Below are 72,089 nucleotides of genomic sequence, written 5' to 3' on the forward strand. Positions count from 1 at the left end.
CACACGTAGTTGGAAGTGCTGCGGATTTTTCCTTGCAGATTTTGAAAAATCCGCAGGTAAATCCGCAGGTCAAAATACCGCTCAAAGAATTGACATGCTGCGGATTGTAACCTGCAGCAAATCCGCGCGGAAAAATCTGCAGCATGTGCACAGGGTTTTTGGTTTTACCATTGGAAACAATGGTACTGTAAACGCAGCAGAAACTGCTGCGGACCCGCAGGGCCAGAAACGCTGCGGATCCGCAGCAGAATCCGCACCGTGTGCACATAGCCTTACACTTAGGCCTTGATTCATCAAAGTTTTTATGGCGGAAAAGAGTAAAGCAAAAATGCACAGAAAAGGTTGCAACTTTTGTCATTTTAAGGCTATGTGCACACGTTGCGGAATTCCCGCTGAGATACCGCGGGAATTCCTGAATTCCATTCCGCGGGAAATATGCGAGCAAATCGCATTTTAATTTCTGCCTATTTTCTGTGGAAAAACTAGCAATTTGCAAGCGTTTTCTGAGCAATCTGTAGCATCGCTTGGAGAACTGATTGACAGGTTGGTCACACTCATCAAGCATAGTGTTTGATGAGTGTGACCAACTTTTTATTATTGAGGCCGCCTATGGAGCATCAGTAGTAAAAAGATCTAATGTTAAAAATAACAACAACAAAAAAATCGTGTCCAGCGTCCCACGCTGCGTTCCCGATAATCACGATGGCCCGGCAGGTCCCGTTCCCAGTGATGCCTTGCGAAATGACCTTTGATGACGTCGCGGTCTCCCTATACCGCTACGGTATAGCGAGACCGTGACATCATCAAAGGTCATTTTGCAAGGCATCACTGGGAATGGGACCAGTCGAAGCATCGCCGAGGCCTACTGACACTGCGAGGGACATCGGAAGATGAGAAGATCATTATTTTTCATTTTAATTCTATTTTTTACAGTCTCCGCTCCTCCGGACCGTGGGTACCATCCGCAAATGTTCTGCTTACTTTTCGCATGGTGGGCACAGCCACATGCGGAAAGTAAGCAGAACAATGCATTCCTATGGGTGCGGGATCGCCGCGATTCCGCCAAATTAATGAGCATGCTGTGTATTTTACCGCAATGTGATACTGCTGCGGAATAATCCGCAGCATTAGCACAGCATTGCGGAATCCCATAGGATTGCATGGGATGCTTTTTTTTTGCGTTTTCACGGCAAAATTGTGCGTTTAAAAATGCGGCAAAAACGCGAAAAAACGCTACGTGTGAGCGCAGCCCAGTTTCTGGCAGCTTTTGACAAATTAATCAAAAGGGATGGCGTTTCTTCTCCCAGAAAAGTTACTCCAGTTCCCGACTGAAGAAGCATTTCTGGGGAGGAGCACAGAGGCATATGCCATTGATAAGATGCGCAGAATTCTTCAAGTGGTATCCACCTCTTAAAAAATTAGGCATATCTTATTTCTGCATATCCCCCATTAAGACTGGTGCAAAAGACCAGTTTTAACGAATCGTAACTTTATTGTTTCAGGAGATCTTGCAGCAGAATGTCTGTGCCTGCCTTTAGCATCTCCTCCTTTCCCCTCCATAGAACTTTTTAAGCACCAACTGTCGTCTCAAGTCTCAGAAATGGGAAAATCTGTCTTCACTGAATATAGAATTTATAGAATGAATGATCAGTCCAGGAGGAGAAACAAGCAGATTTTCTGATAAGATATATCATAAAGTTTCTTATTTTCATTTGTACCATTGGTTTATGAAAAATAAATGAAATAACTAACTAAATAAATGACAGTTACAAGTTAAAGAGGAGCTCTCATCCCCCTGTCTGGCGCTCATGTGTACTTTTATAGCCAAATTCCAGTTTTAACCCCTTTTTGCTGTAGTTTCTTGTCTCCTTTTTGAGCACGGCATTTCATCTATATAGCATCCCATGGATAGGTGTCTGAACATTCGGGCCCCTGTCGTGCTCTGCTCGTATTCCCATTAAGGTTGGAGACATAAATTGAGGTTTTAGTACTGAGATAGGATAGGACTATCCCGGATGGGTCACCTTGTTGTGGTGGGATGGTTTTTACTCTATTTTGGTTAAATAAGTACCCCATATTATTAACTTGTACTATTACTATTTTGTTGCTGTAGGGTAGATGCTCTTTTTGTTTTTCTCTTGGGTTTTGTCTGTGAAATGACCATAGTGTTATCTTGTTGTTACACCTTGCACATATACCAACTTATGCCCCGGCTCTTTTTTTTTTTTTTTTTTTGTTTTGTTGTAGTCTCTTGTACTTTGTTCAAGCAGGAGAGTAACCCACCTTTCAGAGCTAGGCATTTCATCTATATAGCTTACCATGGACAGGCGTATGAATATTCGAGCCCCAGGCCTGCCCTGCCCTTATTCCCATTGAGGATGGTTGACGTAAGCTGAGGTTTTAATACTAGAACTAGGATAGGACCATCTCAGATGGGTCACCTTGTCGTGGTGGGATGTTTTTTTTTTTACACTTTTTTGGTTAAATAAGTAAGCTATGTTACTTACATGTACTATTACCATTTACTTATGTACTTACTCCAAGGTACATGATCATTTTGTTTTATTTTTTGGGTTTTGCCTATAACATATTATTACTTCATGCAACTGGTGCAAGTCTATGAGCGCGAGTGCTGATCCCCCATCACATGGGGCAAGTGCTGGCTGTGTTATAGAGCTGGCATCCTCCTCTAAGAGGATCAATTGGATCTGTTTAACCACTTAAATGCTGCTGTCATTTTCTTACAGAGACATTTCAGTTTGGCGTTTGCGGCGGGAATAACTGCACAGCTTTTCTCCTGCAGATTTGATACAAATTATAACTTTCTCTACTTACCAGAGTCGTCATCTTGACTTATGATTTTTTCCTGATGGCTTCTCAAAAAATCACGGACAGACAATACTTTCTATGGACAGATTGGAAAACCATCATAAATCCTTAGGATTATAAGTGACAAATGTCTACAGCCCATAATTCTCATATGAGACATTCACTGTAAATTGATGACGATTACAGTCTAAATAATCTGTCGAAGTTTCTTCAACCTCAAAAAAGATTAATTTTTTTTACAGACAGGGCAAAAAAGTGACTTATTTTTACAGACTGTCTTGGAATTTATGGACGGATGGTGACCTTGCTTAGTGGTAAGTGGGAGATGTGTGTGAAAATTATCATATAGACATATGGCAATAATGACAGTCTTTTTTTCCTCTTTTCTGCTTTTCGTTCATGATTATTACATTAAAATTGTTTTATATAGAAAATACTGACTACGTAATAAAGAGCAGCGGGAATTGATGGGAGCCGCGCATGGACTGTGTTACAGTGTATAGCAATGCTGCCATCTAGTGGTAAAGCCTCACTCAAGCTCCAGTGTTCGTGACCTGCATCATCCACATTGTGATTATCTCATTAGTTTCTTGTCTCCAGTTACAAGATAGACCTCATTATTCCAGTGCAAGTTATGTAAGGCCTCATTCTGGTCAATTTTATGGATGGAACATGTATCCATTATAGCAGTGTTCCCCAACTCCAATCCTCAAGAGCCACCAACAGGTCAAGTATTCAGGATTTCTTCAGTATTTCACAGGTGATGGAATTCCTGCCTTTGTAGGTGATGCAATTATCACCTGGGCAATATGAAAACATGACCTGTTGGTGGCTCTTGAGGACCGGAGTTAGGGAACACTGCATTATAGACTATTGTGCTGGTCACAGGCCCGTGTTCTTTGTGTGATTTGCAAAAACCAAAATAGTAGACCTGTCCGGTTTGATCGGTCCCAGAGAAAATTCGCCCATTCAAATCAATGGGGTCACGAAAAGGACTGAAGACGGACATTATCCGTGTGTCATCCGAGTGCTGTCTGTTGTTTACTGCCTAAGGCTTCATCAGACGTCCGTGTTTTCACGTATGTTTTACATTGATGATTTTCCTAATTAGAACACGTACCTAGAATCATAGAATCATAGAGTTGGAAGGGACCTCCTGGGCCATCTGGTCCAACCCCCTGCTCAAAGCAGGATTCGCTAAATCATCCCAGTCAGATGTCTGTCCAGCCTCTGTTTGAAGACTTCCATTGAAGGAGAACTCACCACTTCTCGTGGCAGCCTGTTCCACTCATTGATCACTCTAACTGTCAAAAAGTTTTTTCTAATATCTAATCTGTGTCTCCTCCCATTCAGTTTCATCCCATTGCTTCTAGTCTTTCCTTGTGCAAATGAGAATAAAGATGATCCTTCTACAATGTGACAGCCCTTTAGATATTTGTAGGCAGCTATTAAGTCTCCTCTCAGTCTTCTCTTTTGCAAACTAAACATTCCCAAATCCTGCAACCTTTCCTCATAAGACAGGGTTTGCAGACCGGTCAACATTCTGGTCGCTCTTTTCTGAACTTGCTCCAGTTTGTTGATGACTTTTTTAAAATGCGGTGCCCAAAACTGGACACAATATTCCAGATGAGGTCTGACCAAAGAGGAGTAGAGGGAAATAATGACTTCACGTGATCTAGACTGTATGCTTCTGTTAATACATCCTAGAATTGCATTTGCCTTTTTTGCTGCTGCATCACAATGTTGACTCATATTCAGTCTGTGATCTATTAGTATACCCAAGCTGTTGCTTAGCCCTATTCCTCCTATTATAACCTATGCATCTATTCACACATCAGTTTATTTTGCAGACCGTGTGTCAACCAAAAACCTCACTGAGACAAGTCCATTTTTTGATTTTCGTCATACATCAAAACTATCCATACAGGTCTGTGGGATCCGTGGATATTGCAGCACAAGGGCGACGACAGTGTACCATCCGTGTGCTGTCAAGGATTAGCATTGCAATAAATAAGTACATTTATTTTTTCATACTTGAAAATTTGATGAAACTGATGGAAAAAGTGACACTGACCAAACACTGATGAGACTCGGATGAAAAGTGATGAAACTCGGACCGTTTTGTTTGAGTAAGTGAAGAATCACTGACGACTGAATTGGGCCTTAATACGTCAGATAGACATGTTGGGTTTTTTTGGCATTCAAGAAAAACAGATGCCACGCTGATGGGGAAAATGGGTTAACATTGGATCCACTGATGAAAAACGAGTGTTTCTATGCAGCTGTTACATTTGGGCCAGGAGAGCCTCCAGGCAATCCCTGCATAGTGGCACAATCATGGTCCAATTTATACAGCCATCTGCCTGCACCCATAAATCAGTGATTGCGTCAGATATCATTCCTCTCACCTGTGATGGGTCACTCTACTTAAGGTTCAGTTACATTTAGCGATGCACCAGCGATCCTGACAACGATACGACCCGGTCAGGATCGCTGGTGCATCGCTATATGGTCGCTAGTGAGCTGCCAAACAGGCAGATCTCACCAGCGATGCAGCTGCGGTCGGCGGTCGATACTTACCTGTCACTCGCAGCTCTGATGACGTATTCCACCTGCGTCCATGAAGTCGCTCGTCGGCGCCAGTAGGAAGCCGACGACGAGAAATGGACCATCCCGTTCTCGCGCGATCAGCGATATCCAGCGGGGAGCCGGGTCGGAGGTAAGTGTCACATGTAGCGAGATCGCTACTGATATCACTGTTGCATCACAAAGTCGGTGAGGCTTTAGCGATATTGCTAGCGATCTCGCTATGTATGAAGGGGGCTTTACACTGATAGCTCCTTTTTCTCTTATTTTTTTTACAGCAAATGATCGCCACAGTGAGACAAAGAAAGAGCAAATACCCTTTCAATCTTGAGTGGACCATGGGACTGATTTGGTTTGTCTACAGGTCGTGATGACCCTAACCAATCGGTATGCCTCTTATAGACTTTGTATAATGGCTTTTTTCTTACTTGTATTTATTTTTTGTTGAAACTGAAACAGTACACTTTCCATAGCTCTGAGAAATGGCAGGGAGGTTGCCAGAAGAAGAAGAAACTATCTGGACTCCTGGAAAAATCCACATTGCATGAACCTCCTGAAAGGCAGCACTCCTCCAAGGTCTTCCCCAAAGTGACGCCAACGGAAGCAAAAACGAGACATATATAAAAATGTTACATGGTCTGATATACTGTAGAAGAAAAATTTTACCTTTTAGTTAGCAAGTGAGATATAGACATCTGAATCCAAAGTATACGTTTCTTTATTGCTTGCTAGTGACGTGCCCCAGAGGCCGTGGGATACTCGGTACCAAACCGATTAACTTCAATGGGAAATGTCACAATGGCAGTGACCTGGTCGGTGGCCTCAGGCAGTCACGTAAAAGGGGGTGAGTTAAATGAGGATAAAGTTTATGTAGTGATTCGTGACGCCACCTGTGGTTTCTGGTCAGATTGACCAGCACTGCGGTGTTGCTTCTCTGGGACAGATGTTGGGTGCAGCTGAGATGTTGAAGCTCCCACAGGTAGAGCTGTAGTCCCAGGGCAGTAGAGGTGAGTTGGTAGTGTAGTGAGGAAGATGTAGTAGTGCTGGACGAGTGATGCAGAAAGAATGCGGAGGACACAATGGCTTGCAGTTCAATGGGCTTTACTCACAGTTCTGCTGTACACACAGATGCCCGCTTCAGTGCTGTGTCCTCCTGGTGAGGGGTCCAGCCAACTCCCAGATGTGATGAAATGCACCCTTCCAGCTTTTCCTGTCAGTGTGTGCCTTTCCTGGCCATCTCCAAACAATATGCTGCTTTTCCCACCTTACTTCCACTCTAGTACTTCACAGTTATCGTTCTGGACCAGCAGCTGCGAATCCTGTTCAGACGATGACCCACCGTTTCTGTGACTCAATATAGCCACCTTTCCAGTTGGACAAACTGTGGTAGGGGCGATCGTCAGGGCTGGCGTCAGCACCCGGCGCACCCGGGCAAGTGCCGGGGCCCTCGTGAGATAGGGGGGCCCACTCACACTGTCTGGGATACGCTGGGCAGCCTGCTGACTGTGAGCGCACACAAAGCCTTCGTGACCGCAGGAGCAGCCGGAGCATTACCCGAGCCGCAGCGCCTGTGAGCCGCTCCAGGGGAAGCAGTTGCTGGGTGCTCCACAGCCCGGGGAGGCCCCATCGCGGCCTGTGTCTCATGCAGCAGTGACCTGCGAGGAAGATGGGAATACGGAGCCCGCACGAAGGGAGCAGAAGATACCGCCGCAGCCCGGATCCCACCAGCTCTCTTCAGCACCAGACCCGGGTGGCTCCTGGGACTTGGAGGCCCCATCGCGGCCTGTGTCTCACCCACCTCCGGGGACATGCAGCGATGAATGGGCAGGGAAGATGGGAATGCATTGCGGAGCCTGCACGGAGGGAGAGAAGACACCGCCGCTGCCTGGATCCCACCAGCTCTCCTCATCACCAGACCTAGGTGGCTCCTGGGAGCCTGACTACTGTCCCCAGGGGCCCGGAGGGACCACTCCGCTCTTCTCTCTGAGGACCCCGAGCACAGACGCCACCGCAGACCCTGTATGACTGGGTGATGTGACATTGTGACCCTCCGCAGCCAGTACGGTGTCCGGCTGCTTGCCTTTATTTTGGTGATTTGCCCCCAGCCCTGAGGCACTTGTTCAATGGAAGTATGTTACCAGCTGCCGGTGCTGCCCCTGGACAGGCCGGTCCCCAAGCACGTCCTGAGCCGCCGCGGTGCCATCAGCTTCATCTCTTTTCAGATGTCCCAACCCCAGGCATCTTTCTCAGGTAAGATGGCAGCCGCCCACCACACTGACAGACCCTCTACTATGGTCGTTCTCCCAGCAGCAGAAACATTTAGCAAGGCTATATGCTGCCCGTTGCGTGCAGGTGGGGTTCTGTATCCCCCCCATCCTCGTTACTCCATGAGTCTCCATCAATTAAAATATTTAGGAAATTGCTGTTTATGGATCTCATCTAGGCTATGTGCCCACAGTAGCGCTTTAAACCTGACACAAAACCGGACTCCTTAAAAAATGCGCGTCTTTGATGCGTTTTTTCCCCCGCGTATTCTGGACCATAGGAAATAGCTAAAAACGCAGACTAAGCTGCAAAATTAATGAACATGCTGCGTTTTTAGCCACTAAACGTTTCCTTAGCGGTAAAAACGCATCCATTGGCACAAAAAGGCCAAAAAGCATTAAAATGATTGGGAAGCTCCTTTTAAGCGTTTTTGAAGCGGTTTGACCCCTAAAAACGCTTCAAAGACGCTTAAAAAATGCTACTGTGGGCACACAGCCTTAGAGTTGATACGAATCAATTTGCAGGATCGTGGTCCATTGACAATGACTGTCCTCTCCAGACGGATCCCTGAGGATCATCTCTTACCTGACGTCATCTGCGGCTCTTTTGGTTAGCAATTTGCTGGCCTGGCACGGCGTCGCACGGCAACAATGGCGCTGTGTCCAGCCCACGTAATCAATGGTGTCTGGTAAGGGCGAGCTCTCGGTTCCCAGTTGGAGGACGTGCAAGTCGATTCACATTGTCTTTTCTCATACCGCTCCTAAGGGTAGGTGCACAGGTTGCGGATTCTGCTGCGGATCCGCTGCAGATTTGGTCCTGCGGATCCGCAGCAGTTTCCTTATAAGTCAATGCAAATTGAAAACCGCAGTGCCCACGGGGTGGAATTTTCCATGCGGATTTGCTGCGGTTTTAAATCTGCAGCATGTCACTTCTTTGTGCGGATTCCGCAGCGGATTGGCACCTGCTCCATGATCAGGTCTCAAACTGCAGGGGAAAACCGCAGGCAAAACTGCAGAAAATCCACAGATAACCCACAGGTCTTTTGACCAGCAGATTTACCTGTGGATTTAGACAAATCCGCACGGAAAATTCCGCAGCAGAATCCGCAACGTGCGCACACACCCTAAGTGTGAGCCATCCTCTCCTGTTACACTGTAACTTTTCTTTGGCTGTGTTACATTTCTTGGAAAGCTGGGTGGTCACCAGACTCCTGAATTTGGCCAGTCATATAGGTTTCACCACTTTGGCTTGTAGTAGTAATGGTAGACACACTGGTAACCCAATGTCTTGCTGTCTGATCTGGTAGGAGAACTCTGATGGGTTCTTCTTGTATGTGGCACCATTTCCCGCGGCCGCTCTGGTACCAGGTAGACCACTGGTGGATGTCGTCCAGCTCATAGTGGATTGAACTGTTGTCTTGCATCACTGGAGAGTTAGTTGCCCACACATTACAGTACGGTTATGTGAACTCGGACAGTCCAAACATCATGTGTATGGAGCCGCACGTCTCTTCCTGATGGATGATGTTGGGGGAGAAAAGGGTCGAGCATGTCACATTTCAGCACACAATATTGTTGTTTATAGAGATGAGCCACCAACAGACACATGAACACTCCGACATATAGACACCGTAGATACACACGGGTGTGAGGCATCTTGTCATGTCTGGCTGGCACCAAGCAGAGATTGGAAAACGGTCTATATTATTAGGATCTTTATCATCCCCATCCATATTATTATTATTATATTATTATTATTATTTATTTATATAGCACCATTGGTTCCATGGTGCTGTACATGAGAAGGGGTTACATACAGATTACAGATATCACTTACAGCAAACAAACAAACATAATAATAATAATAATAATAATAATAATAATAATAATAAATTTTATTTTTATAGCGCCGACATATTCCGCAGCACTTTACATTTCAGAGGGGATTTGTACAGACAATAGACATTACAGCATAACAATAATCACATACAGTAGATTATAACAAATACCAAGAGGAGTGAGGGCCCTGCTCGCAAGCTTACAGTCTATGAGGAAAGAGGTAGACACGAAAGGTGGGTGGTAACAGTTGCCCTGATTGTATGGACCAGCCATAATGTTAAGTGTGTAACAGTACAGACACAGAGGGCTAATGGATGCATAAAGCATGTGCAAGCATAAAACAAACAATCACAGACTGATATAGAAGGGGAGAGAGGACCCTGCCCTTTCAGAATTACATGCTACAGGATTGTGGGGAAGGAGACAGTAGGTTGGGGGGTTACAGCAGTTCCAGTGATGGTGAGGCGGTAGCTCCAGTAGTGGTGAGGAGGCAACGGGGATCACTGCAGGCTGTAGGCTTTCCTGAAGAGGTGGGTTTTCAGGTTCCGTCTGAAGGATCTGAGTGTGTTTGATACTTGGACGTGTTGGGACAGGGAATTCCAGAGGATGGGGGCTATTCAGGAGAAGTCTTGGAGGCGGTTGGGTGAGGAGCGAATAAGTGTGGAGGAGAGAAGGAGGTCTTGGGAGGACCGGAGATTACGTGAGGGAAGGTATCGGGAGATTAGTTCAGAGACATATGGAGAAGACAGATTATAGATGGCCTTGTAGGTCAGTATTAGTAATTTGAACTGGATACGCTGAGGGAATGGGAGCCAGTGAAGAGATTTGAAGAGGGGAGAAGTGGAGGAGTAGCGTGGAGAGAGATGAATTAGTCAGGCGGCAGAGTTGAGAATGGACTGGAGAGGTGCAAGGGTGTTAGCAGGAAGGCCACAGAAAAGGATGTTGCAATAGTCGAGGCGGGAGATGATGAGGGCATGTACAAGCATTTTAGTAGAATGAGGGTTGAGGAAGGAACGCATTCTGGAAATATTTTTGAGCTGGAGGCGACAGTAGGTGGAGAGAGCTTGGATGTGCGGTTTGAAGGACAGGGCAGAGTCAAGGGTTACTCCGAGGCAGCGGACCTCCGGTATGGGGGAAAGCGTGATGTTGTGTCAGTTGTTATAGAAAGGTCTGGTAAGGAAGATCTGTGAGATGGGGGAAAGATGATCAGTTCAGATTTGTCCACATTGAATTTGAGGAAGCGAGAGGAGAAGGAGGATATGGCTGATTGACACTCTGGGATTCTGGAGAGCAGAGAGGTGATGTCTAAGCCAGAGAGGTAGATCTGAGTATCATCGGCATAAAGGTGGTACTGGAATCCATGGGACTTTATGAGTTGCCCCAGACCAAGTGTGTAGAGAGAGAGGGTGGGATGAGGAGTTAGTGTGGGAGTGGGAGACGCTGAATGTGCGGTTGGAAAGGTATGAGGAGATCCAGGATAGGGCGAGGTCTTTGATACCAAAGTAGGAGAGGATCTGTAGTAGGAGGCAGTGGTCAACTGTGCCGAATGCAGAGGACAGGTCTAGAAGCAGGTGTATAGAGTATTGTCCGTTAGCTTTGGCTGTATGTACGTCGTTGGTAATTTTGGTCAGGGCTGTCTCAGTGGAATGATGGGGGCGGAAGCCAGATTGTAGATTGTCAAAGAGCAAGTTAGATGAGAGGTGGGAGGAAAGTTCAGTGTGGATATGCTGCTCCAGGAGTTTAGAAGTGAATGGGAGCAGCGATATTGGGCGATAGCTGGACGTGGATGTTGGATCGAGGGTTGGCTTTTTAAGGATAGGTGTGATTGTGGCATGTTTGAAAGCAGAAGGGAAGGTACCAGAAGTTAGTGATAAGTTAAAGAGGTGGGTTAGGGATGGGATAAGTGTCGTGGTGAGGTTGAGGAGGAGGTGGGATGGGGTCAAGTGCACAGGTTGTGAGGTGCGATTTGGAGAAGAGGCGATTAAGCTCCTCTTCAGTGATGTTGGAGAGAGAGGTTATGGGGTTTGGGCATTGGTCTGGTATACAAAGGGGTTGAGGTGGTTGGGCAATAAAGACTTACCGTGTTTGGTCTATCTTGTTTTTGAAGTGTGCGGCAAAGTCCTCGGCAGAGATTAGGGAAGTTGGAGGTGGCAGTGGTGGGCGGAGGAGGGAGTTAAAAGTACTGAACAACTGTTTGGGGTTGTGGGATAAGGAAGATACAAGGGATGTAAAGAAGGCCTGTTTAGCAGAGGTGAGAGTTGATTTGAATACAAGTGTTGCTTGTTTGAGTGCAGTGAAGTCGTCTTGCAAATGTGTTTTCTTCCAGCGCCGTTCTGCAATTCTGGACACTTGCCGAAGCTTTTTAGTGGTGTTATTGTGCCAGGGTTGTCTATTGGTTCGTCGCACTCTGTTATGCATGAGTCAGAGAGTGTGCAAGTGTCTAGATGTGCGAGGTTTCAGCGGGGGTGCGTATGCTGCTGGACGTGGGTGACAGGTGAGGAGGAGGACAGGGATGAGAAAGTGAGTAGATGGTGGTCAGATAAAGGGAGAGGGGAGGTGGTGAAGTTAGAAAGAGAGCAGAGGTGGGTGAAGACCAGGTCTAATGTATGTCCATCTGTGTGGGTGGCTGAGGAGGACCACTGAGTAAGTCCAAAGGATGAAGTAAGGGACATGAGTTTAGAGGCTGCCGACTGGTGGGTGTCAATGGGGATGTTGAAGTCACCCATGATGATGGTGGGATGTCAGCAGAGAGAAATTGAAGGAGCCAGGTAGAGAATTGGTCAAAAAAGGAAGTGGACGGGCCTGGAGGTCGGTATATGACGGCCACTTGGAGGTTGAAGGGAGAATAGATGCGGATGGAGTGGACTTCAAAAGAGGGGAGGACAAAGGAGGGAAGAGGTGGGATTGGGCTGAACGTGCAGTTGGAAGTAAGGAGAAGGCCCACTCCATCGCCATGTCTGTTGCCAGGGCCAGGAGTGTGGGTTAAGTGGAGGCCGCCGTAACATAGCGCAGCAGCAGAGGCGGTGTTGGAGGGTGTCAGCCATGTTTCGGTGAGGCCAAGGAAGGAAAAGTTACGAGAGGTAAAGAGGTCATGAAAGAGGTCATCCATATAGAACCACCACATACATACATTATCATCACTGGCCCCATTGGGGCTCACAATTTCAATTCCCTATCGGTATGTCTGGAGTGTGGGAGGAAACTTAGGTGAGCTTACCCCAAAGCAACTGGACAATAGCTATCACTCATGTAAGAAGTGAGATCTGGCATTGTACTATACCTATATTTCTCTGCTGTATCTGTGCATCTTGAATCGTGGTATGTGTTAAAGGGGGGGCCCACGGAGACTCTTTCGCCCGGGGCCCTCAAAAACCTGGAGCCGGCCCTGGTGATGGTCTATAAAGTAACTAAAGCTCTCAGCTTGCTAGTGGAACCCTGAAGAATGCGATCTAGGCTAGGGGCCGTTCCCTTTGCGACCAGTTTCTCCCTCCACCTGACCTGTAGTCAGCGTGGATAAGGGACCCACGGGGAGTTCGCTCCAGCCGTGTCCCAGAAGAACCTTCTTTCCTAGGGAGCTTCCCTTGTATTCCAATCCATCCAGCAGTAGAGCTGCTGCAGACACGTCCTTCTGCTTTCCCTCCCTCAGAGGGATCTGATCTCACTTTCTATCCTGCTCCCGCTCTAAGATTCGCTCCGCCCACCTCCCAGCACTCTTCGTGTTCCAAGCAGGGAGCCATAAAGGGTGCTCTGCTACACTACTGGTGTGTGTGGGGTGTGGGTGTTGGAATCTGGCTGGGTGCACTCACCTTACCTAGTTGTGGTATACCACACCTCTGGGTGAGGTGCAGTACCTCTGTGGCGACTGGACCCTTAGGGGCGCCACACTAGCAAGGAGACAACATCATAATTGAAGGCTAAATAAGTTGTATGACCCTAACATATTTTGATCAAGCTTATAAAGGTAATACAAGATGTGTGGCTAACGTACTTAATAATTATATTAAGGCAGAGGCAGTTGAACCCAGTTCTTGCAGCAGGTGCTGTTACCGCTTCTGCACACCTCTCAGAAATTGAGTCTTGAGTGTGACATCTGTTATGGTAGTAAGTTTCCAGTCATGCAATGTATTTTGATAAAACTATAGTTCTATAACTAAGGTTACACACTTTGTTATAATGATAAATGATAAAGTATATACTCATTACAACATTTATAACATAAACAATGAAGGTGTTTATGCCAAAGAATATTTAGCCTGAATCTGGAGGACATTTTCCGTAGGTTGGCATGCAAGAGCTTCAGGAGTGGTTTCCATATACCCAAGATACGATGGCACAGATGAGGTGGAGGTCCTGTTATATATATTTAGCTTCAAGTAATGTCTATAACCATAGGCTGGACTCCAGACTAACCCTAAATGCCATCAAGTCAGTCCATCCTGCATTTTTTGAGAAGAGAACCTTTTTGATGCTGTTGTAGAAGATCCATACAGCTCATCTTAATCTGGAGTGATATAGTTCATGTGATTCGTGCTTCTCCTCAAATAAATATCATACGAGGTGTCCATAAATCTCCACTCAGACAGTGAATTTAACGTTCTCTGCTAGTTTTACATCTGCATAATTTTTCCATGTGTAATTGGCTGAAGCTCCCAACCTACGACGACAGTCTGGATAGTAAGAAACATTGAATGTGAAGAGGAAACACTGGCTTATTAATTAGAGATGAAGCCCTGGGAGCGCGGCCACAACTCAGAACAATAACAGATAGAACACATTTTATGAAGAAGCCGTTTTATTCCCTTGCCAATACAGACAAACATCGCCGAGGCGGGAGATTGATGACTCCTGAGAGTTTTAAAGGCCACAGTGCACAAATGCCTATGACAATATATATAACATTGTTTGTGCCATTTTATTGCAACGGTAAAGCTGGTGGCTCCTAAAATGATCAAAATAATTATTTTCTTGATTGAAGAGCCTCACATGTAGCAATGGTTATTTATGCCTGTGGGAAGGAACCACATGGTTTACTATGTCTATGGAGCAAAGATCTATAGAACTCTCATATATGAAAGCTGTATATACGCTACATTGCCATAACTGTGGGAACCCCTTTTAATCATCAGGTTCCTCGACTTAAAGCCATAGCTTACAAGTGCAAAAGTCAAGATTATGGAGTGATCAGCTCAAAGAAACATAAGCAATTAAATGGGTTGGCGCTCAATGAGTCGGTGTAGCATGAAACATCAGCTCTCCAACAATCATTTTATTAATTTTCTGTTCTGCAAGATTGTCAGTCCCGTGCGCTTCTAGTAGACACACAGGATCATGCACAAAGGTGCATGTAAAAAATCCTCTCCACTCATTTCCAGGACTAGTTACCATAGTCTAAACCAAGAAATGATATCACAGGCAGCGGGGTGGCTCAGTGGTTACCGCTGCAGTCTTGCAGCGCTGGGGTCCTGGGTTCGAATCCCACCAAGGACAACATCTGCAAGGAGCTGTGTTTATGAAGGTTTCCTCCGGGTACTCCGGTTTCCTTCCACACTCCAAAAACATACTGATAGGGAATTTAGATTGTGAGCTCCTATGGGTTCATCGATGATGTCTATAAAATGCTGTGGAATTAATGGCTCAATATAAGAGAATAAAATAAATAAATATTACACGATCTTGTCTGAACCTTTGTGGATTGTGTTTCCATGCTGAGCAGTCATGGTGTCAATTTATGATGGTGTCAAGCTTTATTGAGGAGAAATAATGTTCTGAAACGGCCCAGTATGATGCAAAAATGGCGCAGCTTTGGGGGCAAAGAGCCATCACAAAATATGTGTTTTAGATTTCCCTCTAGCTCATTCACTTCGCGTTTTGTTAAATGATAAAAATAAACCATTAACACTTCTACTTTGAAAAGATTCTTACTTTATAACATTCTTTCTTTGCAGCATTATTTTTGACCTGCCTAAAAATTTTTGCACAATACTTTTTATGATGTATAAATATATCTAGCAGGTGAAATAAGTATTAAACACTTCACCAATTTTAGAAGTAAATATAGTTCGAAAGGTGCTATTGATCTGAAATTCTCACTAGAAGTTCATAACAACCCATCCAATCCACACGGAAAGAAATCAAGCTATAGATTTCCATATATTAAGTTATGTGTAGAGTTGAGCGATACCGTCCGATACTTCAAAGTATCGGATCGGAATGGATCGGCCGATCTTAAAAAAAAGTATCGGTATCGCCGATTCCGATACCGGAAGTCCCATTCAAGTCTATGGGACTTCCGGTATCGGAATAAGAAAAACCCTATTTTTGCCTTGTACAGCCTCTCTGGGGTCTGTACGGGCCTTTCGGGGGGCTGCGCCGGCCTGCCAGGGGGTCTGTGCAGGCTCCGGTGGTCTGTGCCGGCCTGCCGGGGGGCTCTGACGGCCTGCCGGGGGGGCTGTGCAGGCTCCGGTGGTCTGTGCCGGCCTGCCGGGGGGCTGTGCCGGCCTGCCGGTGGTCTGTGCAGGCTCCGGGGGGCTGTGCCGGAATGCCGGGGGGCTGTGACGGCCTGCCGGGGGGGCTGTGCAGTCTCCGGTGGTCTGTGCCGGCCTGCCGGGGGGCTGTGCCGGCCTGCCGGTGGTCTGTGCAGGCTCCGGGGGGCTGTGCCGGCCTGCCGGTGGTCTGTGCCGGCCTGCCGGTGGTCTGTGCAGGCTTCGGGGGTCTGTGCAGGCATCGTCCGATGGGACTACAAGTCCCATCGGGCGATGCCTGCTACCATGACAGTGATTGACACATTAGCCAATGATGGGACAGTAGTAGTCCCATCATCCGGCTAATGTGTTGAATGTAAAAAAAAAAAAAAAAAAAAATTACATGCTACATACATACAACATGCATACTACATATATGCTACATGTAACATACATACTACATATATACTACATGCAACATGCATACTACATACATACTACATATATACTACATGCATGCTACATACATACTACATGCTACATACATACTACATATATACTACATGCATGCTACATACATACTACATGCTACATACATACTACATGCATACTACATGCATACTACATACATACTACATATATACTACATGCATGCTACATGCATGCTACATGCATGCTACATACATACTACATGCTACATACATAATACATACATAATACATACATACTACATACTACATGCTACATACATACTACATATATACTACATGCATGCTACATACATACTACATGCTACATACATACTACATATATACTACATGCATGCTACATACAATACATACATACAATACATAGACATACAGTACATATAACATAGAGTAACATACTTACCAATACTTGTCACATTGTTCCCCGAAGCCATTGTCGTGTACGGAATAAATATTAACATAACAAACCACAAAAATACTCACCCATGATCTGAAGCAGTCCACGAATTTCCCACGCAGCAATGGCATAAAGTGAGACTAGGGACTTTTTTTTTTTAATTGGCGGAGGAATACAGTGCGGAAGGATACCTACCTTCCGTCATTGGATTCCTGCAGCCCGTAGAGAACGGCAGCATCAGCTGATGCTGCAGTTCTCTACCCAAGATCGTCGTGGGACACACTCGTGGACTGCTTCGGATCATGGGTGAGTATTTTTGTGGTTTGTTATGTTAATATTTATTCCGTACACGACAATGGCTTCGGGGAACAATGTGACAAGTATTGGTAAGTATGTTACTCTATGTTATATGTACTGTATGTCTATGTATGTATTGTATGTATGTATTGTATGTAGCATGCATGTAGTATATATGTAGTATGTATGTAGCATGTAGTATGTATGTAGCATGCATGTAGTATATATGTAGTATGTATGTAGCATGAAGTATGTATGTAGCATGCATGTAGTATATATGTAGTATGTATGTAGCATGTAGTATGTATGTAGCATGCATGTAGTATATATGTAGTATGTATGTAGCATGTAGTATGTATGTAGCATGCATGTAGTATATATGTATTATGTATGTAGCATGTAGTATGTATGTAGCATGCATGTAGTATATATGTAGTATGTATGTAGCATGTAGTATGTATGTAGCATGCATGTAGTATATATGTAGTATGTATGTAGTATGTATGTAGCATGTAGTATGTATGTAGCATGCATGTAGTATGTATGTAGCATGCATGTAGTATGTATGTAGTATATATGTAGTATGTATGTAGCATGCATGTAGTATATATGTAGTATGTATGTAGTATGTATGTAGCATGTAGTATGTATGTAGCATGCATGTAGTATGTATGTAGCATGCATGTACTATGTCTGTAGTATGTATGTAGCATGCATGTAGTATGTATGTAGTATGTATGTAGCATGTAGTATGTATGTAGCATGCATGTAGTATGTATGTAGCATGCATGTAGTATGTATGTAGCATGCATGTAGTATGTATGTAGCATGTAGTATGTATGTAGCATGCATGTAGTATATATGTAGTATGTATGTAGCATGTAGTATGTATGTAGCATGCATGTAGTATATATGTAGTATGTATGTAGTATGTATGTAGCATGTAGTATGTATGTAGCATGCATGTAGTATGTATGTAGCATGCATGTAGTATGTATGTAGTATATATGTAGTATGTATGTAGCATGCATGTAATATATATGTAGTATGCATGTAGTATGTATGTAGCATGCATGTAGTATATATGTAGTATGTATGTAGTATGTATGTAGCATGTAGTATGTATGTAGCATGCATGTAGTATGTATGTAGCATGCATGTAGTATGTATGTAGTATATATGTAGTATGTATGTAGCATGCATGTAATATATATGTAGTATGCATGTAGTATGTATGTAGCATGCATGTAGTATATATGTAGTATGTATGTAGTATGTATGTAGCATGTAGTATGTATGTAGCATGCATGTAGTATGTATGTAGCATGCATGTAGTATGTATGTAGCATGCATGTAGTATGTATGTAGTATGTATGTAGTATGTATGTAGCATGTAGTATGTATGTAGCATGCATGTAGTATGTATGTAGCATGCATGTAGTATGTATGTAGTATATATGTAGTATGTATGTTACATGTAGTATATATGTAGTATGCATGTTGCATGCATGTAGTATATATGTAGTATGTATGTAGCATGCATGTAGTATATATGTAGTATGAATGTAGCATGCATGTAGCATGTATATAGCATGCATGTAGTATGCATGTTGCATGTAGTATATATGTAGTATGTATGTTACATGTAGTATATATGTAGTATGCATGTTGTATGTATGTAGCATGTATGTAGCATGTAATTTTTTTTTTTTTTTTTACATTCAACACATTAGCCGGATGATGGGACTACTACTGTCCCATCATTGGCTAATGTGTCAATAACTGTCATGGTAGCAGGCATCGCCCGATGGGACTTGTAGTCCCATCGGACGATGCCTGCACAGACCCCCGAAGCCTGCACAGACCACCGGCAGGCCGGCACAGCCCCCCGGCAGGCCGGCACAGCCCCCCGGAGCCTGCACAGACCACCGGCAGGCCGGCACAGCCCCCCGGCAGGCCGGCACAGCCCCCCGGAGCCTGCACAGACCACCGGCAGGCCGGCACAGACCACCGGAGCCTGCACAGCCCCCCGGCAGGCCGGCAGAGACCCCCGGAAGGCTCGAAATGACGGCGCATCATGATGCGCACACACCGCGCATCATGATGACGTCAGGCTGTCAATCAACTTTGAACTTCCGATTCCGATACCGACATCCGATATTGAAAAAATATCGGATGTCGGTATCGGAATTCCGATACAGCAAGTATCGGCCGATACCCGATACTTGCGGTATCGGAATGCTCAACACTAGTTATGTGTAATAATGAAAAATGATGCAGGGAAACGTACTATTGACCACATGAAAAAAGAGAGGAGCAAAAAGTCCAGAAAAGTTCTGACATCATAGATTTATGCCGATCTTAGTGTAGGTGTTTAACCTCTATTCCCTATTAGGTTAGGATACGTTATTTGGCACACAGATATATGCGTGTATTTGATACGGGTATATATTTTTGTGCATACATGTTGATTTTTGTTTGGGTGTATTTGTGTATGTATATGTATATATATATGTATATATATGTATATGAGTATGTGTGTGTATATGTACATTTATTGTGTTTTTGTTCCGATTATATATAGAAATGGGGATATATTTATACATTGTATGTCCATATGTATATATATGCGTATATATTTATTTTTTTATTTTTTTCAGACTTAATAATATGCTGTAACAAGGTATTGAACAATTATTCATAATAGATTTATTGTCTAAATATCCTTTTTCCCGTCTTTTTCTTCTTTGTCCTTTTTTTCCCCATTTTTTGTTGTTTGTTGTTTTTTGTTTTCCATATTTTTCATATTTCCTTACTATACTGACATAGATGTCATATTTTCTGATTATCTTCGCTAATATGCCATACTCTGTCTGAAACATGTTGCGCAAGTGATAGGAGTACCATTAGGATGTTATGATATCTTTAGTCTTAGATATGATAGCGCTATGCGCCTATGTCTGTTAGTCTCTGCCACACTTCCTTTATCTTTCTTCCCCATTTCCGTCCGATTAGCTATACCGCGCATGCGCGGTTGACATAGCAACGTGACACATAGGTATACCGAGTCGCTTTGCCACACTTCCTCATTTTCTTCCCCTCTTCCATCCTGCTAGGTGGACAGCGCATGCTCGGGTTGCGCTAACATATATGTGATCACTTAATTCACAGCTGCAGTCTATCTTGATGATTTTTGTAGCTTAAATAAATTAACCTCCTCCCCGTCTGGTACACATTTCTTCCTACCAAGACGGCGGCGTGGTCCCCTGTACTTAGTGTTTTCATTCAATACAGGTCTGTTTATGGCATCCTTCTTTTACTTTCTTGGGCTATACCTTTATTCTGGATACTTAGAATTCTTCCTTTTGTTTTGCTCTTTAGAACATTTAAGAATAGAACACTTGATTATACAGGTATTATTCTGGCGTTCACCTACTTTTTACTCTTAATTTTTTTGCTATTTTACATACATTTTTATTTTTTATATGTGCACATATACTTACATATGTGCTGTGTTTTCTTCTTAACAGAAAATTATGACACACCTACCGGATGGAATTGTTTCTTTTTCTTATTTATGTTGGCAAAAAATATCTATATATATAATCTGATTAATGAATTGATTTTGTATGACAATGAAAATTTTCCCAACATATTATGTTGACTATATATTATGGTTATTCTTTTTTATAGATAAACCCTTGATAAAGGCTTATTTTAGCCGAAACGTTGGGGACTCTGTATTTTTCATGTTCCATGTTAATAAATATTTTTCTGCAAAATTAAAAATTTTGTGCCTCAGGTTGTTTATGAATATATCAGATGAAATCTATCAGGATTTAGAAAGCAATCCTGCTACTTAGTGACAAATAATATTAACAGGTTCAACTGAGAGCCTATAAAAAGAAACATCTCATAATGGGTAAAACCAGTAAGCTGGGTCAAGACATCGAGCTGACGATCTGGCCAATTACTTCAAAGAAAAAATTGACCAGATCCGACAGGAAATTATCTCCAAATCCCCTCATACCATGCACTGTCCTCCCTCCCCCACTGCATCTAACTCACTCTCTGATTTTGAACCAGTCACAGAAGAAGAAGTAAGCAGGCTCCTTGCATCTTCTCGCCCAACTACTTGCACCAGTGACCCATTTCCGTCACATCTCCTCCAGTCCCTTTCCCCTGCTGTCACCCCTCACCTAACTAAAATATTTAACCTCTCTCTCTCTTCTGGTATTTTTCCCTCCTCATTTAAGCATGCCATCATACATCCACTACTTAAAAAACCATCCCTCGACCAAAATTGTGCCGCTAACTATAGACCTGTCTCTAATCTTCCCTTCATCTCTAAACTCCTGGAACGCCTGGTCCACTCCCGTCTTATCCGCTATCTCTCAGAAAACTCTGTTCTCGACCCTCTCCAATCCGGTTTCCGCTCTTTACACTCCACTGAAACTGCCCTCACTAAAGTCTCTAATGATCTGCTAACAGCTAAATCAAATGGTCATTACTCCATGCTAATTCTCTTGGATCTCTCTGCAGCATTCGACACTGTGGATCATCAGCTCCTCCTCACTATGCTCCGTTCCATTGGCCTCAAGGACACCGTTCTCTCCTGGTTCTCCTCCTATCTCTCCGACCGCTCCTTTACTGTTTCTTTTGCCGGTTCCTCCTCCTCTCACCTTCCTCTTACTGTTGGGGTTCCTCAAGGATCGGTTCTAGGCCCCCTCCTCTTCTCCTTGTACACTGCCCCTATTGGTCAAACAATCAGTAGATTTGGTTTCCAGTACCATCTCTATGCTGATGACACCCAATTATACACTTCTTCTCCTGACATCACGCCAGCCTTTCTAGAAAACACTGGCGATTGTCTAAACGCTGTGTCTAATATCATGTCCTCACTATATCTGAAACTGAACCTATCAAAGACTGAACTCCTTGTGTTTCCTCCCGCTACTAATGTACCTACACCCGACATTGCCATTTCCGTCTGTGGTTCCACTATTACTCCCCAGCAACATGCCCGCTGTCTTGGGGTCATACTTGATTCCGAGCTTTCCTTTGCCCCCCACATTCGATCACTGGCTCGCTCTTGTCATCTGCACCTCAAAAACATTTCTAGAATTCGACCTTTTCTTACTTTTGACTCTGCAAAAACTCTTACTGTTTCTCTTATTCATTCTCGTCTCGACTATTGTAACTCTCTTCTAATCGGTCTCCCTCTTACAAAACTCTCCCCTCTCCAATCTGTCTTGAATGCTGCAGCCAGGATCATATTCCTCACCAATCGTTACACCGATGCCTCTACCTTGTGCCAGTCATTACACTGGCTACCCATCCACTCCAGAATTCAGTATAAACTTATTACCCTCACCCACAAAGCCCTCCATGGCTCAGCACCACCCTACATCTCCTCCCTTGTTTCAGTATACCACCCTACCCGCGCCCTCCGTTCTGCTGATGACCTGAGGTTAGTATCCTCAATAGTCAGAACCTCCCACTCCCGTCTCCAAGACTTTACACGTGCCGCGCCAATTCTTTGGAATGCACTTCCCAGGTCAATACGATTAGTCCCCAGTCCCCACAATTTTAAGCGTGTCCTGAAAACGCATTTATTCAGACTGGCCTATCGCCTCAACACATTAACCTAACCTATCCCTGTGTGGCAGAGCCAAAAATTTTACCATAACCAGGTTCCCAGCATCATGTTCCCACATGCTTTATGCATCCATTAGCCCTCTGTGTCTGTACTGTTACACACTTAACATTATGGCTGGTCCATACAATCAGGGCAACTGTTACCACCCACCTTTCGTGTCTACCTCTTTCCTCATAGACTGTAAGCTTGCGAGCAGGGCCCTCACTCCTCTTGGTATTTGTTATAATCTACTGTATGTGATTATTGTTATGCTGTAATGTCTATTGTCTGTACAAATCCCCTCTGAAATGTAAAGTGCTGCGGAATATGTCGGCGCTATAAAAATAAAATTTATTATTATTATATTATTATATTATTATTTGTAACCGTATTATTGGAAAACACACTGATGGTATTGGTTACTGAAGAATTTCTAAACTGAAGGGTCCGTTGAGTACTGTTGAGGACATAATCGAGAAGGGGAAAGAACATTGTTTCGCCATAAACGCCACAACTCGGTGCTTCCCACAATATTTCAGATATAGGAGTGAAAATAATTATCAGAAGAGTTGTCCAAGAGCCACAGATCACCGGTGCAGAGCTACAGAAAGACATGGAATCACAGTTTCTTTGCTGAACAAACAGCATGTTTAAGTGTGTTTAAAGTTTGATCAACATTCAACAACATTTAGACAAGCCTGTGAAATACTGGGAGAATATAGTCTGGTCAGATGGGACCAAAATCAAACTCTTTGAATTCCATAACACACAGTCAAAACTCACTGCATATCACCCCAAAAACACCAGACCAACATTGAAGTTTGGAGGTGGGAACACCATGGTGTGCGGCTGTTTTCAGCATATGGCACTAGCAAACTTTATATCATTGAAGGAAGGATGAATGGACAAATGTACGGAGATATTATTGATAAAATTCTGCTGCCATCTTCCAGGATGATAAAGATGAAATGAGGGTGGATATTTCAGCAAGGCTATGATCCTAGAGATGAGCCAGTATACTCGTTGCTTGGGTCCTCCGAGTATTTTGGCGAGCTCTGAGATTTAATTTTCATTGTCTAATCTGCATTATTTGCGACTTGCAGTCAGGCTGAATACATGTGGGAATTCCCTAACAAACAGGCATTCCACACATGTATTCAAGCTTTCTAGCAGTCGCAAATCATGCAGATGAGATGAGGAAAACTAAATCTCTGAGCAAAATACTCAGAGATCACCCGAGCATGCTTGGGGAGACCCGAGCAACAATGCTACTGTGGCACCCCTGAGGCTTCAGTCGCCACAGAGGTACTGCACCTCCTCCTGAGGTGTGGTACCCCACCATACAGGTAACGTGGAGACTCCTAACCACGCTCCAACACTTGCACCCCACACCACAAAGTAGTGTAGCAAAGCACCTTTGGCGGCTCCCTGCTTGGAGTATAGCATAGCACCCCTTGGTGGCTCCCTGCTTGGAACACAAAACGTGCTGGGAGGTGGGTGGAGTTTAGTTGAGACAAAAAAGCGGGAAGAGTTGAGTTAGTCATTCAGTTCAGTCATTCAGTCAGTGAGTGAGGATGTAGAAGGACAGAGTGTGAGACAGAGAAGATCCCCAGGAGAGGGATGGAAGAAGGAAGTGCTGCAGCAGGCCACAGTGATCTGGATCTGCTGGCACAGGAAGGAGACAGATAAAGGAAGCTTGATTCTCCATTAGAAAGAAGGATTAGCACGGAATGTAAGAAGAATAAGAGAACAAGGACCAGGGTTAGAGGAGAACCCTTTTCAATTTCTAAGCGCAAGGTCGGGGCCCGGTCCCCGAGGTTGTATGGATACTAATGGTCCTGCAGCAGACACCGGAGGAATAGAAGTAGTGACCACTTTTTTCCCCACACAAGACTTGGGGGCACAACAGGAACATATTAGTGAGCCGGGACTTAGTAGCAAGGAGTCCCTGAGGCAGGCTACAGCTGTCTATCGTACAAGTAGAGTTCATAGGAACATCTGATAGGAGGAACTCCAGTGTAGCTCAGTACTAGGAGTACTTCATTCAAAGGCGCTATAAGAGGAGACGTTCAGAAAAGGCACATATGTTGGCGGAGAGTTGGAAAGGAGTACTTCATCGGGCCTGGAGGTTGACTGAGTCCCTGACCCGGAGGACACGACGCGGAAGTGGGCACCTATTTGCACAACAGACTGTGAGTAAAGCTTTGGAACTACATGCCCTAGTGTCCTCCACTTATTCCTGCACCAACATATCCAGCACGGCTACATCTCGGTGCCCTCTGCTACACTGTCTGCGCCTATTCTATGCTTCTTCGTCTACTACACTGCCCTGGGACTACAGCCCTGCCTGTGGAGGGCTACAACATCTTTGCTGCACCACACCATCAGTTCCAGAGGATCTGCATGCAGCATTGGCTTAACACCTCCCTTGCCGAACACCACAGGTGGCGTCACGAATCACTTATAAAATTTAAGCACACTGAAACAACCCCTTTTACAATGGGCTCCAAGGCCACGGGCCGGGTTACAGCTGCCGTGACATCTCCCATTGAAGCTCATCGGGCCCGGTACCGAGTACCCCACCGCCCTGGGAGGGCGACCCACTACTCGCTCATCACTAATCCTAAACACACAGCCAAGGAAAAGCTCAATTGGTGTCATAGAAAGAGAATAAAGTTGCTAGACTGGCCGAGTCGATCACCTGTCCTGATGTCCTGAGACCAGTAGAAACTTTATTGAAGGAACTAAAGCTCAGAGTTTATAGAAGAAGCCCACAGAATGTTTAGGATGCAAAGAGGGTTGGTGTGGAAGAATGGGCCAAAATCACACTTGAGCAATGCATGCAACTAGTTTCTCGTCTTGAAGCGGTCATCTCCAAAAAATACGCTTGTACTACATATAACATACATTTCAACACGCGTGTTCAATGCATTTTCCCTTTCTCATTTCACATTATTACTCAACTTAATTTATGAACATCCCATTATTGGTTTCCTTTCCTGTGTGGATTGGATGGGTTGTTCCCGACATCTAGTGACACACGACTGATTTTCTCGTACGAGTGCTATCCATAGTTTTCATGGATATCAGTAGTACCTATGATATTCTATTGGGTTGGGCACAGGTTTGTTTTTTTTCACCTTGTAATGAGTGGTCAATGGAAAAAAATAGGAGACATCCAATTTTGGTCTGCATGTCACATTACAATTGGAAATGCAAGTCTATGGGTCTGTGAAAAACATCTTCCGAGTGCAGTCTGATTTTCATTGACTGATAGAATGGGGATGATGGAGATTGTTTTTTCCATGTCTGAGAAAAACTGAACAAACTTATTAAAGTCTTATCAGAGCAATCGGACTGTTTCTTGGACGTAGAGAAATCAGTCTTGTAAACCTGGTTGAGGTTGAGATTATCCCACTGTTCCAGGCTTCTCAAGTAGGAACATATGTCCATTCTTGCTGTCATGGTGGTTCTAGTTATAAAAACAGGAACAATGGATTTCAAATGCGCTGCTGATTCCAATATCTGAAGACAAAATGGTTTATTGTGAGGGTTATGAGGGTTCTAGTTACTGATACTGCTGTAACCTCATATTTTGTCCCCCATTATCTCTCTCCTGCTACCCCACATGGAAACACATTGTTGTCATATTTCCTATGGTGATTTTACCTTTCTGCAGAGCGGAAACATGGCATGCATAGCATCATCCGTTAGGCCAATATTAAATTGGAGGGGTTAGAAAGGCCTTACAGTGATGTGAGTAAATGTGTTATGTTTGTTTCTTGGCTACAGCACTGAAAATATATGAAGAAAGAATAAGTCCAGCTTCCAATGTAGGCAAAAATTTATTGAAAAAAAGTTTTAAATGACATGGTATTCATAGTCACAGCTATGTGTTTCAAATGCTAGCAGTGTTCTTTGTCAATTTTCCCTAAAAAAAAGTCATCTCGACTCCACAGTCACCTTACTTCATATCAAAACCTCTGGAAATTAGGACATCTCTAATATATCATAGATGGAATAGCCCAGCTTGCTCCATGTAACATTTTGGACAGCGGGAATAGGCTGAGACTCCTCTGATGCAATCTCTCTTGGGAAAAATTGAGCTAAACTAAAATGAGCCACGGAAACCCCTTAAAATATAAATCTCGTAAAACTGACTCCCAACTCTCCCATTCCCATTGTCTAAACTGCCCCTGCCAATAATCCTATGCCAGAAGTGGAGCAGAAACTCAGTTTGGCTTCCATTAATACATATCTAAATATTTTTTACATTAACCCCCTTGAGCTTCACACTTTTGACATTAGAAAGTGTCCTTCACCGAGGCCTCATTTGCTCATCCTTCACTCTGATGGCTCCCAAAATGTGAACCAATTGGTTGTAGTGAAGTAAGGAAATAACACAACTCTGCAATTCAAATTATTTTTGGTGAGTCCTGAATAGTTTTAGTCTGACCTTTTACAATAAAGATTCAATGAAACTCAATTTTTGGTCCAATATTGTCTGTGAATGCGAACGCTTCGTTGAGTTTCCATTATTCCAGAATGGCGTTTTATTGGACGTATATTGCTCCCCTAATTCTTTTGATCTTAGTTCATTCTCTTATCAGGGCATTTATCAATGGCAAATGCAGATTTAATAATCCTAATTCCAGGAGTTCACATATATCTTCAGCCCTAACTTCTCCTCTAAGTGTCTCCATCAGTAAATCCATCTCTACATTATCAATATTTCTTTATTCCAACCATCTACACAATTTCCTCGCTCACTGTCATGATATTTTTATTATCTTACTTTGTAAGAGTTTTTTACACATTTTTATGCAACCGCTTAACTTTCACTTTAATGTATTATTTCTATAACACTGCATCTCTGTGCACTTTGCGTCTTTTCACTCATTTGTCTCACGCTTTGTTTCTCTGTGTTTTGATTCACTTATTTTGCATTTACAGAATTTGTATTTTATTTTTTATTTTTGTGCTTAGCATTTTGGTGAATCATCTTTTGCGTAACAAAAAAAGAACTTTGATCTAGCATTTTGCAAAAAAAATTCAAAGAGCATGTGATGCTAATATTACTTAATATCATGTCATGATGTAGTTCTTGACTTAAGCCCAGAGTAGCGTGACCTTCATTGAGCACAAGCTTGCTTGCACCATTACATATTATTACAGCTATGTAGGATGGTGATGGATATTTAAATATTACAAATAAAAAAGTTTTGCGTTGTGTTTAGACTAATATATACCTCCTTCTGTAGACCACATGGCCACTCCCAACAAAACAGTAACGTTAAATGCATGTCCGGTGGAGTAGGAACCTGTGATCCAAAGGCCTTTGTGATAAACGTAACCTGACATCAGATTCCTGCTTCCCAAAACACATGGGCATTAACCAGACATAGACTATGCTGTTGCAGCCGTGTCTGTTTTAGGCCTGGGTCACACTTACGAGTGTGATGTGAGAAACTCGCGTGAGTCTCTCGCATCAATACCCATCACTGCTGCCGGCACTCGGGACCAGAGTGTGCAGCTGCATGTGTTTCTATGCAGCTGAGCGCTCCGGTCCCGAGTGCCAGCGGCAGTGCTGGGTATTGATGCGAGAGACTCGCATCAGAAATGTAAGTGTGACCCTGGCCTTACTCTGAAATTCTGCAGTGTTACAGAGAAAACACTGAAAGCCGACCGGTGACCGTGTTACTCTGATGACTAGGCCAAGAATCCCCAGCAGCTTCACTCCACTCCCCTTGACAGACAGGATTCTTCCTACATGGGTGTATAGTGAGTCAATTTAGGAGAGTGGGGCATGGAGAAGCTATCGGGGACATGCGTCAGAATAGTCATCTGAAAAGCATAGTCCCTAGCCAGATTTGTAAAGCATACAGAACAGCAAATCTGAATCATGTTTTACGTAGTTCAGGCAGCATGAATCTACTGTCTGCTTTTCCTTTCCGTGCTTCCTGTGGATTAATGTTACTGCATTGTAGTTTCTTTGTAAAGGTTGAGAAGATGTTTGAACCCCTCTCTGAAGACTTCTGATATGATCTTAAATGTGACATGTTGTTTGTGTTTTATCCCAGTTAAGTTTCAGCTTCTGTGATCCAGAGATGACATGTTAAACTGTAGAGCCAACCCCTGGTTTGGGTGGAGTTTGGCCTACAGGGTTTGGATGGAGTTAAGTGGGTATTAGGAACTGAGTTCCTGTTTCTAAACAGTTACTGTATACCTCCCAACTTTTGAAGAAGGGAAAGAGGGACAAAGGCTGTGGCGTGCGAAGCGCATTGCGACAAATTTTAGGCAACACCCTGACCACACCCATTTCACAATTAGTCACACCCATGTCCACGCCTAACTGCACCCATTTAGCACTGCTGCTGACACTGAATGGTTCTGAGGGCACAGTGGCTAGCATTATGGGCACAGTGGCTGGTAATGTTGGCACACTGACTGTGGAAAGGAAAGAACAGAGAGAAAAAAGAAAACAGAAAGAAAGAGAAAGAAAGAACAGAGAGAAAGAAAGAGGGGACAGAAAAAAGGAACAGAGAGTGAGAGAAAAAAAAAGAAAGAAGGGAAAGAAAAAAAGAACAGAGAGGGAGAGAAAGAAAGAGGGGAAAGAAAGAACAGAGATAAATCAAGAAAGAGGGGAAAGAATGAAAGAGGGGAAAGAAAGAAAGAAACAGAGAAAGAACAGAGAGAAAGAAAGAGGGGACAAAAAGAACAGAGAAAAAAAAAGAGAGGAAAGAAAGAACAGAGAGATAGAGAGAAAGATGGGAAAGAAAGAACAGAGAGAGAAAACGAACAGAGAGAAAGAAAGAGAACAGAGAAAGAAAGAGAGCAGAGAGAAAGAAATGAAGAACAGAGAGAGAAAGATTAGAGAGAGAAAGAGGGGAAAGAAAGAAACAGTGAGAGAAAGAGAAAGAAAGAGGGGAAAGAAAGAACAGAGAGATAGAGAGAAAGAAAGATGGGAAAAAACAGAGAAAGAAAGAGAGAACAGAGAGAAAGGAAGAACAGAGAGAGAAATAAAGAGGGGAAAGAACAGAGAGAAAGAGAAAAAAAAGAACAGAGAGAGAAAGAAAGAGAGAAAGAGGGGACAGAAAAAAAGACCAGAGGGAGAGAGAAACAAAGAGGGGAAAGAAAGAACAGAGAGAAAGAAAGAGAACAGAGAGAGAGAAAAGGAACAGAGAGAAAGAAAGAAAGAGAGAAAGAAAGATTAGAGAAAGAAGGATGGGAAAGAAAGAACAGAGCGAGAGAAAAAGAAAGAGAGAAAGAACGAGGGGAAGAAAGAACAGAAAGAGAAAGAAAGAGGTGAAAGAAAGAAAGAACAGAGAGAGTAAGAAAGAGGGGAAAGAAAGAACAGAGAGAGAGATAAAGGAAGAACAGAGAGAGTGAGAAAGAAAGATTAGAGAGAGAAAGAAAGGGGAAAGAAATAAAGAAAGAACAGAGCGAGAAAGGAATAGGGGAAAGAAGAGAGAGAAAAAAATAAAGAATCTATAAAGATACTATAGCAGCCCGGCTCACATTGTAGTGCCCACCTGAGCCTGCTGATGCAGGAATATCATGATCCACTCACATGGGCATACATCCCTGAGTCCAAGGCGATCCCACTGTTGGAGGAAGACACGTGATGTATCTGAAGCATTCCTTGAAGTGCCTCCATGGTTCCCTCACAATCTCCTCCCGAAATTACCTAATTTCCGGTCAGCTTCCAGCACGACATTTCCGGTGGAACATCACGGGCAAATTTTAAAGTGCTCCGCCATGTACTCCTGTGTCTGCGGGAAAAGTAACCTCCCGGCCGAGGCAGTGGGGCAGACTCAAAATTGGGACTGTCCTGCTGGATCTGGCACGGTTGGGAGGTATGAATGTTCCCCACCATTCACCTTGTACACGCATGGCTCTGCACACCTCATACACACACGGTTCCGCTTTGTATGCCTCGTACACACACTGCTCCGCTCAGTAAACCTTGTACACATGTGGCTCTGCTCTGTACACCTTGTACACACATGGCTCCACTCTGTAAACCTTGTACACATGCGGCTTTGCTCCATACACCTCATACACACGCGGCTCCGCTCCGTACACCTCGCACACGCGGCTCCACTCCATACACACGCAGCTCCACTCTGTACACCCCGTACACACGCGGCTCTGCTCAGCTCCGTAAACACACAGCTCGGCTCCGTACACTTCATACACACAGGGTTCTGTTTCATACACTCCACACACCCGCGGCTCCACTCCGTACACACACGGCTCGGCTCCGCTCCGTACACCCCGTACACACACGGCTCCGCTCCGTACACCTCATACACACACGGCTCTGCTCCGTACACCTCGTACACACGGCTCAGCTCTGTACACCTCGCACACACACGGCTCAGCTCCGTACACCTCATACACACACGGCTCCGCTCCGTACACCTCGCACACATACGGCTACGCTCCGTAACCCCGTAAACACACAGCTCCGCTCCGTACACCCCGTACATACACGGCTCCACTCCATACACCTCATACACACATGGCTCCGCTCCATACACCTCATACACAAATGGCTGCGCTCAGCACACACCGTACATACACGGCTCCACTTTGCACACACACGCTCCGCTCCATACACACACAGCTCAGCTACATCCATCCTGTAAACCCCTCCTGACCCCACACAAACTTCCCCTCTCTAGCACCATGCCAACCAGCACAGCAGAGTCCTGCAGACACTGAGGCTCCTGATCACCACAGCCTTGCAGTCGCTACTCGCTACACTGTTCATCTCTTCTGTACACACAGGACCTGTGATGAGGTCACAGGAGGGAAGGAGTCAGGAGTCACATGATGATCATGTGACTCCTGACTCCTCCCCTCCTGTGACCTCATCACAGGTCCTGCGTGCACAGAAGAGAAGAACCGTGTAGCGACCTCATTGCAAGGCTGTGAGGCTGCGGTTGGGGAGGGCGAGGATGGCATGCATGGGGGATCGTGTGGCTTATCTCTCTGCAGTGTGGGACATATAGAGTCCCGGGCGGGACAGCGGGCAGGAGGGGCAAAAATGGGACTGTCCCGCCAAATTCGGGACGGTTGGGAACTTTGGTTACTGTAGTGAGAGAGTTCTGAAGGAGAAGTAACAGCAGGCCAGCACAGCCCTCAGCTGTGTGTAGAGGAGAGAGAAGAGATGTTAGCGCTGGTGCGCTGGTTGAATTCACCAAATAAAATGAAGATGGTAATAAGGTGCATTTGCAGCCCGAGGTACACTGTGCAGAGATGTTAACTGCTGCTCGGTAATGGCGGACACTGAATGGCGGTATCGCACTGGACACACGTGGGTTAAATGCCACCCAGTGAGTAGTAGCTCCAGGCTCTGTTGCTTCACAGAGCCACAGAACCGCAGAACACAGATGCTGTACCCTGTTGACTATCACAGGGCACAGCTGAATCAGCGCTTGTGTTCGGTCACAAGACTTTACCCCATGGACACGGGGTAAGACCCTCTCTAGACCCACTAAGCGAGCGGCGTCGCACCTCCGAACTCCACTTATCAATGATGGCTGCTGTGGAGTGCAGACAAAGGTGCACAGGGCGTACAGCCAAGCCACTACTTGGCGCTGATGCTAGGCCCTGACTCTGCCTCCTACCTGCACTACTTGGCAAGGCTGAGCAACACATGAGTACCAAGGGTAGGGGTTTCATAATGAGTCATTCACCAGAGACATTCATACGTGCATACAACACTCACTCCACATGGTCTATACTAGCGCACGGCCGTGCGATCTTTTTATAATCGCAGCCTTCCAGGACCTTGCTGATGTCCCAGTCCGAGCTGCTTGAGAACCTGAGCATGTGACCTCCGACCACCAATGAGCGGTCATCTCATGGCCATGCTCAGATGGTGAAAAGCAGGACTTAGTCCCAGGAGCATCTGCTCGCCGCTGGGTAACGTTGAGCATTCCGATACTGCAAATATCGGGTATCGACCGATATTCGCTGTATCGGAATTCCGATACCGAGTACCGATATTTTTACAATATCGGATACCGGAATCAGAAGTTCCCATAATGAAATGAGTCACTGTTGTGGCTGCCGGGGGTCTGTGCGGGCCTGTCGGGGGTCTGTGCGGGCCTGCCGGGGGTCTGTACAAGCCTGCCGGGGGTCTGTGCCGGCTGCGGGGGGTCCTGTAAGGGCCTGCCGGGGGTCTGTGCGGACTGCCGGGGGTCTGTGCGGACTGCCGGGGGTCTGTGCTGGCCTGCCGGGGGTCTGTACGGGCCTTCCGGGGGTCTGTGCCGGCTGCCAGGGGTCTGTGCGGACGGCCGGGGGTCTGTACGGGCCTGCCGGGGGTCTGTGCCGGCTGCCGGGGGTCTGTGCGGGCCTGCCGGGGGTCTGTACGGGCCTGCCGGGGGTCTGTGCTGGCTGCTGGGGGTCTGTACGGGCCTGCCGGGGGTCTGTGCCGGGTGCCGGGGGTCTGTGCGGACTGCCGGGGGTCTGTGCGGACCTGCCGGGGGTCTGTATGGGCCTGCCGGGGGTCTGTGCCAGCTGCGGGGGGTCCTGTACGGGCCAGCCGGGGGTCTGTGCGGACTGCCGGGGGTCTGTACAGACTGCTGGGGGTCTGTGCTGGCCTGCCGGGAGTCTGTACGGGCCTGCCGGGGGTCTGTGCCGGCTGCCGGGGGTCTGTGCGGACTGCCGGGGGTCTGGGCGGGCTTGCCGGGGGTTGTGTGTGTGTGCAGGCATCGTCCGATGGGACTACAAGTCCCATCGGTCTGTGCCTGATACAATGACAGTGATTGACACATTAGCCAATGATGGGACAGTAGTAGTCCCATCATCCGGCTAATGGGTTGAATGTAAAAATAATATATATATACATACTACATACATACTACATATATACAACATTCTTACAACATACATACTACATACACACTACATATATACAACATTCATACAACATACATACTACATACATACTAAATATATGCAACATTCATACAACATACATACATACTACATACATACTACATATATACTACATTCATACAACATACATACATACTACATACATACTACATATATACTACATTCATACAACATTCATACAACATACATACATGCATACTACATATATACAACATTCATACAACATACATGCATACTACATACTACATACATACTTCATATATACTACATTCATACAACATACATACATACTACATATATACTACATTCATACAGCATACATACATACATACTACATATATACTACATTCATACAGCATACATACATACTGCATAATACATGCATACTACATATATACAACAATCATACAACATACATGCATACTACATACTACATACATACTACATATATACTACATTCATACAACAAACATACATAGTACATACTACATACATACAACATGCATACAACATGCTACAGACATACCACATACATACTACATACATACTACATACAATACATTCATACATTCATACAATACATACATATAGACATACAGTACATATAACAGAGTACATACTCACCATCACTTGTCACTTTGTTCCCCGAAGCCAGTGTCATCTATAAAAAATATGAAAATAACAAACAAGCGATATACTCACTGATCCGCAGAAATCCACAAGTGTCCCACGATGATCTCCTGCACTGCATCACTGAGAGGTTACTATAGTTAACTGGTCCCACTTTATGGCAAAAGCTGCGTGGGAACTTTCTCACACAGCAATGCCAAAAGTGAGACTAGGGACTATTTTTTTACAGTGGCGGAGGAATACAGTGCGGAAGGATACCTACCTCCCGTCATTGTATTCCTGGGGCCCCTAGAGAGCGGTCGCATCAGCTGATGCTGCTGTTCTCCACGGGAGATCGTCATGGGACACTCGTGGATTTCTGTGGATCAGGGAGTATATCGCTTGTTTGTTATTTTCACGTTTTTTATAGATGACACTGGCTTTGGGGATCAAAGTGACAAGTGATGGTGAGTATGTACTCTATGTTATATGTACTGTATGTCTATATGTATGTATTGAATGAGTGTATGAATGTATTGTATGTAGTATGTATGTAGTATGTATTTTGTATGTCTGTAGCATGTTGTATGTATGTTGCATGTATGTAGAATGTACTATGTATGTATGTTGTATGAATGTAGTATATATGTAGTATGTATGTATGTATGTTGTATGAATGTAGTATATATGTAGTATGTATATATGTTGTATGAATGTATATGTTGTATGTATGCTGTATGAATGTAGTATACTGTATATGTAGTATGTATGTAGTATGTAGTATGTATGTATGTTGTATGAGTGTAGTATGTATGTAGTATGTATGTATGTATGTTGTATGAATGTTGTATACATGTAGTATGTATGTAGTATGTATGTAGTATGTATGTATGTTGTATGAATGTTGTATATATGTAGTATGTATGTATGTTGTATGAATGTAGTATATATGTAGTATATATGTAGTATGTATAAAATTTTTTTCCATTCAACACATTAGCCGGATCATGGGACTACTACTGTCCCATCATTGGCTAATGTGTCAATCACTGTCATTGTAGCAGGCATCGCCCGATACCCGATACTTTTTGGGTATCAGTCCAATCCAATCCGATCCGATACTTCATGGTATCGGATGGTATTGCTCAACACTAGTGCTGAGTGCTATAGCTGAACCTAGGGCGGCAGCAGCAACCAGACGCATAGCATTAGCTTGAGCAAGACATTGGGACCGACTTCTCTGCTGAGTAGGAACCTCTGCGGCTGAAGAAGAATGGGAGACCTCAGAGGACATGGCTTGAGATTCCCCTGTGCAGTGGTGGGAACTTGATGCCTAACAAGAGAGAGATCATTTTGTAATACTCAGCTAGGAAGTACTGAAAGAAAGCATTTAAACAGTAGCAGAAGTTACTACCTACAGAAAATGAGTGGACACCAATAAAAAAGATAGCAAAGAAAGCCTTAGTGCTTGCCAGACCTGAAGGTCATAGCAAAGGAATATGGGACCGGCCAGCCTGGCGCACATTCATATAAGGAAGAGCAGCTGGGAGAGGGGTCCTTATAAGCGAATAACATAAGAATGTGTGTGGGAAGTCAGCCGAGTCTCATGAATGACTCTAGTTTAAAGTGGAGATGCCTTGTTGAGGGTCTGTTTCTTAATACACCTTCGTGGCCAAAACAAGGCCTGTGTTGTTGCATTTAATATTGAGAGACAGTGTTTGATCTTATTCCAGGGTACTTATTCAGGAAGACCAGAATCCACTTGCATTTTATAGACTGTGGCTATGTGCTGGACTGTGGTACCTATCATATCCAGGCTCCTTAACCAAGAAGGATCGGATGTTATGTCCAGGATTGTAACCCCTTGAAGAACACCTTGCAATTTTCCAAGTTCCAGTAGTGGTTATTATGCTAATTTAATTTTTTTTACAGGTCCTGGATTGCCAAGGACTGCAATTATTAAAGGGGAAGTACAAAGGTGGAGAGATGCCTGAACACCCTCTATGAAGACTTCTGATATGATCTTAAATGTGACATGTTGTTTCTGAGTTTCATCATTTATAATTGTGCATTAGGAACTGAGTTCCTGTTTCTAAGCAGTTAGTAAGAGAGTTCTGAAGGCAAAGTAACCTCCAAATTGCAGGCTAGTACAGTTGTGGGATGTGTGTAGAAGAGGAGAGAGAGATAGAGAGCACTCTGGAGTACTCAGGTGGAAAGTCCTGAAGGCAACCAACTAGAGTGGCAGAAGTTCCTACCTATAGCAGGCAAGTGGGCACCTATAGGGAGGAGATGAGCAAAGAAAGCCTTATAGTTTTCAAGACCTGGAAATCTTAGTGAAGAAACAGAGGACAGGCCATGATAGGTTACATTTATATAAGGAATAGAAGCTGGGAGAGTGGCCCTTATTAGTGTTGAGCATTCCGATACCGCAAGTATCGGGTATTGGCCGATACTTGCTGTATCGGAATTCCGATACCGACTTCCGATATTTTTTCAATATCGGAAGTCGGCATCGGAATCGGAAGTTCAAAGTTGATTGACAGCCGAAATGACGTCATCATGATGCGCGGTGTGTGCGCATCATGATGCGCCGTCATTTCGGGCCTTCCGGGGGTCTCTGCCAGCCTGCCGGGGGGCTGTGTGGACTGCCCGGGGTCTGTACCGGCCTGCCGGGGGGCTGTGCCGGCCTGCCGGTGGTCTGTGCACCCAGTGGGGGTCTGTACCGGCCTGCCGGGGGGCTGTGCACCCTGTGGGGGTCTGTACCGGCCTGCCGGGGGGCTGTGCCGGCCTGCCGGGGGGCTGTGCTGATGTCCGGGGGTCTGTGCAAGCATCGTCCGATGGGACTATAAGTCCCATCTGGCGATGCCTGCTACCATGACAGTGATTGACACATTAGCCAATGATGGGACAGTAGTAGTCCCATCATCCGGCTAATGTGTTAAATGTTAAAAAAAAAAAAAATACTACATACATACTACATACATACTACATGCATGCTACATACATACTACATACATACTACATATATACTACATGCATGCTACATACATACTACATGCTACATACATACTACATATATACTACATACATACTACATACATACTACATACATGCTACATACATACTGCATGCTACATACATACTACATACATACCACATATATACTACATACATACTACATGCATGCTACATACATACTACATACATACTACATGCATGCTACATACATAACACATATATACTACATGCATGCTACATACATACTACATGCTACATACATACCACATACATACTACATACATACTACATACATACTACATGCTACATACATACTACATATATACTACATGCATGCTACATACATACTACATGCTACATACATACTACATATATACTACATACATACTACATACATACTACATGCATGCATGCTACATACATACTACATGCTACATACATACCACATACATACTACATACATGCTACATACATACTACATATATACTACATGCATGCTACATACATACTGCATGCTACATGCATGCTACATACATACTACATACATACTACATGCTACATACATACCACATATATACTACATACATACTACATACAATACATTCATACAATACATACATAGACATACAGTACATATAACATAGAGTAACATACTTACCAATACTTGTCACATTGTTCCCCGAAGCCATTGTCTTTTCCGGAATAAATATTAACATAACAAACCACAAAAATACTCACCCACGATCCGAAGCAGTCCACGAGTGTGTCCCACGACGATCTTGGGTAGAGAACTGCAGCATCAGCTGATGCTGCCGTTCTCTACGGGCTGCAGGAATCCAATGACGGAAGGTAGGTATCCTTCCGCACTGTATTCCTCCGCCACTTAAAAAAAAAAAGTCCCTAGTCTCACTTTATGCCATTGCTGTGTGGGAATTTTCCACTAGAGATGAGCAACTTTGCCTTTTTTTGGATCGAGTCGGGTTTCAAGAAACCCGACTTTCGCAAAAGTCGGGTGGAACGAAATCGGCCTATTATCGTGAAAAGTCGAAGGCCGACTGAAACACGAAACCCAATGCAACTCAAGGGGGAAGAAAAGTCGGCCGTGAGTGGAGGACAGGAAACACACCTACAGTGCCCATTTTAATGCCAAACACATCAATTCTTATTACTTAAGCTTGTCAACCTTAATTTACTTTATAATAATAGTTAGGCATTGAAAACTGGGGGTTATTCGGCTAAAGTTGTGGGGGGGTAGGGCTGGCACCAGATTTTCGTGGGCCCAGGGCCAAAGAGTGTCACTGGGCTCCTTTAACACATGCCACAATTTATGATCCTCTGATACAGCAGAGAAATAGCGGTTTAGTACAATGAAAAATACTTCACTTCTTACATCACATGACTGATATCCATTTAAAATTCTTCAATAGCTCCAAAAACGGACAGTATATTACTCCATACAGTATTATGGCCACCGCATAGTGCACCATAGAGAGTAATGAGGCCCATATATTTCTCCATACAGAATCATTGGTGCCATATAATGTTCGATACAGTATATGATGTGCTCCACATAATGCTACAGTATATGTTGGTCCCCATGGATGAAGCTGCACTGTCTTATGGGCCCAAATAATGCTCCATATATAATGGGCCCCGTTCTAATGCTCCAGGGTATAATGGGCTCTGTAAATGCTGCTCCAGTGTCTGATGTCCCCCATTTGGAAAGCTCCAGCATATGATGGGTCTCACGGAAGATGCTCTAGTGTACGATTGGTCCAAATAATGCTCCATATATAATCTGCCCCATTTACAATGCTCCAGTATATGATGGGCCCCATGGATGATGCTCCAGTGTTTTATGGGCCCAAATAATGCTCTATATATAATGGGCCCCATTTCTAATGCTCCAGTGTATAATGTCCACCTTTGGAATGCTCCAGTGTTTGGTGGGCCCCATACAGTGGGGCAAAAAAGTATTTAGTCAGTCAGCAATAGTGCAAGTTCCACCACTTAAAAAGATGAGAGGCGTCTGTAATTTACATCATAGGTAGACCTCAACTATGGGAGACAAACTGAGAAAAAAAAATCCAGAAAATCACATTGTCTGTTTTTTTTTCATTTTATTTGCATATTATGGTGGAAAATAAGTATTTGGTCAGAAACAAAATTTCATCTCAATACTTTGTGATATATCCTTTGTTGGCAATGACAGAGGTCAAACGTTTTCTGTAAGTCTTCACAAGGTTGCCACACACTGTTGTTGGTATGTTGGCCCATTCCTCCATGCAGATCTCCTCTAGAGCAGTGATGTTTTTGGCTTTTCGCTTGGCAACACGGACTTTCAACTCCCTCCAAAGGTTTTCTATAGGGTTGAGATCTGGAGACTGGCTAGGCCACTCCAGGACCTTGAAATGCTTCTTACGAAGCCACTCCTTCGTTGCCCTGGCGGTGTGCTTTGGATCGTTGTCATGTTGAAAGACCCAGCCACGTTTCATCTTCAATGCGCTTGCTGATGGAAGGAGGTTTTCACTCAAAATCTCACGATACATGGCCCCATTCATTCTTTCATGTACCCGGATCAGTCGTCCTGGCCCCTTTGCAGAGAAACAGCCCCAAAGCATGATGTTTCCACCACCATGCTTTACAGTAGGTATGGTGTTTGATGGATGCAACTCAGTATTCTTTTTCCTCCAAACACGACAAGTTGTGTTTCTACCAAACAGTTCCAGTTTGGTTTCATCAGACCATAGGACATTCTCCCAAAACTCCTCTGGATCATCCAAATGCTCTCTAGCAAACTTCAGACGGGCCCGGACATGTACAGGCTTAAGCAGTGGGACACGTCTGGCACTGAAGGATCTGAGTCCATGGTGGCGTAGTGTGTTACTTATGGTAGGCCTTGTTACATTGGTCCCAGCTCTCTGCAGTTCATTCACTAGGTCCCCCCGCGTGGTTCTGGGATTTTTGCTCACCATTCTTGTGATCATTCTGACCCCACGGGGTGGGATTTTGCGTGGAGCACCAGATCGAGGGAGATTATCAGTGGTCTTGTATGTCTTCCATTTTCTAATTATTGCTCCCACAGTTGATTTCTTCACTCCAAGCTGGTTGGCTATTGCAGATTCAGTCTTCCCAGCCTGGTGCAGGGCTACAATTTTGTTTCTGGTGTCCTTTGACAGCTCTTTGGTCTTCACCATAGTGGAGTTTGGAGTCAGACTGTTTGAGGGTGTGCACAGGTGTCTTTTTATACTGATAACAAGTTTAAACAGGTGCCATTACTACAGGTAATGAGTGGAGGAAAGAGGAGACTCTTAAAGAAGAAGTTACAGGTCTGTGAGAGCCAGAAATCTTGATTGCTTGTTTCTGACCAAATACTTATTTTCCACCATAATATGCAAATAAAATGAAAAAAAAACAGACAATGTGATTTTCTGGATTTTTTTTTCTCAGTTTGTCTCCCATAGTTGAGGTCTACCTATGATGTAAATTACAGACGCCTCTCATCTTTTTAAGTGGTGGAACTTGCACTATTGCTGACTGACTAAATACTTTTTTGCCCCACTGTATATCATTCTCCAGAGTATAGTGCTCCCCAAAGATTGCTCCCAACCTTTAAAACAATTAAATAAGTTTCCTCGCTAGGGAATCCCTGTACTAGTCTGGACTCCTCGTCATCCCCATCTCTCTGCACTTGGACTGTTTAGGCAGAGGGCGTACAGACGTGATGTCATCGTGCTCTCTGACCAGAATGTCACTGTCAGGAAACATGGAAGACGTCAAGGAGCAGGGAGAGGTAAGTATTTCAACTTTGCAAGTGCTGTGATCCTGAGCAAGCAGGGTGGGCCCACTCGTTGGCGACGGCACTGGCACAGGGCCCCTCATAGTACGCCGGTGTGTCTGACGGCAGGTGTGCACCCCCACTGTCAGAGACACTTGATTGTACTATGAGGGACCCTGTGCCAGTGCCGTTGCCCTGGACAGATGGGTGGGCCCACTCTTGCGCAACGGCACTGGCACAGGGTGCGTGCGCCAGGTGGTGACCCCAGCCCTGTGAGGGAGGCAGCCCAGTTAGGGAGGTTGAAAAAATGGCATATGCTGATGTTGGACAATCAGCAGCTGAAAATGGAGCAATTGGAAAAGTCAGAGGAAGAGGAGGACAAAAGCGATGCATTTTTCGGGCAACCTACGTGTCAGCAGGGGAAGGTGGGAGAAAATCCTTTGAAACCCATGCATGGTTCATTGTAATGAAGGCTAGATCATCAACATTTTGGGTCGACAGACAGGTCCTTTTTTCTGTCAGGATTGATCCAGCAGCACTGAAGACTCTTTCGGATAGCACACTAGCCGCAGGGCAAGCGAGTTCCTGTAAGGCATATTGTGCCAATTCAGGCCAGGTATCCAGTTTACAGGCCCAATAGTCAAAGGGGAATGACCTATGAGGGAGAACATCGATATGGGAGGAGAAGTAGTTTGTAACCATAGTTGACACCTGCTGTCTCCTGTCACTTTCAATCGATGCAGTATTACCAGTCGTGTGAGTGGTACTTGAAAAATCAGTCCACAACATGGTCATGAAACCCCTGTGTCCAACACCACTTCGGCTGTGTGCACCACGAACACCTCTTCCATGTTGCCCCCTACGGCTCGTGGGAGAACCATCACCGCCGCTGTGTGCTGGGAATGCCTCAAACAAGCGGTTTACCATAGTTGCTTGTTTGTTAGCCAATATTAGCTCTAAGTTCTCCTGTGGCATGATGTTTTGGAATTTGCCTTTATAGCGTGGATCCAGGATGCTGGCCAACCAGTAGTCGTCATCGTTCATCATTTTGGCAATGCGGGGGTCCCTTTTTAGGATCTACAAGGCATAATCACACATGTGGGCCAATGTTCCAGGTGTCAATGATGCACTGTGAGTGCTGGGTGGAGGAGCACTTTCTGGCAAATCAACATCCCTCCAGTCACGCACAAACCTGACCTTGCCACGCCAACATTTTCTCTTGCCCCCTGAGAAGCATCCTTCTCCCTTAAATAATCATCCCCATCATCCTCCTCCTCTTCCTCTTCTTCCTCCACCTCGTCCAGGAGAGTTCCCTTAGCAGACAATGGCTGACTGACATCAAGGCTTCCCTCCTCCTCTTCTTCCTCGGCTGCAGACGCCTGCTCCTTAATGTGCGTCAAAGTTTGCATGAGCAGACGCATAAGTGGGATGCTCATGCTTATGATGGCATCATCTGCGCTTACCAGCCACACTCCTCAAAACACTGAAGGACTTTACAGAGGTCTTTCAGCTTCGACCACTGCACACCAGACAACTCCATGTCTGCCTTCAAACTGCCTGCCCGTGTATCCTTCCACAAATGCATTATAGCCTGCCTCTGTTCGCACAGCCTCTGAACCATGTGCAGGGTGGAGTTCCACCTTATTGCAACGTCGATAATTAGATGGTGCTTGGGAAGGTGGAACAATCGCAGCAGCTTCTGCATACGACTGGACTGTATGGGCGACCGGCGGATGTGCGAGCACAATCTTCGCACCTTATGGAGGAGGGCTGTTAACTCCGGATAATTATTGAGGAAGCACTGCACCACCAGGTTCAAGGTGTGAGCCAGGCAAGGTATGTGTCTGAGTTTTGAAAGGGCTATGGCTGCCACAAAATTCCGGCCGTTATCACTGACTACCTTGCCTGCCTCAAGATGTAGAATGCCCAGCCAAGACTCAGTTTGTCGCTGTAAGTAGTCGGCCAATACCTCCGCGGTGTGTCTGTTGTCGCCCAAACACATCATCTTCAACACAGCCTGCTGACGCTTACCACTAGCTGTTCAATAGTGGGACATCTCGTGTGCAACACTGGCAGCTGTGGATGGAGTGCTCGTGCGACTGCACTCTGTGGACGAGCTTTCGCTTCTGGAGGAGGAGGAGGGTCGAACGCCTACAGCCAACTGTTTCCTATACCGTGGGCTAGGCAGCACTGTCCCACCGCCGCTGTCCCCTGTGGACCCTGCATCCACCACATTCACCCAGTGCACAGTGATGGACACGTAACGGCCCTGGCCATGCGTACTGGACCATGTATCTATTGTGAAGTGCACCTTTCCACTCATTGATTGCTTGAGTGCATGGATAATGTGGTCTTTCACATGCAGGTGGAGGACTGGGATGGCTTTTCGAGAAAAGAAGTGCCAACTGGGTAGGTCATAGCGTGGTACTGCGTAGGCCATGAGCTCACGGAAAGCTTCCCTTTCAACCAACCGGTAGGGCATCATCTCTAACGAGATTAGTTTGGCAATGTGGGCGTTCAAACACTGTGTACGCGGATGAGAGGATGAGTACTTTCTTGTCCTACTGAGAGTCTCTGGTAGGGTGAGCTGGACTTGAGAGCTGCATATGGTGGAACTAGCGGTGGACATGGCGGACTGAGAGAGGGTTGGTGATGGTGTTGGTGGTTTTGCTGATGGCCTAGATTCAGTCTTTCGTAGCAATAACATTGTGATTCCCTGACTGCTTTGGCCTTGCGACGACACCTCAACATTTGCTGGTGGTGGTGTGCTAACCAGTGGGCTTACAGTGGGGGAAGCGATGTAGCGTTGCTGACTACCTTCATTCGGAGCAGGTGCACATGTGGTACGTGAGGTTTGGTAGTCCGTCCACGCTTGCAAGTGCATGGTGATTAAATGTCTAAGCATGCAACTGGTATTCAAATTTCTCAGATTTTTCCCTGTGCTAAAGGTCTTTGCCTGATCATTAGGATTTTGTTCCAAACAGTGCCACACTGCACTCTTCCTACTATGGAAGACATTTTGAGGCCTTGCACGCTGTGCTAATTTGACCGTCTGGCCAAGCTGTCCTGCAACTCTTTGGGTTTTTGTAAAATGTTTTTGGATGGCTACAGGCCTGCCAGATAACAGTTGTTGGGATGTCGATGCCTGCTGCGGATCCTTCTCCTCCTCTTCTGAGCTATTGGCAGTGGCTGTGCATAAGTGCACTCCATGTCCGATTCATCTTGGACTGGGGAATTCACGATTTGACTTGATAACCCAGGCATGGTATGTGAAAAGAGCTCCATGGAGTAATCTGTAGTGTGGCCTGCCACATCCTTCACTTTTGGTAGGGGTGAAGGACATAAGGAAAGGTGTTGTTCCTGACCAGGAGCCTCCACTGACGACTCAGTGCTTTTATTTTTTGAAACTTCAGAAGAGGAGGCGATAGAGCTTGAAGCTGTGTCAGCAATCTAAGCCAAAACTTGTTCCTGAAGCTCCGGCTTTAAAAGCGGTTTACCTACTCCCAGAAAAGGGAGCCTTCAAGGCCTTGTAGAGCCAGACAATGACGCAGACTCTACACCTCCTGCCTTAGGTGCTATTGTGCTTTTGCCATTACCAGCAGATGCACCACCACCCCCACCACCATCAGTACCAGCTGGCAACCCCCACCCACTTCCACAGCCTCTTCCACCATACTTCCTCATTTTTGGAAAAATGTACCCAAAATACCACCAGCTATATGGTACTTTAAAACAAGGTACAATGTGTATATAGTATTGGGGAGAATTTGAATCTCCCTAGAGATTTTAGGAGGCTGAACTATTATCTCAGGCCCACTATAGATTACACCTCAATGTATCAGGCTGAAATTGGCTGGTGTATGACAAAGTACAAGGTGTGTATATAGTATTGGGGAGAATTGGAAGCTCCCTAGAGATTTTAAGACGCTAAACTATTGTCTCAGGCCCAGTAGAGATTAAACCTCAATGTAACAGGCTGAAATTGGCTGGTGTATGACAAAGTAAAAGGTGTATATAGTATTGTTGAGAATTTGGATCTCACTAGAGATTTGAGGAGGCTGACAATGATGCTCTCAGTCCAAGCATGGACGCAGGCAGCCTAATAAGCAGGACTGCTGCACACAAAAGGGAGGAAAAATGAACGCTTGGTAACTGTGCAGAAAAGAGGAAGAAAAGTATTTTTGCTTTTTAAAAAGCAGTTTGCAGAGCAGTGTGCAAACAGCAATGCAGCTATCAGGGAGCCTTATAAGGCAGCCTAATAACCAACAGAGCTGATGCACAAAAATAGAGCCTCCCCTGTCACTGCACACAAAGTGTTGTGTTGTAAGTGGAAATTGCTAACAGCAGAAGCAGTTTTTTTGGTTCTTCTTCCCTGCCTAACGCTCTCCCTTATTCTGAATCAACAGCAGCAGCAACCTCTCCCTAATGCTAAGATCGGCAGAAGTAAGATGGCGGTCGATGTGCACGCCCTTTTATAGCCCCTGTGACGCCACACAAAGCCAGCCAATCACTTGCATGCCCTTCTCAAAGATGGTGGTGACCAATGCCTATGTCATCGCGTTGCCCACAGTGTGCGTCCTCCATCATTGGCTGAAAAAGGGCGCTGGAATCATCATTTGAAACGCGACTTTGGCGCTCTGGTCGCCGACCTCGTGGCCAATCTCACACTGTGGTCGGGTTTCGTTTCATGAAACCCGACTTCAGCGAAAGTCGCCGACTTTTGAATTTGACTGACCCGTTTCGCTCAACTCTAATCTCCACATTTCAGAAAAAATTGTCACACACCACTAAAGTGGCATCACTTTCCACAGAGAAGAAATAGTATAGTAGGCCTCTAACACACCTTCAACTGCAGGCAAATCACCAGAATAAGACAAAGTTTAGAGTCTTCACATTTCTAAAAATTGTTTGTAACATCAACAGCCATGACAAAGATGGCACAAACTACAATAATGCGAGATCAATACATGACACTAAAAACGACACCATCATCTAGTCTGCCCAATCTATGACTGGGACTCAAAAGTCATCAGAGATCCATGACTTGTTCATTTTAATGAAATTTAGGCAGTCTACACTTTCCGGGGACAGCCGGATTCGCAGGACACCACCAGCAGTGCTGAAGACACATTTTCAGTCAACGCTAGCTGCCGGGCGTTACAAAACCTCCAAGCTGTAACAGGTGAGCTCAGGCCACTCTTCAATTTTTGAAGACCAGAATGTAAAAGGGTCCAAACCTCCCCCATGGCATTGATATTGATATTGAGCTCAAGATACTCCTGCGCCATCCTCTCTATTTGTTCACTATGTGTCAAACTTGTAGTCTGTTCTACTGGTGCACGGGCTGGTCTAAAAAATGTGTTAAACGACTCACAAAAATTAATTATGCCACTTACATTACTGTTGCTGCTGCTAATGTTTTGGCGATGACGCCTTGATGTTCTGAGGGTTGGACCTCTTCAACCGGGATACACACTAGATGTCTCACTGCTGTCTTGGGGAAAGCCACCCTTAAGATTATCTACAAGCGTATGTCGATACTCCAGCATGCGCACATCCCTTTCCAGGGGGAGAAGCATCTGGTTTAATTTACTCTTGTACCGTGGATCTAACAATGGCAACCCAGTAGTCAGCACTATTTGTAACCATAAGAATACGAGCATCATGATGAAAATAGTACAGCAAGAAGGCACCCATGTGTCGGTCACTTTAATGAGGACCAAATCCATGCTGTGTTGGTGACAAGGTAACACTCAGGGTTGCTACCTCCGTCTCATCCTGCCAAACACAGACAACCGAGAGCCTATTATTATCCTCCCTTTCCTGACTGTGGCATGTCCATCATCTTGTCCTTCTCAATTTTTTCCTTGGCTCCTACATCTTCACTAACAGTTTGTCTGGTACCATGAGCCTCCTTGATGGCTGTAAGCCTCAATCCCATGGCACTCGCCTCTGCAACGACAGTGGAAATTTGAGATATTGTTATCCCTTCCGCACCCTCCTCTACTTCCAACTTTACCTCCGGGACCATTACCTCCTCACATAGACTATTCAAAGTGCGCTCCAGCATGTAGATGACTGGAATAGTGATGCTGGTAATGGCGTTATCAGTGCTAAGTATCTTAGTAGCCATTTCAAAACTGTTCAGAAGGGTGCAAAGGTCCTACACCTGTGCCCACTCCGCAAGCATGATTTTCACCACCTCCGGACTGCGTTGACCCAGGCTATGCAAAAGAACATACTGCACCAGAGCTCGTCGCTGCTGCCATAGTCACTGCAACATGTGCAGAGTGGAATTCCATTGCATTGGAACATCACTAATCAAAGAAAGACCTCTGTTGCGCTGCAAGTCGATGACCTGGGATGTGCGATCATCAGAAGTGAATACACTGCTACCGTGTTTTCTGTAGCAGTGCATCCAGGCTCGCTTGCGGAGAAATTGCTGTACAATCAGGTTGAGGATGTGAGCCATGCAAGGCACATGTGTGAGGTAGTAATGGCGTAGGGCCGCCACCAGGTTTGCACCGTCTTTGCACACGGCCTTCCAGGTTTAGTGGAGACAGCCATTGTTCTAACTTGACCTGGATACCTGTACATAAATCTTGAGCTGTGACTGCGATCTCCAAGGCATATTAACTTAAACATTGCCTGATTGCGGTGAGAGATGGCTGTGCAGTGCGGGGGTGGGGGAGATTCTATATGCACTATTGGAATGTGTGTCTGCTTAAGGGTGAGGTTGAGGGCACAGGTGGAGGCCCTAGAGGAGGTTAAGGAGACAGAAGCAGTGGAGGAACTGTTAGATACCGAGGTTTGTCCCACATGCCTTGGGGATTCAAAGACTTGTGTAGCAGCCTCTTGATCACCTACCCCCACAGCCACCAGAGTCACCCAGTGCCCAGTCAGCAAGATGTAACACCCCTGCCCATAAAAAAATAGATAATATCCGTCAGGAAATCTGCTCCCAACCACCAAGTGCTGTGACTCCCATCCCTTCCTGCATCTCCCCTGGCTCACTTTCCACATTTGATCCCATCACAGAAGAAGAAGTCTCCAGACTCCTGTCTTCTTCTCGTCCGACTACATGCACTACCAACCCCATTCCCTCACATCTCCTCCAGTCTCTCTCTCCAGTCGTCAAAACCCACCTAACTACAATCTTTAATCTCTCCCTCTCCTCGGGCATTTACCCACCCTCCTTCAAACACGCCATCGTTACTCCATTACTAAAGAAACCGGCTCCCGACCCATTCTGCACAAACAATTACAGACCAGTCTCCAATCTCCCCTTCATCTCTAAACTTTTGGAGCGCCTAGTTTACTCCTGCCTTACCCGTTACCTCTCCACTCACTCCCTTCTAGACCCTTCACAGTCCGGCTTCCGCCCCCTACATTCGACTGAAACTGCACTCATCAAAGTGACCAATGACCTTCTGACAGCAAAACGTAATGGTGACCACTCTCTGCTCATTCTTCTTGACCTATCTGCAGCTTTCGATACTGTTGACCACCATCTCCTACTCTCTAGGCTCCAGTCAGTAGGCATTAATGACACTGCTCTCTCCTGGTTCTCTTCCTATCTCTCTGAGCGCTCCTTCAGTGTTTTGTTCTCTGGCTCCACTTTATTTCCTCTTCCTCTTGCTGTCGGGGTACCTCAGGGCTCAGTCCTTGGCCCCCTTCTCTTCTCTCTCTACACAGCCCCAATTGGACAGACCATCAGCAGATTTGGCTTTTGGTACCATCTTTATGCTGATGACACACAACTATATGCGTCTTCCTCTTACCTTACCCTCTCTGTACTACAGAACGCCAGTGACTAAAAACGGATCCGTTTGCATCAGTTTCCGTCAAAAAAACGGAAACGGATCCGTTTGGCGGACACAAAAACGGAAGTGTGAAACAGGCCTATCTCTCACTTCCTCCTTCGGCCTCACTCAATGGTCTTCTACAGCCACCCACAAAGATGGCCACACACTGGACCTCATCTTCACCCGCCTCTGCTCCCTATCTAACCTCTCTAACTCACCTCTTCCTCTCTCTGACCACAACCTGCTCACATTCTCCTCCCTCTTCACTCAATGTCTACAATCACCACCCCACAAACTTTCACACCCTCGCAGGAATCTTAAACACCTTGACCTACACTCATTCTCCGAATCCCTCCACCCTCTTACAGATATAAGTTCCTTACACAATGCGGATGACGCTGCCGCTCTATATAACACCACAATAGCTGTAGCTTTGGAATCCGCTGCCCCACTTACACATACCAAAACTCGCAAAATCAACAGACAGCCCTGGCACACCAGCCTGACCAAAGAGCTGAGGCGAGCTTCCAGGGCTGCTGAGCGCAGATGGAAAAGATCCCACTCCAACGAGCATTTCATCGCATTCAAACAGTCCCTCACTACTTTCAAGACCACACTCGCCACAGCTAAACAAACCTACTTCTCATCTCTCATATCCTCCCTGTCTCACAACCCTAAACAGTTATTCAACACCTTCAATTCTCTCCTCCGCCCCCCAGCACCTCCTCCCTCCCCACTCATCTCAGCTGAAGACTTTGCCTCATTTTTCAAGCAGAAAATTGATAACATCAGGGACAGTTTTGGTCAACAACCCCCAGAGCCCTTCCTCCCGACTTCCCAGCCCTCCACCTTCAAAACCAACTTCTCCACCATTACAGAAGATCGACTCTCCACTCTACTCTCAAGATCACATCTCACCACCTGTGCACTCGACCCGATCCCATCCCACTTCATCCCAAACCTCACCACAGTCTTCATCCCAACCCTAACCCATCTCTTCAACCTATCACTAACAACTGGTGTTTTCCCCTCAAGCTTTAAACATGCCTCCATCACACCTATCCTCAAAAAGCCCTCTCTTGACCCATCCTCTGTATCTAGCTATCGCCCTATATCACTTCTCCCATACGCCTCCAAGCTACTGGAACAACACGTCTACCTTGAACTGTCCTCCCATCTCTCTTCTTGCTCCCTCTTCGACCGCTTACAATCTGGCTTCCGGTCACACCACTCCACTGAAACTGCCCTTACTAAGGTCACCAATGACCTCTTAACTGCCAAGAGCAAGCGACACTACTCTGTCCTCCTCCTCCTGGACCTGTCGGCTGCCTTTGACACAGTGGACCATTCCCTATTATTACAGACCCTCTCATCCCTCGGCATCACAGACTTGGCCCTCTCCTGGATCTCATCATACCTAACAGACCGGACATTCAGCGTCTCCCACTCACACACCACCTCCTCACCTCGCCCCCTATCTGTCGGAGTCCCACAAGGTTCAGTCCTAGGGCCCCTGCTGTTCTCTATTTACACCTTTGGCCTGGGACAGCTCATAGAATCTCATGGCTTTCAGTATCATCTTTATGCTGATGACACACAGATCTACATCTCTGGACCAGATATCACCTCCCTACTAACCAGAATCCCTCAATGTCTGTCCACTATTTCATCCTTCTTCTCCACTAGATATCTGAAACTCAACATGGACAAAACAGAATTCATCATCTTTCCCCCATCTCACGTGACCCCCCCTACGAACCTATCAATTACAATAAATGACTGCCCACTCTCCCCAGTCCCACAAGCTCGCTGCCTCGGAGTAATCCTTGATGCTGATCTCTCCTTCAAACCACATATCCAAACCCTTTCCACTTCCTGCCGACTTCAACTCAAAAATATTTCACGCATCCGTTCATTCCTCACCCAAGAATCTGCAAAAACCCTAGTCCATGCCCTCATCATCTCTCGCCTTGACTACTGCAACCTCATGCTCTGCGGCCTCCCCTCAAACACTCTCGCACCCCTCCAATCTATTCTAAACTCTGCTGCCCGACTAATCCACCTGTCCCCCCGCTATTCCCCGGCTTCTCCCCTCTGTCAATCCCTTCACTGGCTCCCAATTGCCCAGAGACTCCATTACAAAACCCTAACCATGACATACAAAGCCATCCACAACTTGTCTCCTCCATACATCTGTGACCTCGTCTCCCGGTACTTTCCTGCACGCAACCTCCGATCCTCACAAGATCTCCTTCTCTACTCCCCTCTTATCTCCTCTTCCCACAATCGCATACAAGATTTCTCTCGCGCATCACCCCTACTCTGGAACTCTCTACCACAACATATCAGACTCTCACCTACCATCGAAACCTTCAAAAAGAGCCTGAAGACCCACCTCTTCCGACAAGCCTATAACCTGCAGTAACCACCGATCGACCAAACCGCTGCACGACCAGCTCTACCCTCGCCTACTGTATTATCACCCATCCCTTGAAGATTGTGAGCCCTCGCGGGCAGGGTCCTCTCTCCTCCTGTACCAGTTATGACTTGTATTGTTTAAGATTATTGTACTTGTTTTTATGTATACCCCCCTCACATGTAAAGCGCCATGGAATAAATGGCGCTATAACAATAAATAATAATAATAATAATAATAATAATGACTGTCTGTCCGCAGCCTCCAATATCATGTCCACTCTCTATCTGAAACTCAACCTCTCCAAAACTGAACTTCTTCTGCTCCCGCCGTCTACTAACCGCCCTAAATATGACATTTCCCTCTATGTGGGTGGTACCACAATAACACCCCGGCAGCAGGTGCGCTGTCTAGGCGTTATGTTTGACACCAATCTCTCCTTCACATCCCATATACAATCTCTTGCAGCTTACACCTAAAGAACATCTCTAGAATCCGCCCTTTTCTCACCATGGAAACAACAAAAACCCTCACTGTAGCAGTAATCCACTCCCGCCTGGATTACTGCAACGCTCTATTAATTGGCCTCCCCATCACTCGACTATCCCCTCTCCAGTCCATACTTAATGCAGCAGCCAGGGTTGTCCATCTGGCTAATCGGTACTCGGACGTGTCCACTCTTCGTCAGTCATTACACTGGCTGCCCATTCATTATAGGATCCAATTCAAAGTACTTGTTCTCACCCACAAAGCTCTCCACAGTGCGGCACCACCCTACATCTCCTCCCTCATTTCTGTCTATCGGCCTAGCCGATCGCTGCGCTCTGCAAACGACTTTTGACTAACCTCAGCACTAATCCGTACCTCCCACTCCCGACTCCAAGACTTCTCCCGTGCTGCTCCTATCCTCTGGAATGCTCTACTCCTAGAAATTAGGACTAACCACAATTTGCATAGTTTTAGGCGCTCCCTCAAAACACATTTGTTCAGAGCGGCTTATCACGTTCACTAATCAAAGTCATTCTATGTGTAAGTGTGCGTGTATAGTCCATTCACTATCTCCATCCATCCTCCACTCCCTCAAGATGGCTGGACCATCATTGTATATACACACCTGTACTTTGTATCTCTATAATTGTAAATTGTAAGATCTCATGAGCAGGGTCGTCTTATTTCCTCTCATTTTGCTTTAATTATTGTTTGCTAACGTTGTTAACGTTGTTACTTATGACTTGTGTTTTGAAACTGTTAAACTGTAAAGCGCTGCTGAATATGTTGGCGCTATATAAATAAAGATTATTATTATTATTATTTGCTCGTCAAGATGTTAGTGGTGAAATGCACCCTGGTAGACATAGAGTTTGTCAGGGAACGGATGATGGTGGCGACATGCTGGTGTAGTGCAGGCACAGCTTTCTTTGAGAAGTAATGGTGACTGGACAAATGGTGCTGGGGGACTGCGACAGCCTTCAACTTTCAGAAACCATCTGTATTCACCAGACGGAAAGGCAGCATTTCTGTGGCTAACAGATTGGAGATATGGAATTCAAGCTCTTAGCTTTGCCATGTGCAGGAGGAAACATTCTTTTACGTAACCACAACTGCTGGACCAAGAGCTGACTGCTGTGCTAAGAGAGGGCAGAGTACAGAGAACAGGACAAACTGCTGGACTGTGAGACAGGTGCAGGTGGAGATGTTATGGTGGATTGAGAAAGATGTGTTTTGCTAGGTGACACAAAAGCAGCAGTCATGTCTACTTTCGTAAAAGTTGATGGCTTCTCACTCACCTCAACTGTAACGGATGAACAATTGTAGTTTCTGTGGCCGGAGATCTGTGTGTGAACATTTTGAATGGTGATGGAGGAAGAAGCAGCAGCAGATGGGGTTGATGGGAAAGCCGGTGTTTGGTGAGGCCTGCTAGTCCACATTTTAGAGCAGTGAGATTCCTACACTAAGGCATGTTGATCGCACATGTGCCGATTCATGCATGTAGTTGTCAAATTATAGCAATATTTGCCTATACTGAGTTTTTTTTCAAATCTGACCGATAACGTGTGTTGAGTCATCCTATGCAGTCTCAAAAAACACCCAGACTAGGCAACCCTTGCCTCCCATGTGAACTGCACAATCGCAACTGATGTTGGCCACAGCTAGAGTTGAGGCTGAAGATGCAGTGCTTCTTGTAGTTGCATAGCTTTGTGTCTGTGTGGGGAAGCTGCAACGTAACCTCCTCATCTTCCTCCTCCATTTTTTCTGCTGAGCTACTCAGGTGCGTACCTCTGGGTTCACACCAAGTAGGATCTACAACCTCATTGTCATTCTCTGTTCTCACACTCCTCACACTGAGAGTCACCCTCCTCCTCTTCGTGACCTCACACCAAAGTACAGTCTGCAAGTGCCTCCGGTATCTGAGGCTCATCAGGATCACCTCTACTCTTGGTGGTTAATGTCTGGTGATGAGGGTTTGGATTCTGCTCGGACCCTACTTCGTCCGACCTTAGATCCAACATGAAAAAATTTGGAACATCAGTGCAGATGCTTTCCTCCTCTAGATTCTGTGATGCCAATGGAATGCAATGTTTGATCAGCTCTTCAGAATGGCTAATCTGAGGTTCCTCACAGTTGGGCGTTTGGAAATTTTTGACATGGGTATAAACAAGGGTCATTGGGGTGACACCTCTAAAGATTGTACTGTGTGTGATGTTAAGATGGAGGAAGAGGAGGAGAAGCCACTTGATGCAGTGCTTGCTATCCACTCGAACACATGCCCTTTCTGAGCCCCATCTACAAGGCGTATCTCTGTGCGGCTGCCAAGAAACTGAGTCAAGTAGGCCGACCTTAACGTGGTGCCCCCAGGAGTATGGTCGCCACAGTGGCATTACCTTCCTCCTAGGGAGGGTGATGTCATGCTTGGAAGCAAAGAAGGGTCTCTCTCTTAGGTAAATCCAGAACACAGCATAGTTCCCACTCCAGGCCAGCAGACGGAGCTCTGAACCAAGGTGGGGGGAGGAGCTGCTTTCTCTGGGCAGGAAAGAGAAGTTAGTTCAGTTCATGTGGAGAAGGAGAAGTGTGTGGATGAGAGAGAGGAGCTGGAGGAATGAGCAGAATTCAGGCTCACTATAGCGCATGGTCCGGAGTCTGGTATCCAAGGTTGTATGGATGCTAATGGTCCTGCAGCAGAAACCGGAGGAACGAGCAGCTGTAAATGCTCTGTTCCCAACTAAGACTCTGAGGCACAGCAGCAACTTGTGTTAGCCAGAAAAAGGAGACTATGGCTGTCTGCCATACGAGGGGAGTTCTAAAGAGAGCAAGCAAGGGGAACTTCAGTGTAACTCAGTACTACAAGTTCCTCAGATAAGCGCTAGAAAGGAGACTACACAACTAGTGTTGAGCATTCCGATACCGCAAGTATCGGGTATCGGCCGATATTAGCGGTATCGGAATTCCGATACTTAATTCCGATACTTTTTTCATATCGGATTCCGGGATCGGAATCGGAATAGGAAGTTCCCATCATGCTATGAGCCTGCTTGCTTTGATTAAGCCAATGGGAATCCTCCGAAGTGTGGGCACATCCTGTTAGGCATGTAGGCATGTTAACTATTGGCATGGCTGTGATTGGCTGCCGAAATGATGTCATGATGCACTATAAAAGCCACCGCAGCCGCCATTTCTGGTCACTCTGCTGTGAATTCAGTTAGGGACAGGCTGCTGTAGAAGACTGTGAGGGACAGTTAGAAATAGCGATTCCACCAAACATCTAGTGCTTTACCCAGGCTACATAAACCACCACTGTAGCCTTCTTTGCCCTAGCAGCAGTGTTCACAGCTGTCTGCAAGGGCTGTGTGAGTGCAGCTCACGCTGTGGAGTGGGTCCTGCAGCCACGTCAGGCTGTAGGCCACCCAGTGTGATCACTGCTGCCTCATACATCTTTTATTTTTTGAGCTGCATTTTTTAAATAATTTCAATCTAGTGTGCTTCCATCCGTATCCATATACGTTGGTTGCAAACACTAGTAGTAGACAGCGGAGCCTTTCTGCAGCCTTTCAGTGCTAGTGTCCACTTTGCTGCACTGTTCACGGCTGTCTGAGAGGTCTCTGACTGTGTGTGAGTGCAGCTCACGCTGAGTAGTGTGTCCTGCAGCTACGTCTGGCTGTAGGACGCTCAGCGTGCGTCACTGCCTCACACATATTTTTATTTGAGTGCAGCTCATTTTTTCTTCTATTAGTGTGCATCCATCCGTCTCCATCTACGGTGGTTGCAAACACTATATAGGAGTACACAGCGGAGCCTTTCTGCAGCCTGTCAGTGCCAGTGCCCACTTAGCTGCACTGTTGACGGCTGTCTGAGAGGTCTCTGACTGTGTGTGAGTGCAGCTCACGCTGAGTAGAGTGTCCTGCAGCTACGTCTGGTTGTAGGACGCTCAACGTGCGTCACTGCCTCACACATATTTGTCTCTGAGTGCAGCTAATTTTTTCTTCTCCTATTAGTGTGCATCCATCCGTATCCATCAACATTGGTTGGTTGCAAACACTATATAGGAGTAGATAGAGGAGCCTTTTTTTCTGGCTTGTGCCCTGCCGGCGCAGCCAGATTAGTATTACCCAATTTTTTTGGAGCCTCATCTTTTGCATTGTAGGTTACCTGCCTGCATTGTAATAGCTCCAAAAAGTTGGTGATACTATCAGTTTCAATTCTTTGTTCTCATACTTTGAGTTTGTTTCAAACAAAGAAACCACATAAAAAGTTCACCAAACACTACATTTTGAACTTGTGTAGGCCACATCAGCTCCTATTAAAGTCTAGTCCACACACACACACTTCATAAAATTAGTGTTTCTTGTACCTGTAACCAGCTGTTCAGGAATAAGCACACTAAGGCCCCCCTTTGTACTTTTTTGCCTATCTTAAGCAGTCTTGCAAGATGAAGAAGGCAGGGAGTAAGGCGCGGGGGCGTGGGCGTGGGCGTGGAGTTTCAGCAGGGAGAGGACGTGGGGATTCTGCAGGGAGAGGACGTGGGGATTCTACAGGTAGAGGACGTGGGGATTCTGGGCCTGCTGCGGGCACCAGTGGATCAGCATCCCCCAGTTTTAGCAGGCAACAGTCCTTTATGCGCAGCTTTGTAGGACCTCAACGTACCCCACTGCTGCGGGAGGAACAAATTGAAGCCGTTGTCGGATGGATGGCAGCTAACGCATTGACTTCAATTACTTCCGCATCCTCTCAGGGTCAGAGCACCGAAGAGCAACCATCTGTCTCTTCACCACCTGCCAAAGTGCCCAGGCAGTCAGAGAGACATGGACAGGAGCCATCACAGTCTCTACTTCTGTTCTCGGAATCTGTTGGCTTGGAAAGAGGGGGCCAGCCAAGCAGCATTCCTGAATGTGAAGAAGAGGGAGTATGCAGTGATGCGCAACTTCTTTGTCCCTCTGAATCTGAAGAGGCGAGTGGGCCAGTGCCTATGGTCAGCACACCTCAGTACGCATCAGATGATGATGAGACTCAGTTGCCACTTTCTGGTGCGTACGGTGCTGGCGAGACAACCCCGGAGAAGCAGCTGTTTGAAGAGGGGAGGGAAGATGATGAGGTCCTTGACCCATCATGGCGTGAGCAACAGGAAGGTGGTGGGAGCAGCTCGGAGGAAGAGATTCCCCTACCGGCCAAAACAGGAGGCAGAGGGAGGGGGAAGACTTGGTTGCCTGTACCCTCCACTTCGGCACCCGTTAGGAGCATTCCTCCTTCCAAAGGCAAACCGGGCGCTCACAAGAGTTGCAGTGCGTGGTCCTTTTTTGACACAGTTGCAGATGACATTTGCTTTGTCAAATGCAAGCTGTGTCATCAGAGAGTCAAAAGAGGGAGAAATGTCAGCAACCTCAATACCACAAATATGTGGAAACATGTGCGCACCAAGCACGAGTTGGAGTTGCAGAGACACCCTGAAGACGTAGGCCAACGTACAGCACCACCTACCACCTCTTCAGTTCGTGTTGGGCCCTCTTCCTCCAGCTCACACACTGCTGGTTCGGCTTCCTCACAGGATCGCCAAGGAAGAACCTCTGCCACTGTTGTCCGGAGACCCTGTCAGATTCCACCCATAACAGCACGTTCCCATCCATCACAGCCATCGGTAGCACAGGCATGGGATAAAAGGCGCCCTTACTCGGCAAACCATCCCCGAGCACAGTCTCTGAATGCTGGCATTGCCAAACTTCTGGCAGTTGAAATGCTGTCATTCAGGCTGGTGGACACTGACACCTTCCGGGACTTAATGGCATTGGCAGTCCCCCAATACAACGTGCCCAGCCGCTTTTATTTCAGCAGGCGAGCCGTCCCTGCCCTGCAGAAACATGTTGAGGGCAAAATAAAACATGCGCTACTAAACGCCGTTAGTAGCAAGGTCCACCTGACCACCGATGCGTGGACCAGTAACCATGGACAGGGACGATACCTTTCCCTCACTGCCCACTGGGTCAATGTTGTGGAGCCGGGTACGGATCTGGAGAGTGGCGCTGTACGTGTTCTTCCAACGCCACGGATTGCAGGACTCCAGTCTGTACACATAGACTCCTCCTCCTACTCAAGTTCCTCAGAAACAGCAGAGCAGGAGCCTGTTACGACCGATATGAGCACAGCCGTGGCCAAACGTCAACAGGCTGTACTCAAATTAATTTCTTTGGGGAATCGAAGCCACACAGCGCAGGAGCTCTGGAATGCTATCAAGCTGGAGAGCGATGTGTGGTTTGGGCCAGCGAATCTCCAGCCGGGCTTGGTAGTGTGTGACAATGGCCGAAATCTGGTGGCAGCTCTTGGCCTAGGCAACCTCACACACATCCCATGTCTGGCACATGTTCTTAACTTGGTCGTGCAGAGCTTTCTGAGGGACTATCCGGATCTTGATGCACTGTTGCACAAGGTCCGCATAGAGTGCGCTCACTTGCGACGTTCCAGCACGGCAAGATCGCGCCTCGCTGCTCTGCAGCGACGATTTGGCCTTCCGGAACATCGCATCATATGTGACCTACCCACCCGGTGGAATTCAACGTTACATATGTTGGAGCGGTTGTGTGAGCAGCAGGCAGCAGTCATGGAGTACCAGCTGCATCAGGCGCAAACAAGTCGCACTGTGCGCCGTTCACACTTCAGCACCATTGAGTGGGCCTCTATGAAGGACATCTGCCTCGTTTTGCGTGCCTTCGATGAATCCACGCGGATGGCGAGTGCAGATGATGCACTAGTCAGCATGACTGTCCCCCTTATCTGCCTGCTTCAACAAACACTGCAAGCACTAAGGGATGAGGTTTCAGAAGAGGTGGAGGATGAGGAGTCCCAAATGCCATCTGCTTCTGGACAGTCTGCGCTACGTGTTTCCTCACAAAGGCCTAGGCAGGGGACACTTTGTGAGGAGGATGAGGAGGAGTCGATGGAGGAGGAAGACATCTCTCCAGAGGAGGGAGGTACACAAACCTCTACTCAGTATGTACAGCGAGGGTGGGGTGATGCAGAGCAGGTCGAGGTCACGCCTCAAACAGGGGACAGCGGTTCTTTGGCAGTTGGGAGTCTGCAGCACATGGTTGATTTCATGCTGCAGTGCCTGAGAAACGACCGCCGCATCGCCCACATTCTCGTCTCGGCTGATTATTGGGTGTACACCCTCCTAGATCCTCGCTACCGGGACAGCGTACAAAGGCTCATACCAACGTTGAACCGGGAGCGTAAAATGCGGGAGTACGAAGAGTCACTGGTGCAGTCCATAATGTTTTCCATTCCACCCGACAGCATTGTTGCTAGTGCTTTACAAAGCAGCTCTGTGCGTCGAGGCAGTGGAGGAAACTCTGCACAAAGAGGGAGCAGAGGCAGTGCCGCAGCACAAGGCAAGACCACTATGGCCCAAATGTGGCAAAGTTTTGTGTGTCCACCACAATTGTCTACACCATCAGCGACGCCTCGAGTCAGCAGGAGGCAACGCTTCCGTCAGATGGTGTCAGACTACATGTCTTGCCCTGTCGCTGTACTCCCAGATGGCTCTTCCCCCTTCAAGTTTTGGGTCTCTAAGCTGGATACATGGCCAGAGCTTAGCCAGTATGCATTGGAGGTGCTGGCTTGCCCTGCTGCCAGTGTATTATCGGAACGTGTCTTTAGTGCCGCAGGTGGTGTACTAACAGACCGTCGCACGCGACTATCTTCCGATAATGTTGACCGGCTGACTTTTCTGAAAATGAACAAGGCCTGGATCTCCAAAGACTTTGCCATTCCTCTTACAGACTAAATTAGTGGTTGGCAACTGTATCCAGGTCTGCTGGTGTGTTCATTTTTCTACCACCTGAACTATAATCCCTGTGCTTCAACACAGCCAGTTGTCGCTCAGATGTGTCGTCTGCACAGAGAAACACACTAGCTCCTGTGTTACTGGGGTTCAGTAATGCCAGCTGATCCCCTGCTGTGTGGACGGCAGAGTCACCAGCTCCATCAACATTCAAACCACTACTGATTTTTAACCGTGCCCAACTTAGGTCTCTGGCTCCACTGTCTCTACTATTTCCCCTGACCTCCAACCCCGCCATCTACATCTCTGAAGTGGCGTCAGCACAATCTACACTTGTTCCTGTGTTCCTGTGGCTCAGTCCCATCAGTTTATCCCCTGATGTGTGTCCGGCAAGGTCTCCTGCTCTGTCCACATTCCCATAACCAGTAGTGGGAATGAGGACAGAGCTGGCGAACTTGCCGGACAAACATCAGGGGATCAACTGATGGGACTGAGCACCAGTAACACAGGAACAAGTGTAGATTGTGCTGACGCCACTTCAGAGATGTAGCTGGCGGGGTTGGAGGCCAGGGTAAATAGTAGAGACAGTGGAGCCAGAGGCCTAAGTGGAGCATGGTTAGAATCAGTAGTAGTCCACAACCTCCATAAAAACCGATGCCCATTGGCCTCTGCATGCGGCATGCGTAATCCTGGGCTCCAACAGCGTCAGTTGGTGTTCAGAAGTGTCGTCTCCACAGAGCCAAACACATTCGTTCAAGTGTTAGTGGGGTTCAGCACTGTCAGCTGTTCCCCTGCTGTGGAGATGGCAAGTCTCCTGCTGCATTCACCTGCCAAAATCCAGTAGGCCCCAGCCTGCTCCTCGCCTAATCCTGGGCTCCAACAACGTCAGTTGGTGTTCAGAAGTGTCGTCTCCACAGAGCCAAACACATTCGTTCAAGTGTTAGTGGGGTTCAGCACTGCCAGCTGTTCCCCTGCTGTGGAGATGGCAAGTCTCCTGCTGCATTCACCTGCCAAAATCCAGTAGGCCCCAGCCTGCTCCTCGCCTAATCCTGGGCTCCAACAACGTCAGTTGGTGTTCAGAAGTGTCGTCTCCACAGAGCCAAACACATTCGTTCAAGTGTTAGTGGGGTTCAGCACTGCCAGCTGTTCCCCTGCTGTGGAGATGGCAAGTCTCCTGCTGCATTCACCTGCCAAAATCAAGTAGGCCCCAGCCTGCTCCTCGCCTAATCCTGAGCTCCAACAACGTCAGTTGGTGTTCAGAAGTGTCGTCTCCACAGAGCCAAACACATTCGTTCAAGTGTTAGTGGGGTTCAGCACTGTCAGCTGTTCCCCTGCTGTGGAGATGGCAAGTCTCCTGCTGCATTCACCTGCCAAAATCCAGTAGGCCCCAGCCTGCTCCTCGCCTAATCCTGGGCTCCAACAACGTCAGTTGGTGTTCAGAAGTGTCGTCTCCACAGAGCCAAACACATTCGTTCAAGTGTTAGTGGGGTTCAGCACTGCCAGCTGTTCCCCTGCTGTGGAGATGGCAAGTCTCCTGCTGCATTCACCTGCCAAAATCCAGTAGGCCCCAGCCTGCTCCTCGCCTAATCCTGGGCTCCAACAACGTCAGTTGGTGTTCAGAAGTGTCGTCTCCACAGAGCCAAACACATTCGTTCAAGTGTTAGTGGGGTTCAGCACTGCCAGCTGTTCCCCTGCTGTGGAGATGGCAAGTCTCCTGCTGCATTCACCTGCCAAAATCCAGTAGGCCCCAGCCTGCTCCTCGCCTAATCCTGGGCTCCAACAACGTCAGTTGGTGTTCAGAAGTGTCGTCTCCACAGAGCCAAACACATTCGTTCAAGTGTTAGTGGGGTTCAGCACTGCCAGCTGTTCCCCTGCTGTGGAGATGGCAAGTCTCCTGCTGCATTCACCTGCCAAAATCCAGTAGGCCCCAGCCTGCTCCTCGCCTAATCCTGAGCTCCAACAACGTCAGTTGGTGTTCAGAAGTGTCGTCTCCACAGAGCCAAACACATTCGTTCAAGTGTTAGTGGGGTTCAGCACTGCCAGCTGTTCCCCTGCTGTGGAGATGGCAAGTCTCCTGCTGCATTCACCTGCCAAAATCCAGTAGGCCCCAGCCTGCTCCTCGCCTAATCCTGGGCTCCAACAACGTCAGTTGGTGTTCAGAAGTGTCGTCTCCACAGAGCCAAACACATTCGTTCAAGTGTTAGTGGGGTTCAGCACTGCCAGCTGTTCCCCTGCTGTGGAGATGGCAAGTCTCCTGCTGCATTCACCTGCCAAAATCCAGTAGGCCCCAGCCTGCTCCTCGCCTAATCCTGGGCTCCAACAACGTCAGTTGGTGTTCAGAAGTGTCGTCTCCACAGAGCCAAACACATTCGTTCAAGTGTTAGTGGGGTTCAGCACTGCCAGCTGTTCCCCTGCTGTGGAGATGGCAGTCTCTCCTGCTGTCTCCGCATTACAAAGACAGTAGGCCTCTGCCTACACCCTCCTATTTCCTGGGCTTCAACACAGCCAGTTGTAGTTCGGAAGTGCCGTCCACACGGAAAGAGATACTTGCTCCCGTGTCTCAGTGGGGTTCAGTAACGTCAGCTGATCCCCTGCTGTGTGGATGGCAGTCTCTCCTGCTGTCACCTCATTCAAAATACAGTAGGCCTCTGCCTACACCCTCCTATTTCCTGGGCTTCAACACAGCCAGTTGTAGTTCGGAAGTGCCGTCCACACGGAAAGAGATACTTGCTCCCGTGTCTCAGTGGGGTTCAGTAATGTCAGCTGATCCCCTGCTGTGTGGATGGCAGTCTCTCCTGCTGTCACCTCATTCAAAATACAGTAGGCCTCTGCCTACACCCTCCTATTTCCTGGGCTTCAACACAGCCAGTTGTAGTTCGGAAGTGCCGTCCACACGGAAAGAGATACTTGCTCCCGTGTCTCAGTGGGGTTCAGTAACGTCAGCTGATCCCCTGCTGTGTGGATGGCAGTCTCTCCTGCTGTCACCTCATTCAAAATACAGTAGGCCTCTGCCTACACCCTCCTATTTCCTGGGCTTCAACACAGCCTGTTGTAGTTCGGAAGTGCCGTCCACACGGAAAGAGACACTTGCTCCCGTGTCTCAGTGGGGTTCAGTAACGTCAGCTGATCCCCTGCTTTGTGGATGGCAGTCTCTCCTGCTGTCACCTCTTTCAAAATACAGTAGGCCTCTGCCTACACCCTCCTATTTCCTGGGCTTCAACACAGCCAGTTGTAGTTCGGAAGTGCCGTCCACACGGAAAGAGACACTTGCTCCCGTGTCTCAGTGGGGTTCAGTAACGTCAGCTGATCCCCTGCTGTGTGGATGGCAGTCTCTCCTGCTGTAAACTCATTCAAAATACAGTAGGCCTCTGCCTACACCCTCCTATTTCCTGGGCTTCAACACAGCCAGTTGTAGTTCGGAAGTGCCGTCCACACGGAAAGAGATACTTGCTCCCGTGTCTCAGTGGGGTTCAGTAATGTCAGCTGATCCCCTGCTGTGTGGATGGCAGTCTCTCCTGCTGTCACCTCATTCAAAATACAGTAGGCCTCTGCCTACACCCTCCTATTTCCTGGGCTTCAACACAGCCAGTTGTAGTTCGGAAGTGCCGTCCACACGGAAAGAGACACTTGCTCCCGTGTCTCAGTGGGGTTCAGTAACGTCAGCTGATCCCCTGCTGTGTGGATGGCAGTCTCTCCTGCTGTAAACTCATTCAAAATACAGTAGGCCTCTGCCTACACCCTCCTATTTCCTGGGCTTCAACACAGCCAGTTGTAGTTCGGAAGTGCCGTCCACACGGAAAGAGATACTTGCTCCCGTGTCTCAGTGGGGTTCAGTAACGTCAGCTGATCCCCTGCTGTGTGGATGGCAGTCTCTCCTGCTGTCACCTCATTCAAAATACAGTAGGCCTCTGCCTACACCCTCCTATTTCCTGGGCTTCAACACAGCCAGTTGTAGTTCGGAAGTGCCGTCCACACGGAAAGAGACACTTGCTCCCGTGTCTCAGTGGGGTTCAGTAACGTCAGCTGATCCCCTGCTTTGTGGATGGCAGTCTCTCCTGCTGTCACCTCTTTCAAAATACAGTAGGCCTCTGCCTACACCCTCCTATTTCCTGGGCTTCAACACAGCCAGTTGTAGTTCGGAAGTGCGGTCCACACGGAAAGAGACACTTGCTCCCGTGTCTCAGTGGGGTTCAGTAACGTCAGCTGATCCCCTGCTGTGTGGATGGCAGTCTCTCCTGCTGTAAACTCATTCAAAATACAGTAGGCCTCTGCCTACACCCTCCTATTTCCTGGGCTTCAACACAGCCAGTTGTAGTTCGGAAGTGCCGTCCACACGGAAAGAGATACTTGCTCCCGTGTCTCAGTGGGGTTCAGTAACGTCAGCTGATCCCCTGCTGTGTGGATGGCAGTCTCTCCTGCTGTAAACTCATTCAAAATACAGTAGGCCTCTGCCTACACCCTCCTATTTCCTGGGCTTCAACACAGCCAGTTGTAGTTCGGAAGTGCCGTCCACACGGAAAGAGATACTTGCTCCCGTGTCTCAGTGGGGTTCAGTAACGTCAGCTGATCCCCTGCTGTGTGGATGGCAGTCTCTCCTGCTGTCACCTCATTCAAAATACAGTAGGCCTCTGCCTACACCCTCCTATTTCCTGGGCTTCAACACAGCCAGTTGTAGTTCGGAAGTGCCGTCCACACGGAAAGAGATACTTGCTCCCGTGTCTCAGTGGGGTTCAGTAATGTCAGCTGATCCCCTGCTGTGTGGATGGCAAAGTCTCCTGCTGCCTACACAGTCGTACCACTACTGATTTTTAACCGTGCTCCAATTAGGCCTGTGGCTCCACTGTCTCTCGTATTTCCCCTGTCCTCCAACCCTGCCAGTTACAGCTCCGAAGTGGCGTCTGCACAATCCACACTTGTTCCTGTGTTACAGGTGTTCAGTCCGGTCAGTTAATCCCCTGATGTGTGTCCGGCAATGTCGCCTGCTCTGTCCACATTCCCATTATCGGAATGTGGACAGAGCAGGCGACATTGCCGGACACACATCAGGGGATTAACTGACCGGACTGAACACCTGTAACACAGGAACAAGTGTGGATTGTGCAGACGCCACTTCGGAGCTGTAACTGGCGGGGTTGGAGGACAGGGGAAATATGAAAATCAGTGAAGCCACAGGCCTAAGTGGAGCTTGGTTCAAATTAGTAGTCTACAACCGATCTTAAAATTTCTTCAATGCAGCCTAAGCCTGCTCCGTGCTTGTCCCTGGGCTTCAACACAGCCAGTTGTTGCTCGGAAGTGCCGTCTTCACAGAGTAAAACACTAGCTCCTGTGTTTGTGGGGTTCAGTAACGTCAGCTGTTCCCCTGCTGTTTTGATGGCAATCTGTCCTGCTGCCTCCCAATTGACAGCACATCAGGCCTCAGCCTGCTAAGTGCTTGTCCTGGGCTCCAACATCGCCAGTTGCTGCTCATAACTGACTTTGGCACGGGTACTCCCTCCTGCCCAGCTTGGTTCCAGCCCTGCCTGCTGTTTCCGGGAAGTGTCAATGTCAGTTTGCCACCCCAAGTTGCCATGTCGTGTTGCGGTTGGGTTAGCCGAGGCTAGGGTGCCAGCAGTTTAGGTGCTTCCTATGTGGACTGCGGGTTCTGGTAAGAAAGGTTTGTTCCATAGTGCCAGTAGGACAAGCACCCCCTGTAGGACTGTGTGATTCGGTAACTGCGGCCAGCTTGCGGCATGCCAACTTTGCTTTTCAGGGGTAACTTCTGATACCCCTCCGGGTTCCAGCACCGTCAGCTGGTTCTCATCAGAGCCTTTGGCCTAGGTGCCTCCATCTCGGTATCCGAGTTCCGGCAACGTCTGCTGGTCCTTGGTAGTGCTTTGTAGCACAGGTACCTCCTGCTTAGTAACCGGGTTCCAGCACCGTCAGCTGGTCCTCGGTTGTGCCATTGGCTCTTATTCCTTCTGCTGCCCCTCCGGGTGCCAGCACTGTCAGCTGGTCCTCGCTATTTCCATTTGCTCTTGCAGCTTATGCTACCCCTCCGGGTTCCAGCACCGTCAGCTGGTTCTCGTCAGAGCCTTTGGCCTAGGTGCCTCCATCTCGGTATCCGAGTTCCGGCAACGTCTGCTGGTCCTTGGTAGTGCTTTGTAGCACAGGTACCTCCTGCTTAGTAACCGGGTTCCAGCACCGTCAGCTGGTCCTCGGTTGTGCCATTGGCTCTTATTCCTTCTGCTGCCCCTCCGGGTGCCAGCACTGTCAGCTGGTCCTCGCTATTTCCATTTGCTCTTGCAGCTTATGCTACCCCTCCGGGTTCCAGCACCGTCAGCTGGTTCTCGTCAGAGCCTTTGGCCTAGGTGCCTCCATCTCGGTATCCGAGTTCCGGCAACGTCTGCTGGTCCTTGGTAGTGCTTTGTAGCACAGGTACCTCCTGCTTAGTAACCGGGTTCCAGCACCGTCAGCTGGTCCTCGGTTGTGCCATTGGCTCTTATTCCTTCTGCTGCCCCTCCGGGTGCCAGCACTGTCAGCTGGTCCTCGCTATTTCCATTTGCTCTTGCAGCTTATGCTACCCCTCCGGGTTCCAGCACCGTCAGCTGGTTCTCGTCAGAGCCTTTGGCCTAGGTGCCTCCATCTCGGTATCCGAGTTCCGGCAACGTCTGCTGGTCCTTGGTAGTGCTTTGTAGCACAGGTACCTCCTGCTTAGTAACCGGGTTCCAGCACCGTCAGCTGGTCCTCGGTAGTGCCATTGGCTCTTGTTCCTTCTGCTGCCCCTCCGGGTGCCAGTACCGTCAGCTGGTTCAAGAGGACAAAGAACAGGAAGACAACCACCAAGATGCAGAACAACAAGAGAGAGAAGACAAAGAAGCATAAAAAAAACAAAGCAGAAGAACATTAAGCATAAGACTAATACTCTGAGCAAATGATATTATCTTATTTATAAGCAGAAGAAGACTAAGCAGTGTATGGGGGTGAGTCCGTTCCTCCTCGTGGTGCCCCTGGAAAAGGCCTGCTTCTGCAGGCCAAACTGAACGCGGACAAATCCTGTTGTAAATCTTTTGTGACAGGCAGAACGGAAGGTGTAAACTTCTAACTTTTCTAGATAACAACTACAGGAATGCCTGACACAAACAAGAATATGATGAAGAAGAATAGGAAGAAGATGAAGAAGCTGAATATGTAGAATAATAATTGTTGAATAAGAAGAATATGAAGAATGTAAGAAAAGGAAGAAGAAGAAGAAGAAGAAGAAGAAGAAGAAGAAGAAGAATGTAAAAAAAGGAAGTAGAAGAAGAAGAAGAAGAATGTAAAAAAAGGAATAAGAAGAAGAATGTGAAAAAAGGAAGTAGAAGAAGAAGAAGAAGAATGTAAAAAAAGGAAGTAGAAGAAGAAGAAGAAGAATGTAAAAAAAGGAAGTAGAAGAAGAAGAAGAAGAATGTAAAAAAAGGAAGTAGAAGAAGAAGACATACATGTCTGGCAAAATATAAATGAGGCTAACATAGTCAATATCTTTGTAACTCCTAACATCTTTAAAAAAAAAAGTTTAATTCCTGCTATTCCATTTGATTGGGCTAAACCTCTATGGCTTTAATGTCTCCTCCACCTCCCACAATACATTCTACATTATTCTTAGTTGTTTTTCTTCATGTAGAATTAACCTACAAGGAAAGAAAGGGTTTTTTTTAATTCCGATATTTTGGCCCCATTGACTTGCATTGGTTCCCGGTATCGGAATCGGCGATACCGATACTTTTTTTAAAGATCGGCCGATCCATTCCGATCCGATATTTTCAAGTATCGGCTGGTATCGCTCAACTCTATACACAACCCATCTGCATAGAGAGATTCCTAAGTTGCTCCCAGGCTGATCAACTCCTGTTTCATCTGTAATCTGGATCCTGGACTGCACTTACAAAGCAGAGTAAAGGTAAAGAAAACTGCACCCTGCTACATCTCTGTGCCTAACACTGCACCTTCTTCCTCAACACCTATTACTACTGCCCTGGGACTACAGCTGCTCTACCTGTGGGGAGCTCTTACATCTTGCTGACTTATACCATCTATCCCAGAGGATCTGCCTGCAGCGTCGGCTTAACCCCTTCATTGCCGAGCACCACAGGTGGCGTCACGTATCATCCACCTATAAACTTTATTTAGCTACGTTTAACCCCTTTTGCATGGACACCCAGGGCCACGAGCCAGGTCACAGCCACTGTGACACATCCCTCTGAGACACATCCCTCTGAGACACCGGCCCGGTACCGAGTAACCCCATTGCCCTGGCGAGTGATCCATTTTGGCGTCACCAACAGGATTTAAGAAGCCCGGTGACACCGGGTCCTGTGTGCCAGAGACTGTGTTGTGTGCCATAGACTTACTGTGCAATTGCCACCATTACCCTGCCACTTGGCGTGCGCGGGAAGCCAATGGGGCGTGCTGTTGTGGGCGGAGCCTGCAAGAGAGCGCGAAAAGTGAGGTGCTGCGCACGAAGAGACCAGCGGGCGGGAAGTGAGGAGCTGAGGCCTGCAGTCCCGACATCGCCCGATCATCCAGCCTGCGGAGCGGCAATCGGTAAGCCATTGACACACGGGGCCTGGCCAGCATTAACTAGTGGGGGAAGAGAATGTCTGAGGCAAGGGAAGATGCAGCGGTCAACGCCACCGCACCCCCCACAGTGTTGCAAGATACAGGGGCCAGTGCAACTGCGGCTCCAATGGCACCACAGAATTCAGCGGCCAGCGCCGTCTCCAGGGCACTGCAAGAACAAGAACCCACCGCAGCAGTCTCCATAATGCCGCTGTCAATGCCTTATATACCGGGAGCGACCTGGTTACTGCAGTACTCAGGGGAGTCACATACCCTGAGTGAATTCAAAGAGAGACTGTGCAGTTTGTTTGAGATGTATCCTCTGTCTGAAAGCCAAAAAGTGAACATCCTAATTGGGCAGCTAACTGGTGCAGCGCAAAGAGAAGTAAAGTCCTGGCAGGACACTGATAAAGAGATTGTTAAAAAAAATTCTGGCTAAGCTATGAAGCACCTTTGACACCCGCGATGCAGCTGAAATAAAAATGAGATTCTTTGGGTGTAAGCAAAGAGTGCAGGACAGTATACGGGACTATGCTCTTAACCTGCAGGAGGCGCTGCGAGCCATAAAGCAGATTGACCCAGACAGTGTGAAAGATGGAGACAGGCTGTTAAAGGAGTAATTTATTGAGGGACTCCGATCCAGTACCCACAGAGCACAGCTGCGCATCATAGCCCTACAGAGCTCTGATCTAGACTTTGCAGATTTTAAAGACAGGGCTATCTGGGTGCTGCATGAACCAAATGTCAGCCGACCAGCGCCCCCTAGGCGCCCAGCGATCACATACCACCAAGAAGCAGCATCTTTCCCTCCAAGCCCTGTGGGGGCTGACGCACAGACTCTGGATAATGATCCATCTACAGAACTGCGCCTTCAGGTCCAACAGCTGACCAAAAATATGGCTGCACTTGCCAAAACTGTGCAGTCCATGCAGGTATCCGCAAAGGAAAAGATACAGCTGGCCTCCAGTCCAGAGGATGTCCCATGGCTACGGAAGAAGATGATCCCGCCACTCCGAGCGAGAGACAACGATCGCTATGACCAGGACGGACGTCGCATCTGTCGTCACTGCCGCAAGGCAGGCCACATCGCAAGATTCTGTTATTTAAATGAGCAACCCCTGGGGCAGAGGGCCAACCCCCAGGAGTAGGACCACAAGGCCCAAAGAACTGGCGAGCCAAGTATGTTGGAGGGCGACTGGTCCTCCCAGTGGTGATTGACGGCATCCCCATGAACGCTTTGCTGGACACTGGCTCTCAGGTGGCAACTATGCCATATATCCTTTACAAACGGTATTGGGCTGACTGTGAACTTACTCGCGGCCCGAGTGATGAGCTGACAGTCGTTGCCAGCAATAGTCAGTCTTTGCCGCAAGTAGGATGTAAAGAGATTACCATTAAGGTGGGGAGAGTGGAGCTAAAATCTCAAGGCCTGATAGTTGTAGACATTGATCGACGAGAGTGTAACCCAATGATGACCTTAGGTACTAATGTGATTGAAAATTGTCTTGCCGAGGTTATTGTTTTGTTGCAACAGGTAGCCAAGACTGCTGGTTACAGTGAACAACGAGTCCTGCAGAAGGAGATCAAGGCCTTGATGCAAAGACAGCAGGTAGAACTGTCTGGCGGAGAAATTGGCAGCGTCAGAGTGAGTGATTCTGTTCCCATTGTGATACCCCCCAGATGAGAAATGTTAATTTGGTGTCGGGCAGCCATAGGCCTCAGAGGAAAAGATTAACAAGCATTGGTAGAGCCAGAGTACTCTGATAGCCGGCCCACTGTCCTGACAGTCAGAGGGGTAGTTGATGTCCGCAAAGGGAGAGTACCTGTACGCCTCTTGAATTGTGGGGAAGAGGAGGCCACAATACCTCGGTATGCCACAGTTGCTAAGCTGTTTACTGTCAGTAACAACACAAAACAGGCAGCAGAGCCCTTGGTCTCATCCGACCAGGCAGGGGACAAAGGCTCTGTAAAGCAGCTGGAGGAGTGGTGTCAGCAGCTGCATGTGGGCACTGACTACACCCCTTCATACCAAAAGAATGGGGTTTACCGAGTGGCTCAGGAGTATGAGCGGGTATTCAGTAAACACCCCTAGACTTTGGGAAGGCAAAAGGGGTTCAACACAATATCCCCACTGGAGATCATCCACCCATTATAGAAAGGTACCGGCCTATACCCCCAACACAATATCAATGTGCCAAAAGCATGTTGCGGGAAATGAAGGAAGCTGGGGTGATCAGAGATGGTTGTAGCCCCTGGGCAGCCCCAATAGTCTTTGTGAAAAAGAAAGATGGTACCATGAGAATGTGTGTTGATTACTAGTGTTGATCGATACCAGCCGATACTGAAAAATATCGTATCGGAATGGATCAGCCGATCTAAAAAAAAAATCGGGTATCGCTGATTCCGATACCGGAAGTCCCATTCAATTCTATGGAACTTCCGGTATCGGAATAAGAAAAACCCTTTTTTGTCCTTGTACAGCCTCTCACGGGTGTGTACGGACCTTCCGGGGGTCTGTGCCGGCCTACCAGGGGTCTGTGCCGACTACCTGGGGGTCTGTGCCAACTGCTGGGGGTCTGTATCGGCCTGCCGGGGGGCTGTGCCGGCTGCCGGGGGTCTGTGCCGACTGCCCGGGGCCTGTGCGGACTGCCGGGGGTCTGTACCGGCCTGCCGGGGGCGGTGCCGGCTGCTGGGGGTCTGTGCCGACTGCCCGGGGCCTGTGCGGACTGCCGGGGGTCTGTACCGGACTGCCGGGGGGCTGTGCCGGCTGCCGGGGGTCTGTGCCGACTGCCCGGGGCCTGTGCGGACTGCCAGGGGGCTGTGCCGGCCTGCCGGTGGTCTGTACCGACTGTCCGGGGGTCTGTGCAGGCTGCGGGGGTCTGTGCAGGCATCGTCCGATGGGACTACAAGTCCCATTGGGCTATGCCTGCTGCCATGATGGTGATTGACACATTAGCAAATGATGGGACAGTAGTAGTCCCATCATCTGGCTAATGGTTTAATGTAAAAAAGAAAAAAAAAAAAACAACAAACCTTACTACATACATACTACATACATACTACATATATACATACTACATACATACTACATACATACAACATACATACTACATATATACATACTGCATACATACTACATACATGCTACATACATACTACATACATACTACATATATACATACTACATACATACATACTACATACATACTACATATATACATACTACATACATACTACATATATACATACTGCATGCATACTAAATACATACTACATAAATACTACATATATACATACTACATACATACTACATACATACAACATACATACTACATATATACATACTACATACATACAACATACATTCAACATACTACATGCATACTACATATATACATACTACATACATACTACATATACACTGTGTTCCAAATTATTATGCAAATGATATTTTTCTATGATTTTCCTAAATAGTCAGTACAAATGACAGTCAGTCTAATAAAAGTCATCACCCGTTAGAGTATACATCAAATTTTATTGAAGAAACCTCCCAATGATAACAGTATAATCTCCAAAATGAATAAAAACTCAAATTGCACTGTTCCAAATTATTAGGCACAGTAGAATTTCTAAACATTTGATCTGTTTTAAAGAACTGAAAATGTTCATTTGTGTAATTTGCAGCATTAGGAGGTCACATTCACTGAACAAAAAAGCTATTTAACTCCAAAACATCCTAACAGGCCAAGTTACATGCTATCATAGGAACCCTTCTGTGACATCACCTTCACAATTCTTGCATCCATTGAACTTGGGAGTTTTTGGAGAGTTTCTGCTTGGATTTCTTTGCATGAAGTCGGAAAAGCATCCCAGAGTTGCTGTTTTGATGTGATCTGCCTCCCTCATAGATCTTTAG

Source organism: Dendrobates tinctorius, unplaced genomic scaffold, assembly GCF_039654945.1.
Source record: "Dendrobates tinctorius isolate UK_male_01 unplaced genomic scaffold, ASM3965494v1 ptg000334l, whole genome shotgun sequence".
Classification (NCBI taxonomy): Eukaryota; Metazoa; Chordata; class Amphibia; order Anura; family Dendrobatidae; genus Dendrobates; species Dendrobates tinctorius.